General features: G+C 43.8%; 3 protein-coding genes and 1 long non-coding RNA gene across 8 annotated transcripts; 1 reads left to right on the top strand and 3 right to left on the bottom strand.

Annotated features, from left to right (window-relative positions):
- Positions 1-22104: 22104 nt before the first annotated feature.
- LOC123485429 lies at positions 22105-23291 on the bottom strand. Its single transcript, XR_006659008.1, has 2 exons — positions 22541-23291; positions 22105-22393 (listed from the first exon to the last, which is right to left on the bottom strand). It is a non-coding gene; the product is annotated as an uncharacterized LOC123485429 (long non-coding RNA).
- An 8-nt stretch (positions 23292-23299) lies between these two features.
- On the bottom strand, positions 23300-32881 carry LOC121563193 (protein-lysine methyltransferase METTL21E). 2 transcript variants are annotated; one of them, XM_045216332.1, is made up of 5 exons: positions 32861-32881; positions 32294-32400; positions 29315-29472; positions 29006-29123; positions 23300-23999 (listed from the first exon to the last, which is right to left on the bottom strand). In XM_045216332.1, the coding sequence occupies exons 2-5, from the start codon at positions 32346-32348 to the stop codon at positions 23548-23550; spliced, it is 783 nt and encodes a 260-aa protein (XP_045072267.1). In that variant the 5' UTR covers positions 32349-32400; positions 32861-32881; the 3' UTR covers positions 23300-23547. The 2 variants fall into 2 exon arrangements, 1 of the variants encoding a protein (XP_045072267.1); XR_006659007.1 differs by lacking the exon at positions 32861-32881 and having other exon boundaries at positions 23340-23380; positions 23423-23999; positions 32294-32437.
- Positions 32882-43915: 11034 nt separating this feature from the next.
- LOC121563053 (ladderlectin) lies at positions 43916-46604 on the bottom strand. Its single transcript, XM_045216331.1, has 5 exons — positions 46532-46604; positions 46264-46358; positions 45697-45846; positions 44309-44420; positions 43916-44180 (listed from the first exon to the last, which is right to left on the bottom strand). The coding sequence occupies exons 1-5, from the start codon at positions 46587-46589 to the stop codon at positions 44110-44112; spliced, it is 486 nt and encodes a 161-aa protein (XP_045072266.1). The 5' UTR covers positions 46590-46604; the 3' UTR covers positions 43916-44109.
- A 3366-nt stretch (positions 46605-49970) lies between these two features.
- LOC121537641 lies at positions 49971-65752 on the top strand. Of its 4 annotated transcripts, none has more exons than XM_045216326.1 (9): positions 49971-50168; positions 50659-50991; positions 51204-51321; positions 52934-53179; positions 53295-53732; positions 53896-54567; positions 57412-57572; positions 64291-64408; positions 64556-65752. In XM_045216326.1, the coding sequence occupies exons 2-9, from the start codon at positions 50665-50667 to the stop codon at positions 64969-64971; spliced, it is 2496 nt and encodes an 831-aa protein (XP_045072261.1). In that variant the 5' UTR covers positions 49971-50168; positions 50659-50664; the 3' UTR covers positions 64972-65752. The 4 variants fall into 4 exon arrangements, with proteins under 4 accessions (XP_045072261.1, XP_045072262.1, XP_045072260.1 ...); XM_045216327.1 differs by lacking the exon at positions 49971-50168 and having other exon boundaries at positions 50552-50792; positions 50832-50991; XM_045216325.1 differs by lacking the exon at positions 49971-50168 and having other exon boundaries at positions 50552-50991.
- The last annotated feature ends 5934 nt before the right edge of the window (positions 65753-71686 follow it).

Raw genomic sequence — 71686 nt, 5'->3', positions numbered from 1 at the left:
CAGGTCAAATCCTACATCACTGAAAGTATAACTAGCAGAGGAAAAAAGGTCAAATCCTACATCACTGGAAGTATAACTAGCAGAGGAAAACAGGTCAAATCCTACATCACTGAAAGTATAACTAGCAGAGGAAAACAGGTCAAATCCTACATCACTGAAAGTATAACTAGCAGAGGAAAACAGGTCAAATACTACATCACTGAAAGTATAACTAGCAGAGAAAACAGGTCAAATCCTACATCACTGGAAGTATAACTAGCAGAGGAAAACAGGTCAAATCCTACATCACTGGAAGTATAACTAGCAGAGGAAAACAGGTCAAATCCTACATCACTGAAAGTATAACTTGCAGAGGAAAACAGGTCAAATCCTACATCACTGGAAGTATAACTAGCAGAGGAAAACAGGTCAAATCCTACATCACTGGAAGTATAACTAGCAGAGGAAAACAGGTCAAATCCTACATCACTGAAAGTATAACTTGCAGAGGAAAACAGGTCAAATCCTACATCACTGAAAGTATAACTAGCAGAGGAAAACAGGTCAAATCCTACATCACTGGAAGTATAACTAGCAGAGGAAAACAGGTCAAATCCTACATCATTGAAAGTATAACTAGCAGAGGAAAACAGGTCAAATCCTACATCACTGAAAGTATAACTAGCAGAGGAAAACAGGTCAAATCCTACATCACTGGAAGTATAACTAGCAGAGGAAAACAGGTCAAATCCTACATCACTGGAAGTATAACTAGCAGAGGAAAACAGGTCAAATCCTACATCACTGGAAGTATAACTAGCAGAGGAAAACAGGTCAAATCCTACATCACTGGAAGTATAACTAGCAGAGGAAAACAGGTCAAATCCTACATCACTGAAAGTATAACTAGCAGAGGAAAACAGGTCAAATCCTACATCACTGAAAGTATAACTAGCAGAGGAAAACAGGTCAAATCCTACATCACTGAAAGTATAACTAGCAGAGGAAAACAGGTCAAATCCTACATCACTGGAAGTATAACTAGCAGAGGAAAACAGGTCAAATCCTACATCACTGAAAGTATAACTAGCAGAGGAAAACAGGTCAAATCCTACATCACTGAAAGTATAACTAGCAGAGGAAAACAGGTCAAATCCTACATCACTGAAAGTATAACTAGCAGAGGAAAACAGGTCAAATCCTACATCACTGGAAGTATAACTAGCAGAGGAAAACAGGTCAAATCCTACATCACTGGAAGCATAACTAGCAGAGGAAAACAGGTCAAATCCTACATCACTGAAAGTATAACTAGCAGAGGAAAACAGGTCAAACCCTACATCACTGAAAGTATAACTAGCAGAGGAAAACAGGTCAAATCCTACATCACTGAAAGTATAACTAGCAGAGGAAAACAGGTCAAATCCTACATCACTGGAAGTATAACTAGCAGAGGAAAACAGGTCAAATCCTACATCACTGGAAGTATAACTTGCAGAGGAAAACAGGTCAAATCCTACATCACTGAAAGTATAACTTGCAGAGGAAAACAGGTCAAATCCTACATCACTGGAAGTATAACTAGCAGAGGAAAACAGGTCAAATCCTACATCACTGGAAGTATAACTAGCAGAGGAAAACAGATCAAATCAACATCACTGAAACTATAACTAGCAGAGGAAAACAGGTCAAATCCTACATCACTGAAAGTATAACTAGCAGAGGAAAACAGGTCAAATCAACATCACTGAAACTATAACTAGCAGAGGAAAACAGGTCAAATCCTACATCACTGGAAGTATAACTAGCAGAGGAAAACAGGTCAAATCCTACATCACTGAAACTATAACTAGCAGAGGAAAACAGGTCAAATCCTACATCACTGAAAGTATAACTAGCAGAGGAAAACAGGTCAAATCCTACATCACTGGAAGTATAACTAGCAGAGGAAAACAGGTCAAATCCTACATCACTGGAAGTATAACTAGCAGAGGAAAACAGGTTAAATCCTACATCACTGGAAGTATAACTAGCAGAGGAAAACAGGTCAAATCCTACATCACTGAAAGTATAACTAGCAGAGGAAAACAGGTCAAATCCTACATCACTGAAAGTATAACTAGCAGAGGAAAACAGGTCAAATCCTACATCACTGAAAGTATAACTAGCAGAGGAAAACAGGTCAAATCCTACATCACTGAAAGTATAACTAGCAGAGGAAAACAGGTCAAATCCTACATCACTGGAAGTATAACTAGCAGAGGAAAACAGGTCAAATCCTACATCACTGAAAGTATAACTAGCAGAGGAAAACAGGTCAAATCCCTACATCACTGGAAGTATAACTAGCAGAGGAAAACAGGTCAAATCCTACATCACTGAAAGTATAACTAGCAGAGGAAAACAGGTCAAATCCTACATCACTGAAAGTATAACTAGCAGAGGAAAACAGGTCAAATCCTACATCACTGAAAGTATAACTAGCAGAGGAAAACAGGTCAAATCCTACATCACTGGAAGTATAACTAGCAGAGGAAAACAGGTCAAATCCTACATCACTGGAAGCATAACTAGCAGAGGAAAACAGGTCAAATCCTACATCACTGAAAGTATAACTAGCAGAGGAAAACAGGTCAAACCCTATATCACTGAAAGTATAACTAGCAGAGGAAAACAGGTCAAATCCTACATCACTGAAAGTATAACTAGCAGAGGAAAACAGGTCAAATCCTACATCACTGGAAGTATAACTAGCAGAGGAAAACAGGTCAAATCCTACATCACTGGAAGTATAACTTGCAGAGGAAAACAGGTCAAATCCTACATCACTGAAAGTATAACTTGCAGAGGAAAACAGGTCAAATCCTACATCACTGGAAGTATAACTAGCAGAGGAAAACAGGTCAAATCCTACATCACTGGAAGTATAACTAGCAGAGGAAAACAGATCAAATCAACATCACTGAAACTATAACTAGCAGAGGAAAACAGGTCAAATCCTACATCACTGAAAGTATAACTAGCAGAGGAAAACAGGTCAAATCCACATCACTGAAAGTATAACTAGCAGAGGAAAACAGGTCAAATCCTACATCACTGGAAGTATAACTAGCAGAGGAAAACAGGTCAAATCCTACATCACTGAAACTATAACTAGCAGAGGAAAACAGGTCAAATCCTACATCACTGAAAGTATAACTAGCAGAGGAAAACAGGTCAAATCCTACATCACTGGAAGTATAACTAGCAGAGGAAAACAGGTCAAATCCTACATCACTGGAAGTATAACTAGCAGAGGAAAACAGGTCAAATCCTACATCACTGGAAGTATAACTAGCAGAGGAAAACAGGTCAAATCCTACATCACTGAAAGTATAACTAGCAGAGGAAAACAGGTCAAATCCTACATCACTGAAAGTATAACTAGCAGAGGAAAACAGGTCAAATCCTACATCACTGAAAGTATAACTAGCAGAGGAAAACAGGTCAAATCCTACATCACTGAAAGTATAACTAGCAGAGGAAAACAGGTCAAATCCTACATCACTGGAAGTATAACTAGCAGAGGAAAACAGGTCAAATCCTACATCACTGAAAGTATAACTTGCAGAGGAAAACAGGTCAAATCCTACATCACTGGAAGTATAACTAGCAGAGGAAAACAGGTCAAATCCTACATCACTGGAAGTATAACTAGCAGAGGAAAACAGGTCAAATCCTACATCACTGGAAGTATAACTAGCAGAGGAAAACAGGTCAAATCCTACATCACTGAAAGTATAACTAGCAGAGGAAAACAGGTCAAATCCTACATCACTGAAAGTATAACTAGCAGAGGAAAACAGGTCAAATCCTACATCACTGGAAGTATAACTAGCAGAGGAAAACAGGTCAAATCCTACATCACTGAAAGTATAACTTGCAGAGGAAAACAGGTCAAATCCTACATCACTGAAAGTATAACTAGCAGAGGAAAAAAGGTCAAATCCTACATCACTGGAAGTATAACTAGCAGAGGAAAACAGGTCAAATCCTACATCACTGAAAGTATAACTAGCAGAGGAAAACAGGTCAAATCCTACATCACTGAAAGTATAACTAGCAGAGGAAAACAGGTCAAATCCTACATCACTGAAAGTATAACTAGCAGAGGAAAACAGGTCAAATCCTACATCACTGGAAGTATAACTAGCAGAGGAAAACAGGTCAAATCCTACATCACTGGAAGTATAACTAGCAGAGGAAAACAGGTCAAATCCTACATCACTGGAAGTATAACTAGCAGAGGAAAACAGATCAAATCAACATCACTGAAACTATAACTAGCAGAGGAAAACAGGTCAAATCCTACATCACTGAAAGTATAACTAGCAGAGGAAAACAGGTCAAATCAACATCACTGAAACTATAACTAGCAGAGGAAAACAGGTCAAATCCTACATCACTGGAAGTATAACTAGCAGAGGAAAACAGGTCAAATCAACATCACTGAAACTATAACTAGCAGAGGAAAACAGGTCAAATCCTACATCACTGAAAGTATAACTAGCAGAGGAAAACAGGTCAAATCCTACATCACTGGAAGTATAACTAGCAGAGGAAAACAGGTCAAATCCTACATCACTGGAAGTATAACTAGCAGAGGAAAACAGGTCAAATCCTACATCACTGGAAGTATAACTAGCAGAGGAAAACAGGTCAAATCCTACATCACTGAAAGTATAACTAGCAGAGGAAAACAGGTCAAATCCTACATCACTGAAAGTATAACTAGCAGAGGAAAACAGGTCAAATCCTACATCACTGAAAGTATAACTAGCAGAGGAAAACAGGTCAAATCCTACATCACTGAAAGTATAACTAGCAGAGGAAAACAGGTCAAATCCTACATCACTGGAAGTATAACTAGCAGAGGAAAACAGGTCAAATCCTACATCACTGAAAGTATAACTTGCAGAGGAAAACAGGTCAAATCCTACATCACTGGAAGTATAACTAGCAGAGGAAAACAGGTCAAATCCTACATCACTGAAAGTATAACTAGCAGAGGAAAACAGGTCAAATCCTACATCACTGAAAGTATAACTAGCAGAGGAAAACAGGTCAAATCCTACATCACTGAAAGTATAACTAGCAGAGGAAAACAGGTCAAATCCTACATCACTGGAAGTATAACTAGCAGAGGAAAACAGGTCAAATCCTACATCACTGGAAGCATAACTAGCAGAGGAAAACAGGTCAAATCCTACATCACTGAAAGTATAACTAGCAGAGGAAAACAGGTCAAAACCCTATATCACTGAAAGTATAACTAGCAGAGGAAAACAGGTCAAATCCTACATCACTGAAAGTATAACTAGCAGAGGAAAACAGGTCAAATCCTACATCACTGGAAGTATAACTAGCAGAGGAAAACAGGTCAAATCCTACATCACTGGAAGTATAACTTGCAGAGGAAAACAGGTCAAATCCTACATCACTGAAAGTATAACTTGCAGAGGAAAACAGGTCAAATCCTACATCACTGGAAGTATAACTAGCAGAGGAAAACAGGTCAAATCCTACATCACTGGAAGTATAACTAGCAGAGGAAAACAGATCAAATCAACATCACTGAAACTATAACTAGCAGAGGAAAACAGGTCAAATCCTACATCACTGAAAGTATAACTAGCAGAGGAAAACAGGTCAAATCAACATCACTGAAACTATAACTAGCAGAGGAAAACAGGTCAAATCCTACATCACTGGAAGTATAACTAGCAGAGGAAAACAGGTCAAATCCTACATCACTGAAACTATAACTAGCAGAGGAAAAACAGGTCAAATCCTACATCACTGAAAGTATAACTAGCAGAGGAAAACAGGTCAAATCCTACATCACTGGAAGTATAACTAGCAGAGGAAAACAGGTCAAATCCTACATCACTGGAAGTATAACTAGCAGAGGAAAACAGGTTAAATCCTACATCACTGGAAGTATAACTAGCAGAGGAAAACAGGTCAAATCCTACATCACTGAAAGTATAACTAGCAGAGGAAAACAGGTCAAATCCTACATCACTGAAAGTATAACTAGCAGAGGAAAACAGGTCAAATCCTACATCACTGAAAGTATAACTAGCAGAGGAAAACAGGTCAAATCCTACATCACTGAAAGTATAACTAGCAGAGGAAAACAGGTCAAATCCTACATCACTGGAAAGTATAACTAGCAGAGGAAAACAGGTCAAATCCTACATCACTGAAAGTATAACTTGCAGAGGAAAACAGGTCAAATCCTACATCACTGGAAGTATAACTAGCAGAGGAAAACAGGTCAAATCCTACATCACTGGAAGTATAACTAGCAGAGGAAAACAGGTCAAATCCTACATCACTGGAAGTATAACTAGCAGAGGAAAACAGGTCAAATCCTACATCACTGAAAGTATAACTAGCAGAGGAAAACAGGTCAAATCCTACATCACTGAAAGTATAACTAGCAGAGGAAAACAGGTCAAATCCTACATCACTGGAAGTATAACTAGCAGAGGAAAACAGGTCAAATCCTACATCACTGAAAGTATAACTTGCAGAGGAAAACAGGTCAAATCCTACATCACTGAAAGTATAACTAGCAGAGGAAAAAAGGTCAAATCCTACATCACTGGAAGTATAACTAGCAGAGGAAAACAGGTCAAATCCTACATCACTGAAAGTATAACTAGCAGAGGAAAACAGGTCAAATCCTACATCACTGAAAGTATAACTAGCAGAGGAAAACAGGTCAAATCCTACATCACTGAAAGTATAACTAGCAGAGGAAAACAGGTCAAATCCTACATCACTGGAAGTATAACTAGCAGAGGAAAACAGGTCAAATCCTACATCACTGGAAGTATAACTAGCAGAGGAAAACAGGTCAAATCCTACATCACTGAAAGTATAACTTGCAGAGGAAAACAGGTCAAATCCTACATCACTGGAAGTATAACTAGCAGAGGAAAACAGGTCAAATCCTACATCACTGGAAGTATAACTAGCAGAGGAAAACAGGTCAAATCCTACATCACTGAAAGTATAACTTGCAGAGGAAAACAGGTCAAATCCTACATCACTGAAAGTATAACTAGCAGAGGAAAACAGGTCAAATCCTACATCACTGGAAGTATAACTAGCAGAGGAAAACAGGTCAAATCCTACATCATTGAAAGTATAACTAGCAGAGGAAAACAGGTCAAATCCTACATCACTGAAAGTATAACTAGCAGAGGAAAACAGGTCAAATCCTACATCACTGGAAGTATAACTAGCAGAGGAAAACAGGTCAAATCCTACATCACTGGAAGTATAACTAGCAGAGGAAAACAGGTCAAATCCTACATCACTGGAAGTATAACTAGCAGAGGAAAACAGGTCAAATCCTACATCACTGGAAGTATAACTAGCAGAGGAAAACAGGTCAAATCCTACATCACTGAAAGTATAACTAGCAGAGGAAAACAGGTCAAATCCTACATCACTGAAAGTATAACTAGCAGAGGAAAACAGGTCAAATCCTACATCACTGAAAGTATAACTAGCAGAGGAAAACAGGTCAAATCCTACATCACTGGAAGTATAACTAGCAGAGGAAAACAGGTCAAATCCTACATCACTGAAAGTATAACTAGCAGAGGAAAACAGGTCAAATCCTACATCACTGAAAGTATAACTAGCAGAGGAAAACAGGTCAAATCCTACATCACTGAAAGTATAACTTTTAGAGGAAAACAGGTCAAATCCTACATCACTGAAAGTATAACTTGCAGAGGAAAACAGGTCAAATCCTACATCACTGAAAGTATAACTAGCAGAGGAAAACAGGTCAAATCCTACATCACTGAAAGTATAACTAGCAGAGGAAAACAGGTCAAATCCTACATCACTGGAAGTATAACTAGCAGAGGAAAACAGGTCAAATCCTACATCACTGAAAGTATAACTTGCAGAGGAAAACAGGTCAAATCCTACATCACTGGAAGTATAACTAGCAGAGGAAAACAGGTCAAATCAACATCACTGAAACTATAACTAGCAGAGGAAAACAGGTCAAATCCTACATCACTGAAACTATAACTAGCAGAGGAAAACAGGTCAAATCCTACATCACTGGAAGTATAACTAGCAGAGGAAAACAGGTCAAATCCTACATCACTGAAACTATAACTAGCAGAGGAAAACAGGTCAAATCCTACATCACTGAAAGTATAACTAGCAGAGGAAAATAGGTCAAATCAACATCACTGAAACTATAACTAGCAGAGGAAAACAGGTCAAATCCTACATCACTGGAAGTATAACTAGCAGAGGAAAACAGGTCAAATCCTACATCACTGAAAGTATAACTAGCAGAGGAAAACAGGTCAAATCCTACATCACTGGAAGTATAACTAGCAGAGGAAAACAGGTCAAATCCTACATCACTGGAAGTATAACTAGCAGAGGAAAACAGGTCAAATCCTACATCACTGAAACTATAACTAGCAGAGGAAAACAGGTCAAATCCTACATCACTGGAAGTATAACTAGCAGAGGAAAACAGGTCAAATCCTACATCACTGGAAGTATAACTAGCAGAGGAAAACAGGTCAAATCCTACATCACTGGAAGTATAACTAGCAGAGGAAAACAGGTCAAATCCTACATCACTGAAAGTATAACTAGCAGAGGAAAACAGGTCAAATCCTACATCACTGAAAGTATAACTTGCAGAGGAAAACAGGTCAAATCCTACATCACTGAAAGTGTAACTTGCAGAGGAAAACAGGTTAAATCCTACCTCACTGAAAGTATAACTAGCAGAGGAAAACAGGTCAAATCCTACATCACTGGAAGTATAACTAGCAGAGGAAAACAGGTCAAATCCTACATCACTGAAAGTATAACTTGCAGAGGAAAACAGGTCAAATCCTACATCACTGAAAGTATAAATTGCAGAGGAAAACAGGTCAAATCCTACATCACTGAAAGTATAACTAGCAGAGGAAAACAGGTCAAATCCTACATCACTGGAAGTATAACTAGCAGAGGAAAACAGGTCAAATCAACATCACTGAAACTATAACTAGCAGAGGAAAACAGGTCAAATCCTACATCACTGGAAGTATAACTAGCAGAGGAAAACAGGTCAAATCCTACATCACTGAAAGTATAACTTGCAGAGGAAAACAGGTCAAATCAACATCACTGAAACTATAACTAGCAGAGGAAAACAGGTCAAATCCTACATCACTGGAAGTATAACTAGCAGAGGAAAACAGGTCAAATCCTACATCACTGAAAGTATAACTAGCAGAGGAAAACAGGTCAAATCCTACATCACTGGAAGTATAACTAGCAGAGGAAAACAGGTCAAATCCTACATCACTGAAAGTATAACTAGCAGAGGAAAACAGGTCAAATCCTACATCACTGAAAGTATAACTAGCAGAGGAAAACAGGTCAAATCCTACATCACTGAAAGTATAACTAGCAGAGGAAAACAGGTCAAATCCTACATCACTGAAAGTATAACTAGCAGAGGAAAACAGGTCAAATCCTACATCACTGGAAGTATAACTAGCAGAGGAAAACAGGTCAAATCCTACATCACTGAAAGTATAACTAGCAGAGGAAAACAGGTCAAATCCTACATCACTGAAAGTATAACTAGCAGAGGAAAACAGGTCAAATCCTACATCACTGAAAGTATAACTTGCAGAGGAAAACAGGTCAAATCCTACATCACTGAAAGTATAACTAGCAGAGGAAAACAGGTCAAATCCTACATCACTGAAAGTATAACTAGCAGAGGAAAACAGGTCAAATCCTACATCACTGGAAGTATAACTAGCAGAGGAAAACAGGTCAAATCCTACATCACTGAAAGTATAACTTGCAGAGGAAAACAGGTCAAATCCTACATCACTGGAAGTATAACTAGCAGAGGAAAACAGGTCAAATCAACATCACTGAAACTATAACTAGCAGAGGAAAACAGGTCAAATCCTACATCACTGGAAGTATAACTAGCAGAGGAAAACAGGTCAAATCCTACATCACTGGAAGTATAACTAGCAGAGGAAAACAGGTCAAATCCTACATCACTGAAACTATAACTAGCAGAGGAAAACAGGTCAAATCCTACATCACTGAAAGTATAACTAGCAGAGGAAAATAGGTCAAATCAACATCACTGAAACTATAACTAGCAGAGGAAAACAGGTCAAATCCTACATCACTGGAAGTATAACTAGCAGAGGAAAACAGGTCAAATCCTACATCACTGAAACTATAACTAGCAGAGGAAAACAGGTCAAATCCTACATCACTGGAAGTATAACTAGCAGAGGAAAACAGGTCAAATCCTACATCACTGGAAGTATAACTAGCAGAGGAAAACAGGTCAAATCCTACATCACTGGAAGTATAACTAGCAGAGGAAAACAGGTCAAATCCTACATCACTGAAAGTATAACTAGCAGAGGAAAACAGGTCAAATCCTACATCACTGAAAGTATAACTTGCAGAGGAAAACAGGTCAAATCCTACATCACTGAAAGTGTAACTTGCAGAGGAAAACAGGTTAAATCCTACCTCACTGAAAGTATAACTAGCAGAGGAAAACAGGTCAAATCCTACATCACTGGAAGTATAACTAGCAGAGGAAAACAGGTCAAATCCTACATCACTGAAAGTATAACTAGCAGAGGAAAACAGGTCAAATCCTACATCACTGAAAGTATAACTTGCAGAGGAAAACAGGTCAAATCCTACATCACTGAAAGTATAAATTGCAGAGGAAAACAGGTCAAATCCTACATCACTGAAAGTATAACTAGCAGAGGAAAACAGGTCAAATCCTACATCACTGGAAGTATAACTAGCAGAGGAAAACAGGTCAAATCAACATCACTGAAACTATAACTAGCAGAGGAAAACAGGTCAAATCCTACATCACTGGAAGTATAACTAGCAGAGGAAAACAGGTCAAATCCTACATCACTGAAAGTATAACTTGCAGAGGAAAACAGGTCAAATCCTACATCACTGGAAGTATAACTAGCAGAGGAAAACAGGTCAAATCAACATCACTGAAACTATAACTAGCAGAGGAAAACAGGTCAAATCCTACATCACTGGAAGTATAACTAGCAGAGGAAAACAGGTCAAATCCTACATCACTGGAAGTATAACTAGCAGAGGAAAACAGATCAAATCAACATCACTGAAACTATAACTAGCAGAGGAAAACAGGTCAAATCCTACATCACTGAAAGTATAACTAGCAGAGGAAAACAGGTCAAATCCTACATCACTGAAACTATAACTAGCAGAGGAAAACAGGTCAAATCCTACATCACTGGAAGTATAACTAGCAGAGGAAAACAGGTCAAATCCTACATCACTGAAACTATAACTAGCAGAGGAAAACAGGTCAAATCCTACATCACTGAAAGTATAACTTGCAGAGGAAAACAGGTCAAATCCTACATCACTGGAAGTATAACTAGCAGAGGAAAACAGGTCAAATCCTACATCACTGGAAGTATAACTAGCAGAGGAAAACAGGTCAAATCCTACATCACTGGAAGTATAACTAGCAGAGGAAAACAGGTCAAATCCTACATCACTGAAAGTATAACTAGCAGAGGAAAACAGGTCAAATCCTACATCACTGAAAGTATAACTAGCAGAGGAAAACAGGTCAAATCCTACATCACTGGAAGTATAACTAGCAGAGGAAAACAGGTCAAATCCTACATCACTGAAAGTATAACTTGCAGAGGAAAACAGGTCAAATCCTACATCACTGAAAGTATAACTAGCAGAGGAAAAAAGGTCAAATCCTACATCAATGGAAGTATAACTAGCAGAGGAAAACAGGTCAAATCCTACATCACTGGAAGTATAACTAGCAGAGGAAAACAGGTCAAATCCTACATCACTGGAAGTATAACTAGCAGAGGAAAACAGGTCAAATCCTACATCACTGGAAGTATAACTAGCAGAGGAAAACAGGTCAAATCCTACATCACTGAAAGTATAACTAGCAGAGGAAAACAGGTCAAATCCTACATCACTGAAAGTATAACTTGCAGAGGAAAACAGGTCAAATCCTACATCACTGAAAGTATAACTAGCAGAGGAAAACAGGTCAAATCCTACATCACTGAAACTATAACTAGCAGAGGAAAACAGGTCAAATCCTACATCACTGAAAGTATAACTAGCAGAGGAAAACAGGTCAAATCAACATCACTGAAACTATAACTAGCAGAGGAAAACAGGTCAAATCCTACATCACTGGAAGTATAACTAGCAGAGGAAAACAGGTCAAATCCTACATCACTGAAACTATAACTAGCAGAGGAAAACAGGTCAAATCCTACATCACTGAAAGTATAACTAGCAGAGGAAAACAGGTCAAATCCTACATCACTGAAAGTATAACTAGCAGAGGAAAACAGGTCAAATCCTACATCACTGGAAGTATAACTAGCAGAGGAAAACAGGTCAAATCCTACATCATTGAAAGTATAACTAGCAGAGGAAAACAGGTCAAATCCTACATCACTGAAAGTATAACTAGCAGAGGAAAACAGGTCAAATCCTACATCACTGGAAGTATAACTAGCAGAGGAAAACAGGTCAAATCCTACATCACTGGAAGTATAACTAGCAGAGGAAAACAGGTCAAATCCTACATCACTGGAAGTATAACTAGCAGAGGAAAACAGGTCAAATCCTACATCACTGAAAGTATAACTAGCAGAGGAAAACAGGTCAAATCCTACATCACTGAAAGTATAACTAGCAGAGGAAAACAGGTCAAATCCTACATCACTGGAAGTATAACTAGCAGAGGAAAACAGGTCAAATCCTACATCACTGAAAGTATAACTAGCAGAGGAAAACAGGTCAAATCCTACATCACTGAAAGTATAACTAGCAGAGGAAAAAAGGTCAAATCCTACATCACTGGAAGTATAACTAGCAGAGGAAAACAGGTCAAATCCTACATCACTGGAAGTATAACTAGCAGAGGAAAACAGGTCAAATCCTACATCACTGGAAGTATAACTAGCAGAGGAAAACAGGTCAAATCCTACATCACTGGAAGTATAACTAGCAGAGGAAAACAGGTCAAATCCTACATCACTGAAAGTATAACTAGCAGAGGAAAACAGGTCAAATCCTACATCACTGAAAGTATAACTTGCAGAGGAAAACAGGTCAAATCCTACATCACTGAAAGTATAACTTGCAGAGGAAAACAGGTCAAATCCTACATCACTGAAAGTATAACTAGCAGAGGAAAACAGGTCAAATCCTACATCACTGGAAGTATAACTAGCAGAGGAAAACAGGTCAAATCCTACATCACTGAAAGTATAACTAGCAGAGGAAAACAGGTCAAATCCTACATCACTGAAACTATAACTTGCAGAGGAAAACAGGTCAAATCCTACATCACTGAAAGTATAACTTGCAGAGGAAAACAGGTCAAATCCTACATCACTGAAAGTATAACTAGCAGAGGAAAACAGGTCAAATCCTACATCACTGGAAGTATAACTAGCAGAGGAAAACAGGTCAAATCCTACATCACTGAAAGTATAACTAGCAGAGGAAAACAGGTCAAATCCTACATCACTGGAAGTATAACTAGCAGAGGAAAACAGGTCAAATCCTACATCACTGAAAGTATAACTTGCAGAGGAAAACAGGTCAAATCCTACATCACTGAAAGTATAACTAGCAGAGGAAAAAAGGTCAAATCCTACATCACTGGAAGTATAACTAGCAGAGGAAAACAGGTCAAATCCTACATCACTGGAAGTATAACTAGCAGAGGAAAACAGGTCAAATCCTACATCACTGGAAGTATAACTAGCAGAGGAAAACAGGTCAAATCCTACATCACTGGAAGTATAACTAGCAGAGGAAAAACAGGTCAAATCCTACATCACTGAAAGTATAACTAGCAGAGGAAAACAGGTCAAATCCTACATCACTGAAAGTATAACTTGCAGAGGAAAACAGGTCAAATCCTACATCACTGAAAGTATAACTTGCAGAGGAAAACAGGTCAAATCCTACATCACTGAAAGTATAACTAGCAGAGAAAACAGGTCAAATCCTACATCACTGGAAGTATAACTAGCAGAGGAAAACAGGTCAAATCCTACATCACTGAAAGTATAACTAGCAGAGGAAAACAGGTCAAATCCTACATCACTGAAAGTATAACTTGCAGAGGAAAACAGGTCAAATCCTACATCACTGAAAGTATAACTTGCAGAGGAAAACAGGTCAAATCCTACATCACTGAAAGTATAACTAGCAGAGGAAAACAGGTCAAATCCTACATCACTGGAAGTATAACTAGCAGAGGAAAACAGGTCAAATCAACATCACTGAAACTATAACTAGCAGAGGAAAACAGGTCAAATCCTACATCACTGGAAGTATAACTAGCAGAGGAAAACAGGTCAAATCCTACATCACTGGAAGTATAACTAGCAGAGGAAAACAGGTCAAATCCTACATCACTGAAACTATAACTAGCAGAGGAAAACAGGTCAAATCCTACATCACTGAAAGTATAACTAGCAGAGGAAAATAGGTCAAATCAACATCACTGAAACTATAACTAGCAGAGGAAAACAGGTCAAATCCTACATCACTGGAAGTATAACTAGCAGAGGAAAACAGGTCAAATCCTACATCACTGAAACTATAACTAGCAGAGGAAAACAGGTCACATCCTACATCACTGGAAGTATAACTAGCAGAGGAAAACAGGTCAAATCCTACATCACTGAAAGTATAACTAGCAGAGGAAAAGAGGTCAAATCCTACATCACTGAAAGTATAACTAGCAGAGGAAAACAGGTCAAATCCTACATCACTGGAAGTATAACTAGCAGAGGAAAACAGGTCAAATCCTACATCACTGAAAGTATAACTTGCAGAGAGGAAAAACAGGTCAAATCCTACATCACTGGAAGTATAACTAGCAGAGGAAAACAGGTCAAATCAACATCACTGAAACTATAACTAGCAGAGGAAAACAGGTCAAATCCTACATCACTGGAAGTATAACTAGCAGAGGAAAACAGGTCAAATCCTACATCACTGGAAGTATAACTAGCAGAGGAAAACAGATCAAATCAACATCACTGAAACTATAACTAGCAGAGGAAAACAGGTCAAATCCTACATCACTGAAAGTATAACTAGCAGAGGAAAACAGGTCAAATCAACATCACTGAAACTATAACTAGCAGAGGAAAACAGGTCAAATCCTACATCACTGGAAGTATAACTAGCAGAGGAAAACAGGTCAAATCCTACATCACTGAAACTATAACTAGCAGAGGAAAACAGGTCAAATCCTACATCACTGAAAGTATAACTAGCAGAGGAAAACAGGTCAAATCCTACATCACTGAAAGTATAACTAGCAGAGGAAAACAGGTCAAATCCTACATCACTGGAAGTATAACTAGCAGAGGAAAACAGGTCAAATCCTACATCATTGAAAGTATAACTAGCAGAGGAAAACAGGTCAAATCCTACATCACTGAAAGTATAACTAGCAGAGGAAAACAGGTCAAATCCTACATCACTGGAAGTATAACTAGCAGAGGAAAACAGGTCAAATCCTACATCACTGGAAGTATAACTAGCAGAGGAAAACAGGTCAAATCCTACATCACTGGAAGTATAACTAGCAGAGGAAAACAGGTCAAATCCTACATCACTGAAAGTATAACTAGCAGAGGAAAACAGGTCAAATCCTACATCACTGAAAGTATAACTAGCAGAGGAAAACAGGTCAAATCCTACATCACTGGAAGTATAACTAGCAGAGGAAAACAGGTCAAATCCTACATCACTGAAAGTATAACTTGCAGAGGAAAACAGGTCAAATCCTACATCACTGAAAGTATAACTAGCAGAGGAAAAAAGGTCAAATCCTACATCACTGGAAGTATAACTAACAGAGGAAAACAGGTCAAATCCTACATCACTGGAAGTATAACTAGCAGAGGAAAACAGGTCAAATCCTACATCACTGGAAGTATAACTAGCAGAGGAAAACAGGTCAAATCCTACATCACTGGAAGTATAACTAGCAGAGGAAAACAGGTCAAATCCTACATCACTGAAAGTATAACTAGCAGAGGAAAACAGGTCAAATCCTACATCACTGAAAGTATAACTTGCAGAGGAAAACAGGTCAAATCCTACATCACTGAAAGTATAACTTGCAGAGGAAAACAGGTCAAATCCTACATCACTGAAAGTATAACTAGCAGAGGAAAACAGGTCAAATCCTACATCACTGGAAGTATAACTAGCAGAGGAAAACAGGTCAAATCCTACATCACTGAAAGTATAACTAGCAGAGGAAAACAGGTCAAATCCTACATCACTGAAAGTATAACTTGCAGAGGAAAACAGGTCAAATCCTACATCACTGAAAGTATAACTTGCAGAGGAAAACAGGTCAAATCCTACATCACTGAAAGTATAACTAGCAGAGGAAAACAGGTCAAATCCTACATCACTGGAAGTATAACTAGCAGAGGAAAACAGGTCAAATCAACATCACTGAAACTATAACTAGCAGAGGAAAACAGGTCAAATCCTACATCACTGGAAGTATAACTAGCAGAGGAAAACAGGTCAAATCCTACATCACTGGAAGTATAACTAGCAGAGGAAAACAGGTCAAATCCTACATCACTGAAACTATAACTAGCAGAGGACAACAGGTCAAATCCTACATCACTGAAAGTATAACTAGCAGAGGAAAATAGGTCAAATCAACATCACTGAAACTATAACTAGCAGAGGAAAACAGGTCAAATCCTACATCACTGGAAGTATAACTAGCAGAGGAAAACAGGTCAAATCCTACATCACTGAAACTATAACTAGCAGAGGAAAACAGGTCAAATCCTACATCACTGGAAGTATAACTAGCAGAGGAAAACAGGTCAAATCCTACATCACTGGAAGTATAACTAGCAGAGGAAAACAGATCAAATCAACATCACTGAAACTATAACTAGCAGAGGAAAACAGGTCAAATCCTACATCACTGAAAGTATAACTAGCAGAGGAAAACAGGTCAAATCAACATCACTGAAACTATAACTAGCAGAGGAAAACAGGTCAAATCCTACATCACTGGAAGTATAACTAGCAGAGGAAAACAGGTCAAATCCTACATCACTGAAACTATAACTAGCAGAGGAAAACAGGTCAAATCCTACATCACTGAAAGTATAACTAGCAGAGGAAAACAGGTCAAATCCTACATCACTGGAAGTATAACTAGCAGAGGAAAACAGGTCAAATCCTACATCACTGAAAGTATAACTAGCAGAGGAAAACAGGTCAAATCCTACATCACTGAAAGTATAACTAGCAGAGGAAAACAGGTCAAATCCTACATCACTGGAAGTATAACTAGCAGAGGAAAACAGGTCAAATCCTACATCACTGAAAGTATAACTTGCAGAGGAAAACAGGTCAAATCCTACATCACTGGAAGTATAACTAGCAGAGGAAAACAGGTCAAATCCTACATCACTGGAAGTATAACTAGCAGAGGAAAACAGGTCAAATCCTACATCACTGGAAGTATAACTAGCAGAGGAAAACAGGTCAAATCCTACATCACTGAAAGTATAACTAGCAGAGGAAAACAGGTCAAATCCTACATCACTGAAAGTATAACTAGCAGAGGAAAACAGGTCAAATCCTACATCACTGGAAGTATAACTAGCAGAGGAAAACAGGTCAAATCCTACATCACTGAAAGTATAACTAGCAGAGGAAAACAGGTCAAATCCTACATCACTGAAAGTATAACTAGCAGAGGAAAAAAGGTCAAATCCTACATCACTGGAAGTATAACTAGCAGAGGAAAACAGGTCAAATCCTACATCACTGAAAGTATAACTAGCAGAGGAAAACAGGTCAAATCCTACATCACTGAAAGTATAACTAGCAGAGGAAAACAGGTCAAATCCTACATCACTGAAAGTATAACTAGCAGAGGAAAACAGGTCAAATCCTACATCACTGGAAGTATAACTAGCAGAGGAAAACAGGTCAAATCCTACATCACTGAAAGTATAACTTGCAGAGGAAACAGGTCAAATCCTACATCACTGGAAGTATAACTAGCAGAGGAAAACAGGTCAAATCCTACATCACTGGAAGTATAACTAGCAGAGGAAAACAGGTCAAATCCTACATCACTGAAAGTATAACTTGCAGAGGAAAACAGGTCAAATCCTACATCACTGAAAGTATAACTAGCAGAGGAAAACAGGTCAAATCCTACATCACTGGAAGTATAACTAGCAGAGGAAAACAGGTCAAATCAACATCACTGAAACTATAACTAGCAGAGGAAAACAGGTCAAGTCCTACATCACTGAAAGTATAACTTGCAGAGGAAAACAGGTCAAATCCTACATCACTGGAAGTATAACTAGCAGAGGAAAACAGGTGTGAGCGTTGACTTCAAAATGTGAAACCGCACCCACACTCCATTCAAAATATATTAATGTTTATTAAATATTTGAAGGGAAAGGGGAAAAGGACTCTTAAAAAGCTTCTTGATTAAAAAGGTTTATAAAAAAAATTGTTGGCAATCGTAGTCGGGTAGGCACTTAAATCTTTTGTCTTGCCCATTCACCCTCTGAATGGCTCACATACACAGTCCATGTCTCAGCTGTCTCAAGACTTATAAATCCTTTAAGCTGTCTCCTCCGCATCATCTACACTGATTTGAAGTGGGATTCAACAAGTGACATCGATAAGGGATCATAGCTCTCACCATGGATTAACCCGGTCAGTCTATGTCATGGAAAGAGCAGGTGTTCTTAATGTTTTGTCCACTCAGTGTACGGGGCCGTAACCTCTGACCTGCCTGGTGACCTGTGTCGGCTTGACTCTGGAATATCTGGAGCAGGTGGAGTAACACTCATATCCTCTGGGGCTGATTTAGCCTCCTTGTAAGGGGACACAGAAATGAGGGCAATTCAAAACAGGGAGTTCTCTGGTTCCCCGGGGTTCGTTTTGGATCACCGAAATACCACCGTCTCAAGTTCAAGTTGAAGTTATTACGCCAAGCTTGAGGAATCCAGTTGGTCAACTTCACTTGGCCGTCTCCCGTCTCTTATCAATACATATTGGATATCGCCTACAAATGACAGACTGATCAGTAATTTCTATGGAGGAATGTTGACAAACACCCCAGGCAGTCACCAACATACTATTGGTGGCTATTTAAAAAATGTTTGGCTCACGCAGCGTCCAGAGGACAGGGGTAATAGAACAGGGCTGTCTGCTCTACTCTCATAGCTCCACCAGAGGACAGGGGTAATAGAACAGGGCTGTCTGCTCTACTCTCATAGCTCCACCAGAGGACAGGGGTAATAGAACAGGGCTGTCTGCTCTACTCTCATAGCTCCACCAGAGGACAGGGGTAATAGAACAGGGCTGTCTGCTCTACTCTCATAGCTCCACCAGAGGACAGGGTAATAGAACAGGGCTGTCTGCTCTACTCTCATAGCTCCACCAGAGGACAGGGGTAATAGAACAGGGCTGTCTGCTCTACTCTCATAGCTCCACCAGAGGACAGGGGTAATAGAACAGGGCTGTCTGCTCTACTCTCATAGCTCCACCAGAGGACAGGGTAATAGAACAGGGCTGTCTGCTGCCTACTCTCATAGCTCCACCAGAGGACAGGGTAATAGAACAGGGCTGTCTGCTCTACTCTCATAGCTCCACCAGAGGACAGGGTAATAGAACAGGGCTGTCTGCTCTACTCTCATAGCTCCACCAGAGGACAGGGGTAATAGAACAGGGCTGTCTGCTCTACTCTCATAGCTCCACCAGAGGACAGGGGTAATAGAACAGGGCTGTCTGCTCTACTCTCATAGCTCCACCAGAGGACAGGGGTAATAGAACAGGGCTGTCTGCAGTGCAACTGTTTTTGCAACTGTTTTGATTTAGTGACCGTTTGACCTGGATATGAGAATTTGGCCTGGATACGCCAGCTCTCGGGTTTCTCATCCCGCCTGAAACCCCTTTTGTCGGAGGTCCTTGGTATGCCCCTGCCTCTGCCCTAAATAGCTCAGTATGAGGGGGTCTGATGAGGGTATGTATAATGAGGGGGTGCGACTGAGACTGGCAGGACTAAAGGAGATGGCTGGTTCACAGGGAGAGGAAGTGATGTCAGTGTCTGATTCTGTTGTTGTACTGTGACCTTTTATCCTTGTTTTGACTTGGTAACCAATAGCAAGCCATTTCTAGACTTAACCTAACATAGAGGGGCAGAGGTTGCAGGGTAAACTGATTCAAACGGCAGCTTGGAGGCAACCCCCATACATTAACATTTTAGTCATTTTAGCAGACGCTCTTATCCAGAGCGACTTACAGTTAGTGAGTGCACACATTTTCATACTGGCCCCCCGTGGGAATCGAACCCACAACCCTGGCGTTGCAAGCGCCATGCTCTACCAACTGAGCTACACGGAGCCCATACCAGTATGTTGTTTGACATGTTGTTTTTCTGACCAGGTCAGTATATACAGTATCTCTCTCTCTGTCATATATCTGATTGGTCTCTCTAAGGACTAGATTCAATCAGATCAAGTGTTAACAGATCAGTATATATGTCGGCTAATTACCTGAGATCTAGATTTTGGACACACCTACTCATTCCAGGGTTTTTCTTTATTTTTACTATTTTCTACATTGTAGAATAATAGTGAAGACATCAAAACTATGAAATAACACATATGGAATCATGTAGTAACCAAAAAAGTGTTAAACAAATCAAAGTATATTTTATATTTGAGATTCTTCAAAGTAGCCACCCCTTTTTGCCTTGATGACAGCTTTGCACACTCTTGACATTCTCTCAACCAGCTTCACCTGGAATGCTTTCCCAACAGTCTTGAAGGAGTTCCCACATATGCTGAGCACTTGTTGTCTGCTTTTTCTTCACTCTGCGGTCCAACTCATCCCAAACCATCTCAATTGGGTTGAGGTCGGGTTTTAAGAGTGATATTGATCTATATTATAACTGGTTTAGAGGGATTTTCAGGGGTTGAGGGGTATGTTTCGTTGTGGTAGGGGGCCTGGCGTTGTAGTGGTAATGATGGATCATGTCAGTGGCTCAGTGGGAAGCATAGCCTTATTGAACAGGGCGGGGGGGGGGAGTATCCCCAGACAAGAGGAAATCACGGGAATCCCATCTCACCACAATGGAGACTGAAATAGGATGAGGTATGTCTTAAGATGTCTCAGGATGAGAGATGGATGAGGTATGTCTTAATGGATCTCCCTCTGGGACCTAAAGGGCAGACAGGTCGTACTGATGGGTGGACCGCCTCACCTCGACCCCTCTCTGACCCCTACTGTACTGATGGGTGGACCGCCTCACCTCGACCCCTCTCTGACCCCTACTGTACTGATGGGTGGACCGCCTCACCTCGACCCCTCTCCGACCCCTACTGTACTGATGGGTGGACCGCCTCACCCCGACCCCTCTCTGACCCCTACTGTACTGATGGGTGGACCGCCTCACCTCGACCCCTCTCTGACCCCTACTGTACTGATGGGTGGACCGCCTCACCTCGACCCCTCTCTGACCCCTACTGTACTGATGGGTGGACCTCCTCACCTCGACCCCTCTCCGACCCCTACTGTACTGATGGGTGGACCGCCTCACCCTGACCCCTCTCTGACCCCTACTGTACTGATGGGTGGACCGCCTCACCTCGACCCCTCTCTGACCCCTACTGTACTGATGGGTGGACCGCCTCACCTCGACCCCTCTCTGACCCCTCTCTGACCCCTACTGTACTGATGGGTGGACCGCCTCACCTCGACCCCTCTCCGACCCCCTACTGTACTGATGGGTGGACCGCCTCACCTCGACCCCTCTCTGACCCCTCTCTGACCCCTACTGTACTGATGGGTGGACCGCCTCACCTCGACCCCTCTCTGACCCCTGTCCTTTCCTCTTCAGTTGACTAAAAGGACTAATCTTCCTTTCCATAACAATTTACAGGCGAGAGGTGTTTATAATGTAGTTTATTTCTCATTTGATAAATTACTGCATAAAGCAAATGAACAACATAATACAAAGTAAATAGTGTTCATTGTATGGACATAAACTTCAGGAAACAGCAATACATCATGTGCAGCAGGTCTTGATATGTACAGCAGTACATCATGTGCAGCACACACTATATATCCTTCTGGTCATGTAGTGAACATCTTCAAATCAGAAATACAACTGAATAATCGTAGAGAAAACAATCATACAGATCTGCCTAGACATGAAGGGAAGGAGAGTTCATTTAACCTCTGTAAAGAGGACAGTAATATCTGTAAAGATGACAGTAACCTCTGTAAAGATGTCAGTAACCTCTAAAAAGAGGACAGTAACATCTGTAAAGTTGACATTAACCTCTGTAAAGTTGACAGTAACCTATGTAAAGTTGACAGTAACATCTGTAAAGATGACAGTAACATCTGTAAAGATGACAGTAACCTCTGCAAAGAGGACAGTAACCTATGTAAAGATGACAGAAACCTCTACAAAGAGGAGAGTAACCTCTGCAAAGTTTACAGTAACATCTGCTAAGTTTACAGTAACCTCTGTACAGTTGACAGTAACCTCTGTACAGATTACAGTAACCTCTGTACAGTTGACAGTAACCTCTGTACAGTTGACAGTAACCTCTGTACAGTTGACATTAACCTCTGTACAGTTGACATTAACCTCTGTAAAGTTGACAGTAACCTCTGTAAAGAGGACAGTAACCTCTGTAAAGATGACAGTAACCACTGTAAAGAGGACAATAACCTCTGTAAAGAGGACAGTAACCTCTGTAAAGATGACAGAAACCTCTACAAAGAGGAGAGTAACCTCTGCAAAGTTTACAGTAACATCTGTAAAGAGGACAGTAACCTCTGTAAAGATGACAGTAACCTCTGTAAAGATGACAGTAACCTCTGTAAAGAGGACAGTAACCCCTGTAAAGAGGACAGTAACCTCTGTAAAGATGACAGTAACCTCTACAAAGAGGACAGTAACATCTGTAAAGTTGACATTAACCTCTGTAAAGTTGACAGTAACCTATGTAAAGTTGACAGTAACCTCTGCAAAGAGGACAGTAACCTCTGTAAATATGACATAAACCTCTACAAAGAGGAGAGTAACCTCTGCAAAGTTTACAGTAACATCTGTAAAGTTTACATTAACCTCTGTACAGTTGACAGTAACCTCTGTAAAGTTGACAGTAACCTCTGTAAAGAGGACAGTAACCTCTGTAAAGAGGACAGTAACCTCTGTAAAGAGGACAGTAACCTCTGTAAAGAGGACAGTAACCTCTGTAAAGATGACAGTAACCTCTGTAAAGAGGACAGCTACAACAAAAGATAACGGGCTGAAGAAACACTACAATTACCCCAAATGCTGTGGATGACGGCTCAAGGGTAAATGACCTTCAAGAGTCAAGTGTGACGTCCTTCTCGACAATGGCTTGGTTGGTTCTCTGAGTCCGTCTTCCTCCTCATCTCCTTCCTCGATGCTCGGTACAGTTTGATACTGAGACTGGGCAGATCATACAGCTCTTCCAGATGGAACCTGCCCTGGAACCGTTCTACAAACCGGTTCTCTCTGTCCAGACGGAACCTCATGGCCCAGAGGATCTCCGTCCCGTCCTGACACAGGTGATCGAAGGTGTCCAGGAGCTCCACCAGGTGCGGGTGGCAGTACACCACGTCAGCAGCGAACACGTAGTCGTAGAGACAGGTAGCCCGAGGGAAGCGTTGTTCCAGCTCCTGCCCCCAGGACAGCTCAGTGACACGAGGAGTGTGTCTACAGCGCCCCCTGGTGTTACGGAGTACGTTAAACTGCAGGTTACTCAGCACCTCCGGCAGGTCCGTGGACGTCACCTTGGCACCTAGGAAATAATAAATAAATGCAAAATAAATGCCAGTTACCAAACAGGAATGTGACCAGAGCAGAGGAGCTGAAAGCGCTGGTGGGTGCAGACAACAGACTCCTGCTTTGAGCAGTTCAAGTCCACCAGAGACATCCTGAGAGGTAATACAGCTAACTTTAGCCGGGTGAGAGTCGTCGGGTGAGGTTGTGTCTCTCTCTCTGGCGGGAGGTAAGCTTGGCTTATATGGTGTTGAGTAAAGCTTAAACCATGTATTTAGATTGTAGTTAGGTATTGTAGGTTATTGTAGTTATCGTAGGTTATTGTAGGTAAGTATTGTATTCGGCTGAGCCCGGTGAAGCACGAGGCTAGCTAACCCACTACCTGGACTAGCTAGCGGGTAGCTACTGGTAACTATTAGCAACTGTGGATAGTTGTTTCACGCTTGAGAGTACCTGTAATTACGCCAGCTAGCTCTCCGTTGTGTCCTCCTCCCAGAGTGCAAAGAGCCTTGGCGTGACCCTGGACAACACCCTGTCGTTCTCCGCTAACATCAAGGCGGTGACCCGATCCTGTAGGTTCATGCTCTACAACATTCGCAGAGTACGACCCTGCCTTACACAGGAAGCGGCACAGGTCCTAATCCAGGCACTTGTCATCTCCCGTCTGGATTACTGCAACTCACTGTTGGCTGGGCTCCCTGCCTGTGCCATTAAACCCCTACAACTCATCCAGAACGCCGCAGCCCGTCTGGTGTTCAACCTTCCCAAGTTCTCTCACGTCACCCCGCTCCATGTTTATCCAGCTGATACCCATCGTTGTACTGATCCTGGTGTCCATCCTGAGCCAACTGATGGTGTCCACACCCCCCCCTACAGCCCTCTACTCCAGACCGTACGTACGCACACACACACACACACACACACACACACACACACTAAGGTCGTGTTCAGTATGGCTCACGGTAAAGGGGGGTGGTTGATGGGCCCAAAAAACTAAACCAAAAAAAAACAGTAACAATTCCCGCTAGGACTGCTCAGTGACATGAGGAGGATGTCTTTTTTTTTAAATAGCATACAGTTGAAGTCGGAAGTTTACATACAACCTTAGCCAAATACATTTAAACTCAGTTTTTCACAATTCCTGACATTTAATCCTAGTTAAAATTCCCTGTCTTAGGTCAGTTAGGATCACCACTTTATTTTAAGAATGTGAAATGTCATTCTCATAGTTTCTACAGATTGTAAATTGAAAATAAACATTTTTGCTAAAAGTATTATTCTATTATTGATCGATTGACTATGACTTTTCAGATCACCCAGTAATGCTATCTGCAAGGTTAGCTCCAGGTAAATATTACAATCCTTCAGCCATTCCTGGACCTGTGTCCAAAAACAAGCTACAAATGGACAGAACCAAAACAAATGATCTAATGATTCTGTCTCTTCGCAGCAAAATCTGCAGAACTGGGAAGATTTTATCCCCCATTTAAATAACATTATATTGGTAGCAAGAATTTTGTATAATTATTTTAAATTGAAAAATTCTACGTTTTGAAATCCGGCGTCGTTTTGCGTATCAGTTCATAAACAATTTGCCATGGAATCGGTACGTCAAAAATCTCTTCCCAACTATTTTGCAATCTATATGGGACGGCTATCAATCCTTTGGTCCTTAAATGAAACTGGTGTAGTTTTTTATTTATCACAATTTTCTTAGTGGGACTATCATTTGTTTTTCAACAGGACAATGACCCAACACACCTCCAGGCTGTGTAAGGGCTATTTGACCAAGAAGGAGAGTGATGGAGTGCTGCATCAGATGACCTGACCTCCACAATCCCCCGACCTCAACCCAATTGAGATGGTTTGGGATGAGTCAGACCGCAGAGTGAAGGAAAAGCAGCCAACAAGTGCTCAGCATTTGTGGGAACTCCTTCAAGGCTGTTGGAAAAGCATTCCAGGTGAAGCTGGTTGAGAGAATGCCAAGAGTGTGCAAAGCTGTCATCAAGGCAAAGGGTGGCTATTTGAAGAATCTCAAATATAAAATATATTTTGATTTGTTTAACACTTTTTGGTTACTACATGATTCCATATGTGTTATTTCATAGTTTTGATGTCTTCACTATTATTCCACAATGTAGAAAATAGTAAAAATATAGAAAAACCTTTGAATGAGTAGGTGTTCTAAAACTTTTGACCGGTAGTGTATATATTTTTATATAATTTTTTGGGGGGTACCTGCAGTTCGTATTGACCCCGTTCTGGGTCCGGATCCGGTCCGCCAGTTGAGTATGGGGGGTATATAGTATATTATTAGATGGTATATACAGTGCCTTCAGAAAGTATTGACACCCATTGACTTTTTCCACATTTTGTTGTGTTACAAAGTGGGATTAAAATTGATTTTAATTGTCATTTTCGGTCAACGATCTACACAAAATACTCTGTCATGTTAAAGTGGAGAACGATTCAAACATTTATGAAAAACGTATGAAAAATAAAACACTAATATATCTGGATTAAATAAGCATTCACCCCCCCCAGACACAATACATGTTAGAATCACCTTTGGCAGCGATTACAGTTGTGAGTCTTTCTGGGTAAGTCTCTGAGAGCTTTCCACACCTGGATTCTATAATAGCCCATTTATTATTTAAAAAATATTTGCTGAAAAGTTTATTGTTGATCATTGCTAGACAGCCATTTTCAAGTCTTGCCATAGATTTTCAAGCCGATTTAAGTCAAAACTGTAACTAGGCCACTCAGGAACATTCAATATCATCTTGGTAACCAACTCCAGTGTATATTTGGCCTTGTGTTTAAGGTTATTGTCCTGCTGAAAGGTGAGTTCGTCTCCCAGTGTCTGCTGGAAAGCAGACTGAACCAGGTTTCCCTCTAGGATTTTGCCTGTGCTTATAGCTGTATTCCGTTACTTTTTATCCCCCCAAAAAAACTCCCTAGTCCTTGCCGATTACAAGCATACCCATAACATGATGCAGCCACCACCATGCTTGAAAATATGAAGAGTGGTACTCAGTGATGTGGTTGTGTTGTTGCCCCAAACATAACGATTTGTATTCAGGACAAAAAGTTTCAGTATTACTTAAGTGACCCTATATTTTTATTCTGTACAGGCTTCCTTTTCACTCCGTCATTTACAGTGCATTCGGAAAGAATTCAGACCCCTTGACAAAGCAGAAACTGGTTATTAGACATTTGAAGGGGAGGGGGACAGGTTAAAGAAGGGTTTTTAAGCCTTGAGACAATTTAGACATGGATTGTGTATGTGTGCCATTCAGAGGGTGAATGGGCAAGACAAAATGTTGAAGTGCCTTTTGAACGGGGGTATGGTAGTAGGTGCCAGGCGCACCGGTTTGTGTCAAGAACTGCAACGCTGCTGGGTTTTTCCACGCTCAACAGGTTCCCATGTGTATCAAGAATGGTCCACCACCCAAAGGACATCCAGCCAACTTGACACAACTGTGGGAAGCATTGGAGTCAACATGGGCCAGCATCCCTGTGGAACGCTTTTGACACCTTGTAGAGTCCATGCCCCCCGATGAATTGAGGCTGTTCTGAGGGGGAAAGGGGGGAGGGGGGACCAACTCAATATTAAGAAGGTGTCCTTAAATGTTTTGTACACTCAGTATATTTAGTATATTATTAAATGGTATTTATATTATAAAGTGCCTTTGGTTTTTGCTTTGACTTGCACTGTCAACTGTGGGACCTTATATAGACAGGTGTGTGCCTTTCCAAATCAAATCCTATCAATTTGAATTTACCACAAGTTTACATTTACACCAATCAAGTTGTAGAAACATCTCAAGCATGATCAGTGGAAACAGGATGCACCGGAGCTCAATTTCGAGTCTCATAGCAAAGGGTCTGAACACTTATGTAAATAAGGTATCTGTTTTTCATGTTTTATAAAGTTGCAAAGATTTTCTAAAAACCTGTTTTCACTTTGTCATTATGGGGTATTGTGTGTAGATTGATGAGGATTTTTATTTATTTAATCCATTTTAGAATAAGGCTGTAACGTAACACAATGTGGAAAAAGTCAAGGGGTCTGAATACTTTACGAGTGCACTGTATTTGATACCATTCCACCCATTCCGCGCCAGCCATTTCCATGAGCACGTCCTCCCCAATTAAGGTGCCACCAACCTCCTGTGATCCCTACGGTGAAGCATGGTGGTTGGCAGCGTCATGCTATGGGGGAAGCTTTTTCAGCGGCAGGGACTGGGAGACTGGTAAGGATAGAGGAACAATGAATGGAGCCAAATACAGGAAAATCCGTAATGAGAACCTGCTTCAGAGAGCAAACGACCTTAGACTGCTGTTCACCGCCGCTCCCCATCTAACTTGACAGAGAAAATCTGCAAGGAAGAATGGGAGAAAATCCCCAAATCCAGATGTGCAAACCTGATACAGACATACCCAAGGTGACTCAAAGCTTTAATCGACGCCAAAGGTGCTTCTATAAAAAGATTTACTCGGGCGTGAATACTTATGTAAATGAGATATTTCGGTATTTCATTTTGAATACATTTGCTAAAATTTCTAAAAACATGTTTTCACTTTGTCATTATGGGGTATTATGTGTAGATGGATGAGATTATTTTTTTATTTAATCACATTTTGAATTCAGGCTGTAACACAACAAAATGTGGAATAAGTCAAGGGGTATGAATACTTTCTGAAGGCACTGTATAGTATATTATTAAATTGTATATATTTATTACATATAGTATTTACTAAATGGTATATATATTTATTATATATAGTATATTATTAAACAGCATATATATGTGGTCCTCTGTAGCTCAGCTGGTAGAGCACGGCGCTTGTAACGCCAAGGTAGTGGGTTCGATCCCGGGACCACCCATACACAAAAATGTATGCACGCATGACTGTAAGTTGCTTTGGATAAAAGCGTCTGCTAAATGGCATATTATATTATTATATATTCCCCCAACTAATAACATTATCAGCGACTTTGGAAATACAAGACTGTCTCACCTAGAAGGCTGGTAACTATGGAGACCAGACCGGTCCCGGCGCCCAGCTCGATGACGTTCTTGTCCAGCAGGTTGTATGTGTCCCGGTGGGTATCCAGGAAGTAACACAGCACTATGGCCTGATGGGAAAATAAACGCAACGTGAACTAACAGGACATTATAATAATGAAGTTGATGGATGAGAAGGAATAAAATGGTGGAGGGAAAAAAGTGGAATTTAATAGTGATGATTGTGATGACGATTGTGATTAGCGTAATGGGGTTAGTGTTAGCGAGGATGATGAAGGTGAGCGTAAGGAGTGTGTTGTACCGAGGGCCACATCACAGCTCCGTAGAGGTCATGTGACTCCTTGATATTGATCTGGTGTTCAGCGAAGGCGTATCCCTCCCAGGCCTCCATGCTGATCAGAGTCTGGACGATCCTCCTGGACATGATGGCCGCTGCCAGATCAGCATCCACAACAACACCTGACATGGGCAACACAATTAGATTGGATTTATTCTATGTAGGAGACCAATGCGTTCTAAGTGGTATCCTCATGTAGATATTGGAACTATTTCCAAACCATGACAGTGAGTATGGTTGCAGTTCCCATCATCCTCTCTCTCTCTCTCGGTACAGTCTCAGGTTGCTGATGTATCCCATCATCCTCTCTCTCAGTGGAAAGAGCTCATCCAGATCTTCCATTTAAAGTTGAGACCTCGTCTTGGCCCAGCATGTCCCCCCCCTGGCCCCGCCCCTTCCTCTCCACTGGTCCTCCCATGTAATGTAGTGTTAACGGAGACCTGTGACCTAGGGTTAGTACTGTGTCAGTGGTGTAATGTTGCCCCTCTACACAGCTAGCTGACCCAGCATCAGTACCGTAACCCAGCCCCTCAGTAGAGTAATATAACTCCTCTACACAGCTAGCTGACCCAGCATCAGTACTGTAACCCAGCCCCTCAGTAGAGTAATATAACTCCTCTACACAGCTAGCTGACCCAGCATCAGTACCGTAACCCAGCCCCTCAGTAGAGTAATATAACTCCTCTACACAGCTAGCTGACCCAGCATCAGTACCATAACCCAGCCCCTCAGTAGAGTAATATAACCCCTCTACACAGCTAGCTGACCCAGCATCAGTACTATAACCCAGCCCCTCAGTAGAGTAATATAACTCCTCTACACAGCTAGCTGACCCAGCATCAGTACCGTAACCCAGCCCCTCAGTAGAGTAATATAACTCCTCTACACAGCTAGCTGACCCAGCATCAGTACTATAACCCAGCCCCTCAGTAGAGTAATATAACTCCTCTACACAGCTAGCTGACCCAGCATCAGTACTATAACCCAGCCCCTCAGTAGAGTAATATAACTCCTCTACACAGCTAGCTGACCCAGCATCAGTACCGTAACCCAGCCCCTCAGTAGAGTAATATAACTCCTCTACACAGCTAGCTGACCCAGCATCAGTACTATAACCCAGCCCCTCAGTAGAGTAATATAACTCCTCTACACAGCTAGCTGACCCAGCATCAGTACCGTAACCCAGCCCCTCAGTAGAGTAATATAACTCCTCTACACAGCTAGCTGACCCAGCATCAGTACCGTAACCCAGCCCCTCAGTAGAGTAATATAACTCCTCTACACAGCTAGCTGACCCAGCATCAGTACTATAACCCAGCCCCTCAGTAGAGTAATATAACTCCTCTACACAGCTAGCTGACCCAGCATCAGTACCGTAACCCAGCCCCTCAGTAGAGTAATATAACTCCTCTACACAGCTAGCTGACCCAGCATCAGTACTATAACCCAGCCCCTCAGTAGAGTAATATAACTCCTCTACACAGCTAGCTGACCCAGCATCAGTACTATAACCCAGCCCCTCAGTAGAGTAATATAACTCCTCTACACAGCTAGCTGACCCAGCATCCGTACCGTAACCCAGCCCCTCAGTAGAGTAATATAACTCCTCTACACAGCTAGCTGACCCAGCATCAGTACTATAACCCAGCCCCTCAGTAGAGTAATATAACTCCTCTACACAGCTAGCTGACCCAGCATCAGTACTATAACCCAGCCCCTCAGTAGAGTAATATAACTCCTCTACACAGCTAGCTGACCCAGCATCAGTACTGTAACCCAGCCCCTCAGTAGAGTAATATAACTCCTCTACACAGCTAGCTGACCCAGCATCAGTACCGTAACCCAGCCCCTCAGTAGAGTAATATAACTCCTCTACACAGCTAGCTGACCCAGCATCAGTACCGTAACCCAGCCCATCAGTAGAGTAATATAACTCCTCTACACAGCTAGCTGACCCAGCATCCGTACCGTAACCCAGCCCCTCAGTAGAGTAATATAACTCCTCTACACAGCTAGCTGACCCAGCATCAGTACCGTAACCCAGCCCCTCAGTAGAGTAATATAACTCCTCTACACAGCTAGCTGACCCAGCATCAGTACCGTAACCCAGCCCCTCAGTAGAGTGATATAACTCCTCTACACAGCTAGCTGACCCAGCATCCGTACCGTAACCCAGCCCCTCAGTAGAGTAATATAACTCCTCTACACAGCTAGCTGACCCAGCATCAGTACCGTAACCCAGCCCCTCAGTAGAGTAATATAACCCCTCTACACAGCTAGCTGACCCAGCATCAGTACCGTAACCCAGCCCCTCAGTAGAGTAATATAACCCCTCTACACAGCTAGCTGACCCAGCATCAGTACTATAACCCAGCCCCTCAGTAGAGTAATATAACTCCTCTACACAGCTAGCTGACCCAGCATCAGTACCGTAACCCAGCCCCTCAGTAGAGTAATATAACTCCTCTATGTGCTGGCAGGTTATTTGCGGCCTCTCTGACCCAGACATGCAGCTGGTATACCAGTTATGTAAGCTAGCGAGGGGAGAATCGAAGAGGGCCTCTTAAATCACTTTACAGCCTGTGAGTGTGTGTGTGTGTGTGTGTGTGTGTGTGTGTGTGTGTGTGTGTGTGTGTGTGTGTGTGTGTGTGTGTGTGTGTGTGTGTGTGTGTGTGTGTGTGTGTGTGTGTGTGTGTGTGTGTGTGTGTGTGTGTCAATGTACCCGATTACGACGCTATAAACAAGTTTATTAAGCACTTTGAACATGACCTACCTCTCATGCTGGCCATTAACTAATTATATAAATGCCAATCTACCAGAGTGCACTTCAACTATCGACACCGACATTTTACATTGTACAGCAATAACCAAAAGCTGACTTAGCGAGGCATCCCATGATTGACACATTCCTTCTGTGTGCGTCTGAAAGTTACGGCTACCTACCTTCTGTTTTAGCATCTTTCTCAGTCTGAACAGACTGGGCCAGGCGGGGGTCCATGTCTCCGGCCGTCCCGTCCTGGAGTAGGGGGTAGCAGTAACACTCTGACCGTGTTTCTCCAGTCCTGGAGTAGGGGGTAGCAGTAACACTCTGACCGTGTTTCTCCCGTCCTGGAGTAGGGGGTAGCAGTAACACTCTGACCGTGTTTCTCCCGTCCTGGAGTAGGGGGTAGCAGTAACACTCTGACCGTGTTTCTCCAGTCCTGGAGTAGGGGGTAGCAGTAACACTCTGACCGTGTTTCTCCAGTCCTGGAGTAGGGGGTAGCAGTAACACTCTGACCGGGTTTCTCCCGTCCTGGAGTAGGGGGTAGCAGTAACACTCTGACCGGGTTTCTCCCGTCCTGGAGTAGGGGGTAGCAGTAACACTCTGACCGTGTTTCTCCAGTCCTGGAGTAGGGGGTAGCAGTAACACTCTGACCGGGTTTCTCCAGTCCTGGAGTAGGGGGTAGCAGTAACACTCTGACCGTGTTTCTCCAGTCCTGGAGTAGGGGGTAGCAGTAACACTCTGACCGGGTTTCTCCAAAGTGGTCTGTTGGCTGTCCAGGGGACAGTGCCGGTCCTCAGGCTAGGTGACCGTGTTTCTCCAAAGTGGTCTGTTGGCTGTCCAGGGAACAGTGCCGGTCCTCAGGCTAGGTGACCGTGTTTCTCCAAAGTGGTCTGTTGGCTGTCCAGGGAACAGTGCCGGTCCTCAGGCTAGGTGACCGTGTTTCTCCAAAGTGGTCTGCTGGCTGTCCAGGGAACAGTGCCGGTCCTCAGGCTAGGTGCTCCGGGTCTCAGACGGCTCTAGCCTCAGTCAGGTGGCTGGCTGTGTGCTGTGAGGGGTCAGGTGGCTGGCTGTGTGTTATGAGGGGTTGGTATATGATTATCTTTCTCATTCCTTCCCTCCCGCCGTTGGCATACTGGGTACGGTACTCCCCCCTCCCTCCCTCCCTCCCTCCGTTGGCATACTACAGCCTGGTGTCCACTACTCCCCCCTCCCTCCCTCCCTCCCTCCCTCCCTCCCTCCCCACCTCTCCCTCCAGTGGCATACTACAGCCTGGTGTCCACTACTCCCCCTCCCTCCCTCCCCCCTCCTTTCCTCCCTCCCTCCCCTCCCCACCTCTCCCTCCAGTGGCATACTACAGCCTGTTGTCCACTACTCCCCCCTCCCTCCCTCCCTCCCTCCCTCCCTCCCTCCCTCCCCACCTCTCCCTCCAGTGGCATACTACAGCCTGTTGTCCACTACTCCCCCCCCTCCCTCCCTCCCTCCCTCCCCACCTCTCCCTCCAGTGGCATACTACAGCCTGGTGTCCACTACTCCCCCCTCCCTCCCTCCCCCTCCTTTCCTCCCTCCCTCCCTCCCCACCTCTCCCTCCAGTGGCATACTACAGCCTGTTGTCCACTACTCCCCCCCTCCCTCCCTCCCTCCCTCCCTCCCTCCCTCCCTCCCCACCTCTCCCTCCAGTGGCATACTACAGCCTGGTGTCCACTACTCCCCCCTCCCTCCCTCCCTCCCTCCCTCCCCCCACCTCTCCCTCCAGTGGCATACTACAGCCTGTTGTCCACTACTCCCCCCCCTCCCTCCCTCCCTCCCTCCCTCCCCACCTCTCCCTCCAGTGGCATACTACAGCCTGTTGTCCACTACTCCCCCTCCCTCCCTCCCCCTCCCTTCCTCCCTCCCTCCCTCCCCACCTCTCCCTCCAGTGGCATACTACAGCCTGTTGTCCACTACTCCCCCCTCCCTCCCTCCCCCTCCCCTTCCTCCCTCCCTCCCTCCCCACCTCTCCCTCCAGTGGCATACTACAGCCTGTTGTCCACTACTCCCCCCCTCCCTCCCTCCCTCCCTCCCTCCCTCCCCACCTCTCCCTCCAGTGGCATACTACAGCCTGTTGTCCACTACTCCCCCCCTCCCTCCCTCCCTCCCTCCCTCCCCACCTCTCCCTCCAGTGGCATACTACAGCCTGGTGTCCACTACTCCCCCCTCCCTCCCTCCCTCCCTCCCTCCCTCCCCCACCTCTCCCTCCAGTGGCATACTACAGCCTGTTGTCCACTAGTCCCCCCTCCCTCCCTCCCCCTCCCTTCCTCCCTCCCTCCCTCCCCACCTCTCCCTCCAGTGGCATACTACAGCCTGTTGTCCACTACTCCCCCCTCCCTCCCTCCCCCCTCCTTCCTCCCTCCCTCCCTCCCCCACCTCTCCCTCCAGTGGCATACTACAGCCTGTTGTCCACTACTCCCCCCTCCCTCCCTCCCCCACCTCTCCCTCCAGTGGCATACTACAGCCTGTTGTCCACTACTCCCCCTCCCTCCCCCCTCCCTTCCTCCCTCCCTCCCTCCAGAGAGAGAAGGAGAGGAAGAGCTAGAGAGAGACGGGTAAAGGGAGAGAGAGACGGGTAAAGGGAGAGAGAGACGGGTAAAGGGAGAGAGAGACGGGTAAAGGGAGAGATAGACGGGTAAAGGGAGAGAGAGACGGGTAAAGGGAGAGAGAGACGGGTAAAGGGAGAGAGACACGGGTAAAGGGAGAGAGAGACGGGTAAAGGGAGAGAGAGACGGGTAAAGGGAGAGAGAGACGGGTAAAGGGAGAGAGAGACGGGTAAAGGGAGAGAGAGACGGGTAAAGGGAGAGAGAGACGGGTAAAGGGAGAGAGAGGTGAAGTGAGAGTTCTAGCAGAGAGTTAGAAATAGAGTTGGGGGCTTGGGGGTTAGAAAGGGGGATAGAGGAAGAGAGGGGGGTGAGAGAGTTCCAACAGGGGTGGGGGGGGTTAGTATCTTGACAACATTCTGACAAGGAGGGGGAGATTATCATGCCAAACACTGACAGTTTGACAAGGAGGGGGAGATTATCATGCCAAACACTGACAGTTTGCCAAGGACGGGGAGATTATCATGCCAAACACTGACAAGGAGGGGGGTTACACCTGACAAGGAGGGGGAGATTATCATGCCAAACACTGACAGTTTGCAAGGAGGGGGAGATTATCATGCCAAACACTGACAGTTTGCCAAGGAGGGGGAGATTATCATGCCAAACACTGACAAGGAGGGGGAGATTATCATGCCAAACACTGACAGTTTGACAAGGAGGGGGAGATTATCATGCCAAACACTGACAAGGAGGGGGAGATTATCATGCCAAACACTGACAGTTTGCCAAGGAGGGGAGATTATCATGCCAAACACTGACAGTTTGCCAAGGAGGGGGAGATTATCATGCCAAACACTGACTAGGAGGGGGGAGATTATCATGCCAAACACTGACGTCAGGAGGGGGAGATTATCATGCCAAATACTGACTAGGAGGGGGAGATTATCATGCCAAACACTGACAGTTTGCCAAGGAGGGGGAGATTATCATGCCAAACACTGACAAGGAGGGGGAGATTATCATGCCAAACACTGACTAGGAGGGGGAGATTATCATGCCAAATACTGACAAGGAGGGGGAGATTATCATGCCAAACACTGACAGTTTGACAAGGAGGGGGAGATTATCATGCCAAACACTGACTAGGAGGGGGAGATTATCATGCCAAACACTGACAGTTTGCCAAGGAGGGGGAGATTATCATGCCAAACACTGACAGTTTGCCAAGGACGGGGAGATTATCATGCCAAATACTGACTAGGAGGGGGAGATTATCATGCCAAACACTGACAGTTTGACAAGGAGGGGGAGATTATCATGCCAAACACTGACAGTTTGCCAAGGAGGGGGAGATTATCATGCCAAACACTGACTAGGAGGGGGAGATTATCATGCCAAACACTGACAGTTTGCCTAAATAACAATGCTGTTGTCACGGATTCTGCCGAGGCTGCTCCTCCTCCTTGCTCGGGCAGGCTTCGGCGTTCGTCGTCCCCGGAGTACTAGCTACTGCCGATCGATGTTTCGGTGTTTGTCTTGTTTTGTCTTGAGTAGTTACACCTGTTGTCTATTATGTTTGATTGTATAGCCTATAATTTCCCTTGTCTCACGTTTGGTATTTGTGTGTTATTGTTTTGTGTCTAGTCAGTGTTCGGCCTTGCTGTAATTATCCATATTACGTATATGGTGTTTTTCCCTCCAGTTGCGGAGGTTTTGTTTTGTACTTTACATTTAGTAAAGTAGTCTGCTAGTATCTCTGTGTCCTGCGTCTGACTTCACTCGCCGCATACACCTCACTCCTTGACAGCTGTCTCTCTGAGGAAGCCCTACCTGCTGCATTCTAGCTGTTAAAGAACGATGCTGTCTCTCTGAGGAAGCCCTACCTGCTGCATTCTAGCTGTTAAAGAACGATGCTGTCTCTCTGAGGAAGCCCTACCTGCTGCATTCTAGCTGTTAAAGAACGATGCTGTCTCTCTGAGGAAGCCCTACCTGCTGCATTCTAGCTGTTAAAGAACGATGCTGTCTCTCTGAGGAATCCCTACCTGCTGCATTCTAGCTGTTAAAGAACGATGCTGTCTCTCTGAGGAAGCCCTACCTGCTGCATTCTAGCTGTTAAAGAACGATGCTGTCTCTCTGAGGCAGACCTACCTGCTGCATTCTAGCTGTTAAAGAACGATGCTGTCTCTCTGAGGAAGCCCTACCTGCTGCATTCTAGCTGTTAAAGAACGATGCTGTCTCTCTGAGGAAGCCCTACCTGCTGCATTCTAGCTGTTAAAGAACGATGCTGTCTCTCTGAGGAAGCCCTACCTGCTGCATTCTAGCTGTTAAAGAACGATGCTGTCTCTCTGAGGAAGCCCTAACTGCTGCATTCTAGCTGTTAAAGAACGATGCTGTCTCTCTGAGGATCCCTACCTGCTGCATTCTAGCTGTTAAAGAACGATGCTGTCTCTCTGAGGAAGCCCTACCTGCTGCATTCTAGCTGTTAAAGAATGATGCTGTCTCTCTGAGGAAGGCCTACCTGCTGCATTCTAGCTGTTAAAGAACGATGCTGTCTCTCTGAGGAAGCCCTACCTGCTGCATTCTACCTGCTGCATTCTAGCTGTTAAAGAACGATGCTGTCTCTCTGAGGAATCCCTACCTGCTGCATTCTAGCTGTTAAAGAACGATGCTGTCTCTCTGAGGAAGCCCTACCTGCTGTATTCTAGCTGTTAAAGAACGATGCTGTCTCTCTGAGAAATCCCTACCTGCTGCATTCTAGCTGTTAAAGAACGATGCTGTCTCTCTGAGGAATCCCTACCTGCTACATTCTAGCTGTTAAAGAACGATGCTGTCTCTCTGAGGAAGCCCTACCTGCTGCATTCTAGCTGTTAAAGAACGATGCTGTCTCTCTGAGGAAGCCCTACCTGCTGCATTCTAGCTGTTAAAGAACGATGCTGTCTCTCTGAGGAAGCCCTACCTGCTGCATTCTAGCTGTTAAAGAACGATGCTGTCTCTCTGAGGAAGTCCTACCTGCTGCATTCTAGCTGTTAAAGAACGATGCTGTCTCTCTGAGGAATCCCTACCTGCTGCATTCTAGCTGTTAAAGAACGATGCTGTCTCTCTGAGGCAGTTCTACCTGCTGCATTCTATCTGTTAAAGAATGATGCTGTCTCTCTGAGGAAGCCCTACCTGCTGCATTCTAGCTGTTAAAGAACGATGCTGTCTCTCTTAGGAATCCCTACCTGCTGCATTCTAGCTGTTAAAGAACGATGCTGTCTCTCTGAGGAAGCCCTACCCGCTGCATTCTAGCTGTTAAAGAACGATGCTGTCTGTCTCTCTGAGGAAGCCCTACCTGCTGCATTCTAGCTGTTAAAGAACGATGCTGTCTCTCTGAGGAATCCCTACCTGCTGCATTCTAGCTGTTAAAGAACGATGCTGTCTCTCTGAGGCAGTTCTACCTGCTGCATTCTATCTATTAAAGAACGATGCTGTCTCTCTGAGGAAGCCCTACCTGCTGCATTCTAGCTGTTAAAGAACGATGCTGTCTCTCTGAGGAAGCCCTACCTGCTGCATTCTAGCTGTTAAAGAACGATGCTGTCTCTCTGAGGAATCCCTACCTGCTGCATTCTAGCTGTTAAAGAACGATGCTTTACAGTTAGTGAGTGCATACATTTTTCATTTTTCATACTGACCCCCAGTGGGAAACGAACCCACAACCCTGGCGTTGCAAGCGCCATGCTCTACCAACTGAGCTACACGGGGACAGTTATAAAGTATTATTCAACTATTTTTTTTTTCAATCTCAATCAATTCAGTTTCAATCAAAAGCTCAAACTGGAATCGTATTATAAAACCAACAATTAACATCAAAAACCTTTCAAAACTCAATCACATATATACACGTATTGAAATTCTATACCTGGTACCAGGATTCAATACCTTGGGAGCTCATTTTCCCCCCCCTTTAACCCAATGAAAAGAAACAAAATAACTCAGTCCCAAATAAATACTCGCGTTCCTGAATTCAAACAAGGTGTCGGTTCCGCGCTTTCCGCGTGCGTGACCGAGTGTTTCAGAAAAGCTCTCTACAAAGCGTCAGATTCTTTTTTTAGAGCAACATGCACCTTTTGGTAAAGGTGTCCGCATACAGTATGTTCGATTTGAAAAACAAGAATAAAAGCAGCAATATTACTGTTCGTCCCATCGAGACGCCATATCAGCAACATAGCCAGTACACTTCCTCAAAATAAACCAATTCATCTAAGATAACTCACGAAATCTGTAATTCATTTAGATGTTTTTGCAGAGGTCTTTGTGGCGCAATTTTACATTTAACTAAGCAGTTTGGTGCATTATTTCTTAAATGATAGTTAATGATAACAAACAGTTCATTGAACAATAACCGATGAATGGGGTGGCGACTTCAGCTACCGAACTTCGACAAGCCTCAAGAAAATATGTGTGTTAGAACAGCCGAAACCCCCCCTGCAGAACACCAAAACGTCACATAATGTAGTCATAGTATATACACAAACTGTTTCAACTGGGAAGCATATAGTAAGCTTAATACCTCGCCGGTCCAGACTCCCAAATAGCAACATTCACAAGGGGGCGACAGAGGTTCTTGTTGTCTTCTCATTTGTGGTGAAAGCAAATAAAGAGGCTCTCGTCTTCCCTTGCTAGCAAGTTGGCTAAACACTGGAAGCTAGCTAGCCTTTTAGCTTCACACATCTCCAAGTTGGCTAAACCACAGACCGTTATAAATATATTGTTGGCTAAACACTGGAAGCTAGCTAGCCTTTTAGCTTCACACATCTCCAAGTTGGCTAAACCACAGAGCGTTATAAATATATCGTTGGCTAAACACTGGAAGCTAGCTATCCTTTTAGCTTCACACATCTCCATGTTGGCTAAACCACAGACCGTTATAAATATATCGTTGGCTAAATACTGCAAGCTAGCTAGCCTTTTAGCTTCACACATCTCCAAGTTGGCTAAACCACAGACCGTTATAAATATATTGTTGGCTAAACACTGGAAGCTAGCTAGCCTTTTAGCTTCACACATCTCCAAGTTGGCTAAACCACAGACTGTTATAAATATATCATTGGCTAAACACTGCAAGCTAGCTAGCCTTTTAGCTTCACACATCTCCAAGTTGGCTAAACCACAGAGCGTTATAAATATATAGTTGGCTAAACACTGGAAGCTAGCTAGCCTTTTAGCTTCACACATCTCCAAGTTGGCTAAACCACAGACCGTTATAAATATATCGTTGGCTAAATACTGCAAGCTAGCTAGCATTTTAGCTTCACACATCTCCAAGTTGGCTAAACCACAGACCGTTATAAATATATTGTTGGCTAAACACTGGAAGCTAGCTAGCCTTTTAGCTTCACACATCTCCAAGTTGGCTAAACCACAGACTGTTATAAATATATCGTTGGCTAAACACTGGAAGCTAGCTAGCCTTTTAGCTTCACACATCTCCAAGTTGGCTAAACCAAAGACCGTTATAAATATATCATTGGCTAAACACTGGAAGCTAGCTATCCTTTTAGCTTCACACATCTCCAAGTTGGCTAAGCCACAGAGCGTTATAAATATATCGTTGGCTAAACACTGCAAGCTAGCTATCCTTTTAGCTTCACACATCTCCATGTTGGCTAAACCACAGACCGTTATAAATATATCGTTGGCTAAATACTGCAAGCTAGCTAGCCTTTTAGCTTCACACATCTCCAAGTTGGCTAAACCACAGACCATTATAAATATATTGTTGGCTAAACACTGGAAGCTAGCTAGCCTTTTAGCTTCACACATCTCCAAGTTGGCTAAACCACAGACTGTTATAAATATATCATTGGCTAAACACTGCAAGCTAGCTAGCCTTTTAGCTTCACACATCTCCAAGTTGGCTAAACCACAGAGCGTTATAAATATATAGTTGGCTAAACACTGGAAGCTAGCTAGCCTTTTAGCTTCACACATCTCCAAGTTGGCTAAACCACAGACCGTTATAAATATATCGTTGGCTAAATACTGCAAGCTAGCTAGCATTTTAGCTTCACACATCTCCAAGTTGGCTAAACCACAGACCGTTATAAATATATTGTTGGCTAAACACTGGAAGCTAGCTAGCCTTTTAGCTTCACACATCTCCAAGTTGGCTAAACCACAGACTGTTATAAATATATCGTTGGCTAAACACTGGAAGCTAGCTAGCCTTTTAGCTTCACACATCTCCAAGTTGGCTAAACCAAAGACCATTATAAATATATCATTGGCTAAACACTGGAAGCTAGCTATCCTTTTAGCTTCACACATCTCCAAGTTGGCTAAGCCACAGAGCGTTATAAATATATCGTTGGCTAAACACTGCAAGCTAGCTATCCTTTTAGCTTCACACATCTCCAAGTTGGCTAAACCACAGAGCGTTATTTTTTATTTTTATTTAACCTTTATTTAACCAGGTAAACCAGTTGAGAACAAGTTCTCATTTACAACTGTGACCTGGCCAAGATAAAGCAAAGCAGTGCAATAAAAACAACACAGAGTTACATATGGGGTAAAAAACATAAAGTCAAAAATACAACAGAAAATATATATACAGTGTGTGCAAATGTAGCAAGTTATGGAGGTAAGGCAATAAATAGGCTATAGTGCAAAATAATTACAATAGTATTAACACTGGAATGCTAGATGTGCAAGAGATTATGTGCAAATAGAGATACTGGGGTGCAAAAGAGCAAAATAAATAACAATATAGGGATGAGGTAGTTGGGTGGGCTAATTTCAGATGGGCTGTGTACAGGTGCAGTGATCGGTAAGGTGCTCTGACAACTGATGCTTAAAGTTATTGCGGGAGATAAGAGTCTCCAGCTTCAGAGATTTTTGCAATTCGTTCCAGTCATTGGCAGCAGAGAACTGGAAGGAATGGCGGCCAAAGGAGGTGTTGGCTTTGGGAATGACCAGTGAGATATACCTGCTGGAGCGCAGACTACGGGTGGGTGCTGCTATGGTGACCAGTGAGCTAAGATAAGGCGGGGATTTGCCAAGCAGTGATTTATAGATGGCCTGGAGCCAGTGGGTTTGACGACGAACATGTAGTGAGGACCAGCCAACAAGAGCGTACAGGTCACAGTGGTGGGTAGTGTATGGGGCTTTGGAGACAAAACGGATGGCACTGTGATAGACTACATCCAATTTGCTGAGTAGAGTGTTGGAGGCTATTTTGTAAATGACATCGCCGAAGTCAAGGATCGGTAGGATAGTCAGTTTTACGAGGGCATGTTTGGCAGCTGAGTGAAGGAGGCTTTGTTGCGAAATAGGAAGCCGATTCTAGATTTAACTTTGGATTGGAGATTCTTTATGTGAGTCTGGAAGTTGAGTTTACAGTCTAACCAGACACCTAGGTATTTGTAGTTGTCCACATACTCTAGGTCAGACCCGTCGAGAGTGGTGATTCTAGTCGGGTGGGCGGGTGCCAGCAGCGTTCGATTGAAGAGCATGCATTTAGTTTTACTAGCGTTTAAAAGCAGTTGGAGGCTACGGAAGGAGTGTTGTATGGCATTGAAGCTCGTTTGGAGGTTTGTTAACACAGTGTCCAATGAAGGGCCAGATGTATACAAAATGGTGTCGTCTGCGTAGAGGTGGATCTGAGAGTCACCAGCAGCAAGAGCGACATCATTGATATACACGGAGAAAAGTGTCGGCCCAAGAATTGAACCCTGTGGCACCCCCATAGAGACTGCCATAGGTCCAGACAACAGGCCCTCCGATTTGACACACAACTCTGAGAAGTAGTTGGTGAACCAGGCGAGGCAGTCATTTGAGAAACCAAGGCTATTTAGTCTGCCAATAAGAATGCGGTGGTTGACAGAGTCGAAAGCCTTGGCCAGGTCGATGAAGACGGCTGCACAGTAGTGTCTATTATCAATCACGGTTATAATATCGTTTAGGACCTTGAGCGTGGCTGAAGTGCACCCATGACCAGCTCGGAAACCGGATTGCATAGCGGAGAAGGTACGGTGGTATTCGAAATGGTCGGTGATCTGTTTGTTAACTTGGCTTTCAAACACTTTCGAAAGGCAGGGCAGGATGGATATAGGTCTGTAGCAGTTTGGATCTAGAGTGTCACCCCCTTTGAAGAGGGGGATGACCGCGGCAGCTTTCCAATCTCTGGGGATCTCAGACGTTATGAAAGAGAGGTTGAACAGACTAGTAATAGGGGTTGCGACAATTTCGGCGGCTAGTTTTAGAAAGAAAGGGTCCAGATTGTCTAGCCCAGCTGATTTGTAGGGGTCCAGATTTTGCAGCGCTTTCAAAACATCAGCTGTCTGAATTTGTGTGAAGGAGAAGCGGGGGGGGCATGGGCAAGTTGCAGCAGAGGGTGCAGAGTTGGTGGCCGGGGTAATGGTAGCCAGATGGAAAGCATGGCCAGCTGTAGCAAAATGCTTGTTGAAATTCTCGATTATTGTAGATTTATCGGTGGTGATAGTGTTTCCTAGCCTCAGTGCAGTGGGCAGCTGGGAGGAAGTGCTCTTATTCTCCATGGACTTTACAGTGTCCCAAAACTTTTTGGAGTTAGTGCTACAGGATGCAAATTTCTGTTTGAAAAAGTTAGCCTTTGCTTTCCTGACTGCTTGCGTATATTGGTTCCTAACTTCCCTGAAAAGTTGCAGTAGGCTACAGACGGTAGGCTACGGAGGGTCGGCTACTGACGGTAGGCTACTGACGGTAGGCTACGGAGGGTCGGCTACGGAGGGTCGGCTACTGACGGTAGGCTACGGAGGGTCGGCTACTGACGGTAGGCTACGGAGGGTCGGCTACTGACGGTAGGCTACGGAGGGTCGGCTACTGACGGTAGGCTACGGAGGGTCGGCTACTGACGGTAGGCTACTGACGGTAGGCTACGGAGGGTCGGCTACTGACGGTAGGCTACGGAGGGTCGGCTACTGACTGTAGGCAAGGAGGGTCGGCTACAGACGGTGGCTACAGAGGGTAGGTTACGGACGGTAGGCTACGGAGGGTCAGGCTACGGAGGGTCGGCTACTGACGGTAGGCTACGGAGGGTCGGCTACTGACGGTAGGCTACGGAGGGTCGGCAGGCTACGGAGAGTCGGCTACAGAGGGTCGGCTACTGACTGTAGGCAAGGAGGGTCGGCTACAGACGGTGGCTACAGACGGTAGGCTACAGACTAAGGATTGGACAATTATTGCAGTTTAAAAACAACTCATGAGACAACATAATGTGTACACCTGTTTTATTGACAACAAACCACAAAATCATTACTCACCATTTATGACCAACAAATAACTAATACTCATTTTACAGCAACAAATAATCTCCACAAAGTATTTGACTTTGCCATAACAAGTTTTCAGTTAGGATGCTGACAGTATGGAGTAGCATTTTTGGTTTCATCTGATGTTTTGCTGATTTAAAAGGTTCTCCGGGAGCACACCGAGGGCAATCTGTTTCCACATGCTAGATCGTTCCAGCCTTGTTCACCTTCAGAGGAAACACAGAACAGAAATTAACTCAGATGTAGTGTGTGTATCAGACTTATTTGTTGAAGTGGGCTGTGAATAAAGTTTAATTTGATGACTGGATAGTGAATGATAGTGGGCTTACTGTACCTCCAAAGTTCATCACAATACATGGCTCTCTGCCACCATTGTTATTGGGCTCTCCTTGAATCCAGTCCTGGTAATCAAACTTGGACCCATCACTCCAGAACCATAGCCTGTCCTGTGGGGAAGAAGTGAGGTCTCAGAATGAAAGAAATCCCACTGTGTCAGTGGATACTGAGCTATCTACACTCTTAGAAAATGGGTTTCCAAAAGTGTTCCCTGGCTGTCCCCATAGGAGAACCCTTTTTGGTTCCAGGTAGAACCCTTTTGGAAAAAGGTTATTCAAAGGGTTCTCCTCTGGGGACAGCCAAAGAACTGTTTTGTAGGTTCTAGATCCAATACTATTCCACTAAAACCCACTGTGTTAGTGAATACTGATCTATCTATCCTACTATACCCCGTGTGTTAGTGAATACTGATCTATCTATCCTACAATACTAGCCCACTATACCCCGTGTGTTAGTGAATACTGATCTATCTATCCTACAATACTAGCCCACTATACCCCGTGTGTTAGTGAATACTGATCTATCTATCCTACAATACTAGCCCACTATACCCCGTGTGTTAGTGAATACTGATCTATCTATCCTACAATACTAGCCCACTATACCCCGTGTGTTAATGAATACTGATCTATCTATCCTACAATACTAGCCCACTATACCCCGTGTGTTAGTGAATACTGATCTATCTATCCTACAATACTAGCCCACTATACCCCGTGTGTTAGTAAATACTGATCTATCTATCCTACAATACTAGCCCACTATACCCCGTGTGTTAGTGAATACTGATCTATCTATCCTACAATATGTGCTTCCATTAAGTATTAACTCAGGTGTGTGAAGACATGCAATCAATGAAAAATATATATAAATTATTGATTTTGAAAATGTTGTATAATATTTATTTAAATTTGATCATGTAGATGGGTAGGAAAGAAATCCAATGTAATCTCTTTTTTAGATTTAAATTTAAGGCAGCAAAATGTGAAGACTGTGCAAGGGGTGTGTAGACGTTCACTAGCGACTGTATCAAGAGAATGCGCCGTCATTCCTACGGCTTCTGAGCTGGCGGACTCACTAAACACAAATTCTGAATTTCTACATATGTCAACATGTGTGAAAACAGCGCATTTCTACGTTTTGTAGAAAAAAATAGGAAGCTAAAAAGTTATACCCGATGACATCTTCAACAGTTTCAAACACAGATTCGTGGAGACATGGGGAACAAGAAAACTCCCTCCGGCCAAAAACTTGATGAAGGTTTGGAAAACCACTGTTTTGGTTACTTTTAATCCTATCATGTGTAGAATTTTACTGGGTGACTTTCACTTGAGTCATTTTCTATTAAGGTATCTTAGCTGTGACTCAAGTATGATAATTGGGTACCTTTAACAGTATTCTTTTAGGATCTTCAAACCCTCCAATCCAGGTAGGAGTGAATTCACCAGTCCCGGAAAACACCACCCCCTGTAGAGATTGCGCCTCCTCAGATCTATGCACAGACGCCAGGTTTCCTCCAAGGGAAATACAATGCCGCTAGAGAAAGCAGCAGAGAGGGACAAAAGCGTTTCATAATGTAAGTATTAGTCAAGTTGTCCAGTCTTTGTGAGAATTTGTTTTCTGGACTCACACTATCAAATATTGTCCGTCGCAACTAATGCTCTTTTCAACAGGCTCTTAGAGGTGTTTAATTAATGTCTTGACCCGTGTCCTTTGGGTTCCATTATACAGGTGTCCTGACTCCATACATGAAATAAATATTCCAAACTTATAGAACATCCCAATTAAACAATAACTTAAAGGGGAGGTTCAGTCATTTACATGAGGCATGCAGTGCCTGTTAAAAAAAAAAGAAGCCAAATCGTCACGTTAACGTCAATCCAAGAAAGCGAGTTGATTTTAATTGAACTTCACCCTTTAAATTCACAGTAGAGGGTAAGCATGATACAGTACCTCTGCTTCTGCCCATGTCCTTGCTGTCTTGATAAACATGAAGCAGTGTGATCCATAATAGGTCCAGCCTGAGCGACATGGTGGTCCAAGTCCATCTGTAAGGAGAAGACTACCGACTTTAAAGGAGAGACTGACAAATCACCTTGCATCATAAATAATTACTCAATATTATTTTTATATCAGTCAACACACAAACAAACACACACCTCTGCTACATTTAAAATACAGAAAGAATGAATAATGTAAAGTTTGAGGTGGACTCTCGTACCTGCGTCTCCCAAAGCAAAGGCAGCGCTGAGAAGCAGAAGAATGGTCAACATGGCCATGGTGATTGTCTCTCTCTCTCTCCCTCTCTCAGGAGACTAACAGACAAAGAGAGCGAGAGCGAGAATCAGTCAAGACCAATTCAGTGAATACTTCAGAGTGTAGGGCCTCCTGTAGCTCAGTTGGTAGAACATGGCGCTTGCAACGCCAGGGTTGTGGGTTCAATTCCCACGGGGGGCCAGTATGAAAAATGTATGCACTCACTAACTGTAAGTCGCTCTGGATAAGAGCGTCTGCTAAATGACTGAAATGCAGTGCAGTGTTCCCCTAACCTTTCCTCAAGTACCCTCAGCCATTCCACTTATCAGATGTACTATCACATTAGATTTTACCAATGAAGGGCTAAGGAATACCAGCTATCATCTTCCACCGCATACAATAGATTAACCTAGTACACAGGAATATGTATGCTTTCCAAATGTTACCTTATTCCCTATGTAGTGCACTACATTTGACCAGGGTCCACAGTACTATACATAGGGAATAGCCCACGGCCACAAAGGTAATATGGGCTCTGGTCAAAGGTAGCACACTACAAAAGGAAAAGGGTGCTATTTGGGATGCAGACAGATACAGTTTTAAATGCACAGATGTTAAAATCTCACCTTCACAAATCTTCAGTTGTAGCTTCACTTCTTCAGCGATCTTCAAAGGTCTTCACTGGGTCTCTCTCTCTCTGTCCTGCCTGTGAGTTGCTTATATACCAGAAGAATGGGAGAGGAATTGGTGATTGGCAGAGTGAGTTCAGGTGTGGTGAGTTAGCAGGAGAGGGGCGTGTCCAGAGGGTAATTGGGAGTTTGTGGAATTGGCACGATCCTTCAAAACAAGTTCCCTACATTTGTCCAGGGCCACATATTCACTATGGGCTCTGGTCAAAAGTAGAGCACTACATAGGGAATAGAGTGATATTTGGGATGCAGACACATACAGTATTAGATGAACAGATGTTGAAATCTCACTTTCTGAAATCCTGCCTGTGAGTTGAGTTCTACCTCTCCCTCCTCTCCCTTTTAAGGACCAGTCCAGTCAGACCCTTCCCTCTATCTCTTTCTGTCCAGCCCAACACCTGCTGGACCTGTCCGATAGCTACCTGTTGGACAGGGTTGGGTTCAATTCAAAGTGAAGGTAGTCATTTATATTTAAAAATGGAACTACTTTTGTAACAAATGTTGGGTCACAATATGGTTGTGGAGATTATCTTGAGCACTGGTGTCTAACTGAATGTTGTACTTAATTCGACCTAATTGGTGCTGATGAAGACTTAGTCTAAAGTGCATTATAGTGGCTTGGAAACACGATGACATTTCAGAAGGAGTCAAATAATGAGTAGGAAAACGTTTCATCATCATTGTGATGTCACCAGATAGACTTTAGATTCTGTATAACTTTAGCTAGCTAGCGCTGGAATTTTAAACTTTCATTTGAATTAACTGCCAACCCTGCTGTCTGTCTATTAGCTCATTCTGAACTGTATTCACCCCAAACCACTGCATCAGAGATGGGCCACTTCACCCCTTAGGGGCCTACCAAGGCTATGTCCCAAATGGCTCCCTATCCCCTGTGATATAGTGCACTACTTTTGAACAGGGCCCATATGACTCTGGTCAAAAGTAGTGCACTATAAAGAGAGGAGGGTGTGATTTGGAATGCTAACCATGTAATTGAGCACATGTATTACACTGTCTTCTGTTGCTGTTTGTAACCTCATTTTACAATCAATTGAAAGAATCTACTTGGTTTTTTTCCCAGCGTGTCGTGGTCTTTGCATTTACAAGACAATAATTTCCAGCACCCTTAAGACCGTTGAAAATGCAAAAATAGGAGAGGAGAGGAGAGGAGAGGAGAGGAGAGGAGAGGAGAGGAGAGGAGAGGAGAGGGGAGAGGAGAGGAGAGGAGAGGAGAGGAGAGGAGAGGAGAGGAGAGGAGAGGAGAGGAGAGGAGAGGAGAGGAGAGGAGAGGAGGAGAGGGTGATTTAGCCTTCTTTTTTTCCCATCAGACACAGCATCTCCCACCACTCCCAATGATTCTTAGCTAGCGGTGGCTAATGTTAGCGGAGGTTTGTAGTAGGTTTTTACATAACCGTAGTGCAAAAGGATTGTGCAAAGTGCCAAAAAATACCATAAACCTCATAATCTCACAGTGTGATTTAATTTGAAACTTTATAAGGAGGTAATTACTTAACTAGAGTTTAGTAAACTGAGCAACACATAAATAGTCTCTCCAGAAGGCGTTGTACTGTTTGTCTAATTTAGCTCTGCCATTTCCTGGTTCCATTTCCGTTGGTTTTTAAGATTCTAAAATATCCTCTTGATTTCAGTTGATGTGACAAAACAAGCAATGGAGAGTGTAGAGAATCGTTGTGGAGGGGATGTAGAAGGATTACATTATCCTATCCCAGGTATTCCTTAAAGAGGTGGGGTTTCAAATGTCTCCGCTTGTTGGATCAAACTGAAACGTTGAAGAACAACCTAGCTTGTTGGAGCAAACTGAAACGTTGGAAAACAACCTAGCTTGTTGGAGCAAACTGAAACGTTGAAGAACAACCCAGCTTGTTGGAGCAAACTGAAACGTTGGAAAACAACCTAGCTTGTTGGAGCAAACTGAAACGTTGAAGAACAACCTAGCTTGTTGGAGCAAACTGAAACGTTGGAAAACAACCTAGCTTGTTGGAGCAAACTGAAACAGTGAAGAACAACCTAGCTTGTTGGAGCAAACTGAAACGTTGAAGAACAACCTAGCTTGTTGGAGCAAACTGAAACGTTGAAGAACAACCCAGCTTGTGAACAAAACAATGTAAATTGCCAAGAAACACTTTCAAATAAATTATAGCAACGTTGATGCCTGTGGCAGCACTTCACTCACAGCCCACCAGCCAGGCAGTGTTGCTGCACGAGGAGGTCTATAGGATTCATAGTTCTTTGTGTGATCACCAGCTATGAAAACAAAACGGCAGAAATAATTTGAAAACAGCTACTGGACCGTTTATTTTGCTATAAATGTGCTCGTACTTGACTTTTAACTTTATTTTAATTTAACGAGTGGAATGCTGGCACGGTGGAGACCTTAAACCCTGACCCCTAACCACCTGCCAATGTGACTGGTGGAATAAACATCTTTACCCGCCATTGCCAAAATCTACCCTTCATTTGGCGGGTGGCTGGGGTTAATTTTAGGCCCTGTCCTCAGTTGCTTCATGACTCTAAAACCTAATTAAAATAAACATATTTGAACCGAAATTAATATCCTATCTTAATGTATCAGTGAGATGGAGTTGACAGTTTATGGTGATTTCAATATTGTTTGTTTAAATCTAAAACGTGTCTGTGTGTGTTTGTTTCAGATGGTCTCATCTCTAAATATAGCGTTGGGTTGGTGTGATGGGAGTTTCCAGCAGGATTCTGACTCTGATAAAGTCTTAAAACCTCGACTCTGAGACGTCCCAAGATGCAGTTAGAACGATCTTCAACAAGAAGAAGAGAAAAATACTTTTATTAATTCATACGAGATGGAAAACTAAGACAGAAAAGTGGAGGGTTGACCCCCAAAACCCACTGACCAAGGAAATACAAAGACTGCAGTAGGTAGGTGATGGTTTGATACGATAAAGTATGAAAAAAAAATATATAATAATGTACGCACTCACTAACTGTAAGTCGCTCTGGATAAGAGCGTTTGCTAAAATGACTAAAATGTAAATGTCGAAATAAAGGATTTAAAAGTAGCCAGGCTGTTTCTACTCTCTTGTCAACTCCACTGTGAGGCAGTCCATATGGGGATGGTAGAGAGGTGGAAGGGGGTCTAACGGGGTCAGGGTTTCATTACAGTACTTCGCTTTGACAGGCTGTTAGCGGGGAAAAATATGTTGTTACCAAACATGGTTCGGGGAGGGGTGAAGTTAGGGAGGGAGGGGGGAGAGAGATAAAAACTAAAGTGTTGGACTTGGGTTTACAACGTGTGGGAGAGACTGAGCCTGAAGAGAGTGCTGACTGTAAAATGAGGAGCCAACCTGCCATTTCAACTTCAGTACTGCTGTAGATCAGTGCAGCTGAAGGAAAATAATCATTTTCTCAGATTTCTATGGATCCTTTATGCACACCTCACAAAGAGGAGAAGGAAACTGCTTTCATGAAAGAAGAGGAGGAGGAGGAGGAAGATGATGAGGAAGATGATAGCGGGACAACAGTGAAAGACAGCGAGGAGGAAACTGTGATCGTGAAGGAAGACGAGGAGGAGGAAGATGCCAAAGATGCCAAAGCCAAGGAGACTGAACCCCAGCACCAGAAGAAGCAGGCCTGGGTCCCCACTGCCTACTCCAAGTTCGGTAAAGAGGTGTTCTGCTACGTAGGACAGGAGATCAGCATCTTTGAGGCCTTGGACTCTTACGGCGCTGTCATCTGGCCAGCGGTGAGTTAGTCTACTATTTAACATGACGTTCATGGAGGGATGGAGGATAACGACGAATGATGATGGTGATGATGATGATGGTGGTGGTGGTGATGGATGGGTGGGCAGATGGATCGGCTGGTAGACGGGATGGATGCAAGATGATCATGATAATAATTTGATGTCATAATAACTATAATGATGGTTGCTATAGTAACTCTGGTTGCCTGTAGGCGTTGGCTCTGTGTCACTACCTAGAGACCAACGTTGAGCAGTTGAATCTGGTGGACAAGGCAGTGCTGGAGCTAGGAGCAGGACCTGGCCTAGTGTCTATTGTTGCCACACTCCTAGGTGAGTCTGACCAGACTCTACACTACTGTCCTAGACATAGGCATTTATCTGAGAGCATTGGAGAGGTGCAAAGTGATGTGATGAAAACTCTCCCTAGCCTAGGAGAGAGATGGGTCCAGTCAGATGGCATGGTGGAGAGAGATGGGTCCAGTCAGATGGCATGGTGGAGAGAGATGGGTCCATTACAGTCAGATGGCATGGTGGAGAGAGACACATTTTAGTTGTTTTGGCTCTGTACTCCAGCATTTTGGATTTTACATTTAATTTGAGGGTATTTTCATCAATATCGGGAGAACTGTTTAGATTTTAGGGGACCAAAAGTATTGGGACAAATTCACTTATGTGTATTAATAGAGTCGATGTCCGAGCCCCGTGAAAAATCTAATTGGCATAATAAATCAATCCCCATGATGGTGGTCCCCGTTTTGCTCTACGACCCCCCACAGGCGTCTTGGGACTCGTCCGGAGTCGGTACAGCCCATCTGCCAACTTCTGTCTGTAGCGTCCCAACAGTTTGGGCTACACACGAATATGACCTCTCTGTGGAAAGTTGAGACACTTGTTTTGCTGTAGGATGCCTAGAGGCCTCACAAGACACATCTGAAGGTCCCCCTGTGCCAGTTGAAAGAATTAATGGAAGTATACAGTACCAGTCAAAAGTTTGGACACACCTACTCATTCAAGGGTTTTTCTTTATTTTTACTATTTTCTACATTGTAGAATAATAGTGAAAACATCAAAACTATGAAATAGCACATATGGAATCATGTAGTAACCCCAAAAAGTGTTAAACAAATCAAAATATATTTTAGATTTTTCACAATAGCCACCCTTTGCCTTGATGACAGCTTTGCACTCTCTTGGCATTCTCTCAACCAGCTTTCAATTTCAATTAACAGGTGTGCCTTGATAAAAGGTAATTTGTGGAATTTCTTTCCTTCTTAATGCGTTTGAGCCAATCAGTTGTGTTGTGACAAGGTAGGGGTGGTATATATATAGAAGTTCAGTATTTGGTTCCATATTCACAGCACACAACGACTACATTCAGTTTGTGGCTCTACAAACTTGTTGGATGCATTTGCTGTTTGTTTTGGTTGTGTTTCAGATTATTTTGTGCCCAATAGAAATGAATGGAAAATAATGCAAATGCATCCAACAAGTTTGTAGAGTCACAAGCTTGATGTAGTCATTGCATGCTATGAATATGGGACCAAATACTAAACTTTTTGACTACTTTAATAAGTGAATTTGTCCCAATACTTTTGGTCCCCTGAAATGGGGGGGGGACTATGTACAAAAGTGCTGTAATTTCTAAACGGTTCACCCGATATGGATGAAAATACCCTCAAATTAAAGCTGACTGTCTGCACTTTAATAATAGTTATTGTATAATTTCAAATCCAAGGTGCTGGAGTACAGAGTCATAAAAACCAACCAAAAAAACAATGGTCACTGTCCCAACACTTTTGGAGCTCACTGTATATAGTGATTACACCTATCCAATCTTTTCAGATCTGCATGAAGTGTCCTAGTCACTAAAGGCTAGGGGTTGATTTGGTACTGGCCACCTGTGTGTCTGTTAGTTGACTAACACAGTGTTACCTGTCCCCAGGTGCCTGGGTCACAGCTACAGACCTGCCAGAGATCCTGGGTAACCTGAGAGCCAACCTGCTCCGTAACACAAGAGGGCGCTGTAGGTACACTCCCCAAGCTGCAGCTCTGTCCTGGGGTCCTGACGTGGAACGGACTTACCCCAGATCCGTCTATCGCTATGACTACGTGCTGGCGGCTGACGTGGTGTATCACCATGACTACCTGGAAGAGCTGCTGTTCACCATGAGATACTTCTGCCGTCCAGGTGATTGATTGATTGATTGATTGGTTGATTTATTGAACAGTTTAAAAGTACAACAAATCCCAGAGTATTACACATGAAAGCATTAAACAACGCATATTTCTAATGTGGTCCTCAGGAACCACTCTGATCTGGGCCAACAAGGTCCGCCTCGAGACAGACCTGAGCTTCACAGAGAACTTCCAGAACACCTTCAACACCACACTGCTGGCTGAGATAGGACAAGTAAACATATTCATGGCCACGTGTCGAGAAACAGAGGTGGAACCGGAGCTGGTCCGAGGAATACAACAGGAAGAGGAGGAGTTGGAGGAAGAGGAGGAGGAAGAACGCGTCACAGAGCGTGTACAGGAGGAGGAAAATGGTTTAGAGGAAGAGGAGGAAGTGGTTGAGGCCGTTGAAACAACTGAGAATGAGGTAGAAGACGAGACGCAGGAGGAGGGACCGAAAGAGGATGAGGAGAACCAGGAAGACTCTGAGGAATACAGAGACGTTGAAGAGCAGCACATTTCTACTGACCCTCGTTCTACCTCCCAATCAGAGCTTGAGGGTCTTGGTGAGCGTTCAACCTACTGTAAATAGAAGTTCTAAAAGGCCAGGAGGTGACATTGATCTTATTGTGTTGTTAAATTAGTTTAGTTTATTGGGATCCCCGTTAGCTACTGCAGCAGCTATTCTTCATGGATTGACTTGTGGTCTTCTTTTTGTTTCTTGTGCAGAGGAGGAAGACACTCAGGACTCAAATGTCCAGCAGGAGGAGAGACCAGTCTGGGTCGAGGAGTTTGTTGTGGAGGAAGACACTCAGGACTCAAATGTCCAGCAGCAGGAGAGACCAGTCTGGGTCGAGGAGGTTGTTGTGGAGGAAGACACTCAGGACTCAAATGTCCAGCAGCAGGAGAGACCAGTCTGGGTCGAGGAGTTTGTTGTGGAGGAAGACACTCAGGACTCAAATGTCCAGCAGCAGGAGAGACCAGTCTGGGTCGAGGAGTTTGTTGTGGAGGAAGACACTCAGGACTCAAATGTCCAGCAGCAGGAGAGACCAGTCTGGGTCGAGGAGGTTGTTGTGGAGGAAGACACTCAGGACTCAAATGTCCAGCAGCAGGAGAGACCAGTCTGGGTCGAGGAGTTTGTTGTGGAGGAAGACACTCAGGACTCAAATGTCCAGCAGCAGGAGAGACCAGTCTGGGTCGAGGAGTTTGTTGTGGAGGAAGAGAAAAGGTCAGAGAAGCAAGACAACAGTTTGGAGGAGAAGGCTGAGGGAGGTGATGGCAGTAGCCAAGCATGGGAGGAACAGACGTTGGAACGTACTGATGAAGGATATGAGGATGATGAGGAAGCAGAACACACTAAGTCCCGCTGTAGCACCGAAGTGACTGACGAAGACATTATCGGTGAGTAGTTGACATCATTGTTAAATGCCTAACTACTCAAACTCAATCGTTCAAGAACACAAGTCTACCATTGTCAGTACACCCCCAGGAAATAGCAATGGTATTGTGACACTCTGGCTCCATGGACTTTGAGTATTGAGCCAGGGTTGTTCATTTTCTTTTGGGTGTATTTCTATGTTGGGTATTCTGGTTGTTTCATTTCTATGTGTGGTGATTGTTCGTGATTATTCAGGTGACTCCCAATCGGAGGTAACGAGTGACAGCTGTCGGCTCGTTATCTCTGATTGGGAGCCATATTTATACTGTGTGTTTTCTCGTGGGTATTGTGGGTTTTTGTTCCATGTTTCTGTCAGTGTTACAGAGGACTTCACTATCGTCATTTGTTGTTTTTTCGTGGTTGCTTTATTAAATAAAGTTATCATGTTCACTCCACGCGCTGCGTATTGGTCCGCTTCTTCAGACGATCGTGACAGAAAAACCCACCATAGAAGGACCAAGCAGCGTGTCCAGGAGCAAGACAGCTGGACATGGGAGGAAGCGCCTGGTAAGGAGCTCGAGAGGCTGGCGATGGCCCAGGTGGGCAAATCGTGGTCCTGGGAGGACATGCTCGGGGGCAAGGGACCTTGGGGGAAGATCAAGGCCCTGGCGAGAGAGGAGCAACGGCGTCAGCAGGGCCATCATCGTTGGAAGGACGAGAGGCAACCCCAAAAAGTTTTTTGGGGGGGGCACATGGCTTGGGCGGCTGGGCAGCAGGAGGCTGCTACAGGGAGACGTGGAGAGAAGGCTATCGGATTACGGGAGCCATTGGCGAGTAGAGGAAGGGAAGTTGTTGCGGCACGGCGTGAGAGACTGATGTGTGTTACCAGTCCGGTCCGGCCCGTTCCTGATCCCCAGTTAAAGCCAGTGGTGTGTGTTCCCAGTACGGACCGGCCTGTTCCTACTCCACGCATCAAGCCCACGGTGTGCGTCGCCAGCCCAGCCCGGCCTGTTCCTGCTCCACGCACCAAGGATACGGTGTGCGTCGACAGCCCTGCCCGGCCTGTTCCTGCTCCACGCACCAAGGATACGGTGTGCGTCGACAGCCCTGCCCGGCCTGTTCCTGCTCCACGCACCAAGGATACGGTGTGCGTCGACAGCCCGGCCCGGCCTGTTCCTGCCACCCGCACCAAGTCTACGGTGCGCGTCGCCAGCCCGACCCGGCCTGTTCCTGCCACCCGCACCAAGTCTACGGTGCGCGTCGCCAGCCCGGTCCGGCCTGTTCCTTCTCCCCGCACTAGCCCTGAGATGCGTGTCCTCAGCCCGGTACCTCCAGTTCCGGCACTACGCGCCAGGCCGAAGGTGCGCCTCAGACGGCCAGAGTCTGCCGTCTGCCCAACGGCGCCTGAACTGCCCGTCTGCCCAACGGCGCCTGAACTGCCCGTCTGCCCAACGGCGCCTGAACTGCCCGTCTGCCCAACGGCGCCTGAACTGCCCGTCTGCCCAACGGCGCCTGAACTGCCCGTCTGCCCAACGGCGCCTGAACTGCCCGTCTGCCCAACGGCGCCTGAACTGCCCGTCTGCCCAACGGTGCCTGAACTGCCCGTCTGCCCAACGGCGCTTGAACTACCCGTCTGCCCTACGGCGCTAAAGCCGCCCGTCTGTACTGAACCTGCAAAGCCGCCCGTCTGCCATGAGCCTTCAGAGCCGTCCGCCAGACCGGAGCCGCTAGAGCCTTCCGCCAGACAGGAGCCGCTAGAGCCTTCCGCCAGACAGGATCAGCCAGAGCTTTCCGCCAGACAGGATCAGCCAGAGCCTTCCGCCAGACAGGATCAGCCAGAGCCTTCCGCCAGACAGGATCAGCCAGATCCGTCAGCCAGCCATGAGCCGTCCAGCCAGGATCCGCCAGAGCCGTCCAGCCAGGATCCGCCAGAGCCGTCCAGCCAGGATCCGCCAGAGCCGTCCAGCCAGGATCCGCCAGAGCCGTCCAGCCAGGATCCGCCAGAGCCAGCCAGCCAGGATCCGCCATTCAGTCCGGTACTGCCCCTTAGCCCGGTGCTGCTCCTTAGCCCGGTGCTGCCCCTTAGCCCGGTGCTGCCCCTTAGTCCGGTGCTGCCCCTTAGGCCGGTGCTGCCCCTTAGGCCGGTGCTGCCCCTTAGCCCGGTGCTGCCCCTTAGCCCGGTGCTGCCCCTTAGCCCGGTGCTGCCCCTTAGTCCGGTGCTGCCCCTGAGTCCGGTGATGCCTCTTAGTCCAGTGCTGCCCCTTAATCCTGTGGGGTTTAGTTGGGGGTGGTCATGTGGAGGAGGCTACGCAAGCGGGTAGTGACTATGGTGGGGTGGGGACCACGACCAGTGCCAGAGCCGCCACCATGGACAGACGCCCACCCAGACCCTCCCCTAGACTGTATGTTGGTGCGCCCGGAGTTCGCACCTTTAGGGGGGTACTGTGACACTCTGGCTCCATGGACTTTGAGTATTGAGCCAGGGTTGTTCATTTTCTTTTGGGTGTATTTCTATGTTGGGTATTCTGGTTGTTTCATTTCTATGTGTGGTGATTGTTCGTGATTATTCAGGTGACTCCCAATCGGAGGTAACGAGTGACAGCTGTCGGCTCGTTATCTCTGATTGGGAGCCATATTTATACTGTGTGTTTTCTCGTGGGTATTGTGGGTTTTTGTTCCATGTTTCTGTCAGTGTTACAGAGGACTTCACTATCGTCATTTGTTGTTTTTTCGTGGTTGCTTTATTAAATAAAGTTATCATGTTCACTCCACGCGCTGCGTATTGGTCCGCTTCTTCAGACGATCGTGACAGGTATGATCCATCCCCATTAGAATGTGAATGAGTGGTTTGTTCCATTCCTGTGTAGAGGAGTTGGACACCAAGGAAACCAAGGATATAGGAGATGCCCAGCAGGATAACACCTACGTCCCCTGGTTACGACTGGACAGAGAGGTCTACTTCTATGCTGGGCACAAAATCAACATCGTTGAGGCATTGGACTCCTATGGCGGAGTGATCTGGCCAGCAGTGAGTACAGTTCTACTGTGTAACACCACATTTGGCGTTGTCAGCAGGATAAATCACTACATTTGAAGTAGTCGGCAGGATAAATCGCTACATTTGGCGTTGTCGGCAGGATAAATCGTTACATTTGGCGTTGTCGGCAGGATAAATCACTACATTTGAAGTAGTCGGCAGGATACATCACTACATTTGAAGTAGTCGGCAGGATAAATCGCTACATTTGGCGTTGTCGGCAGGATAAATCACTACATTTGAAGTAGTCGGCAGGATACATCACTACATTTGAAGTAGTCGGCAGGATAAATCGTTACATTTGGCGTTGTCGGCAGGATAAATCACTACATTTGAAGTAGTCGGCAGGATAAATCACTACATTTGAAGTAGTCGGCAGGATAAATCGCTACATTTGGCGTTGTCGGCAGGATAAATCGTTACATTTGGCGTTGTCGGCAGGATAAATCACTACATTTGAAGTAGTCGGCAGGATAAATCACTACATTTGAAGTAGTCGGCAGGATAAATCGCTACATTTGGCGTTGTCGGCAGGATAAATCGCTACATTTGGCGTTGTCGGCAGGATAAATCACTACATTTGAAGTAGTCGGCAGGATAAATCACTACATTTGAAGTAGTCGGCAGGATAAATCGCTACATTTGGCGTTGTCGGCAGGATAAATCGCTACATTTGAAGTAGTCGGCAGGATAAATCACTACATTTGAAGTAGTCGGCAGGATAAATCGCTACATTTGGCGTTGTCGGCAGGATAAATCGCTACATTTGAAGTAGTCGGCAGGATAAATCACTACATTTGAAGTAGTCGGCAGGATAAATCGCTACATTTGGCGTTGTCGGCAGGATAAATCGCTACATTTGAAGTAGTCGGCAGGATAAATCAACGCACCAAACACTCACATGGAACAAAGGAAAACAGGTAAGGCGCCTTCTCGCCTTCCTGTTCAGTCTACTCTTCTACAGGGTAACAGACAAATGGACTACTGCCACCTAGTGGTGGACCACTAGATGGCGCTAGACGACAATACAGTAATACAGTGGAGTAGTAGTAGTAATAATCAATCAATCAATCAATCAATTTTATTTTATATAGCCCTTCTTACATCAGCTAATATCTCGAAGTGCTGTACAGAAACCCAGCCTAAAACCCCAAACAGCTAGTAATGCAGGTGTAGAAGCACGGTGGCTAGGAAAAACTCCCTAGAAAGGCAAAACCTAGGAAGAAACCTAGAGAGGAACCAGGCTATGAGGGGTGGCCAGTCCTCTTCTGGCTGTGCCGGGTGGAGATTATAACAGAACCATGCCAAGATGTTCAAAAATGTTCATAAGTGACAAGCATGGTCAAATAATAATCAGGAATAAATCTCAGTTGGCTTTTCATAGCCGATCATTAGAGTTTAAAACAGCAGGTCTGGGACAGGTAGGGGTTCCATAACCGCAGGCAGAACAGTTTAAACTGGAATAGCAGCAAGGCCAGGCGGACTGGGGACAGCAAGGAGTCACCACGGCCGGTAGTCCCGACGTATGGTCCTAGGGCTCAGGTCTCTCAGTTGGCTTTTCATAGCCGATCATTTAGAGTTGAAAACAGCAGGTCTGGGACAGGTAGGGGTTTCGTAGCCGCAGGCAGAACAGTTGAAACTGGAATAGCAGCAAGGCCAGGCGGACTGGGGACAGCAAGGTGTCATCATGCCCGGTAGTCCTGACGTATGGTCCTAGGGCTCAGGTTCTCAGAGAGAAAGAGAGAACGAGAGAATTAGAGAGAGCATACTTAAATTCACACAGGACACTGGATAAGACAGGAGAAGTACTCCAGGTATAACCAACTAACCCCAGCCCCCCGACACATAAACTACTGCAGCATAAATACTGGAGGCTGAGACAGGAGCGGTCCGGAGACACTGTGGCCCCATCCGAAGAAACCCCGGACAGGGCCAAACAGGAAGGATATAACCCCACCCACTCCGCCAAAGCACAGCCCCCGCACCACTAGAGGGATATCCCCAACCACCAACTTACAATCCTGAGACAAGGCCGAGTATAGCCCACAGAGGTCTCCACCACAGCACAAACCAAGGGGGCGCCAACCCAGACAGGAAGATCACGTCAGTAACTCAACCCACTCAAGTGACGCACCCCTCCCAGGGACGGCATGAAAGAGCACCAGCAAGCCAGTGACTCAGCCCCTGCAACAGGGTTAGAGGCAGAGAACCCCAGTGGAGAGGGGAACCGGCCCGGCAGAGACAGCAAGGGCTGTTCGTTGCTCCAGCCTTTCCGTTCACCTTCACACTCCTGGGCCAGACTACACTCAATCATATGACCTACTGAAGAGATAAGTCTTCAGTAAAGACTTAAAGGTTGAGACCGAGTCTGCGTCTCTCACATGGGTAGGCAGACTGTTCCATAAAAATGGAGATCTATAGGAGAAAGCCCTGCCTCCCGCTGTTTGCTTAGAAATTCTAGGGACAATTAGGAGGCCTGCGTCTTGTGACCGTAGCGTACGTATTGGTATGTACGGCAGGACCAACTCGGAAAGATAGGTAGGAGCAAGCCCATGTAACGCTTTATAGGTTAACAGTAAAACCTTGAAATCAGCCCTTGCCTTAACAGGAAGCCAGTGTAGGGAAGCTAGCACTGGAGTAATATGATCAAATTTCTTGGTTCTAGTCAGGATTCTAGCAGCCGTATTTAGCACTAACTGAAGTTTATTTAGTGCTTTATCCGGGTAGCCGGAAAATAGAGCATTGCAGTAGTCTAATCTAGAAGTAACAAATGCATGGATTAATTTTTCTGCATCATTTTTGGACAGAAAATTTCTGATTTTTGCAATGTTACGTAGATGGAAAAAAGCTGTCCTTGAAACAGTCTTGATATGTTCGTCAAAAGAGAGATCAGGGTCAAGAGTAACGCCTAGGTCCTTCACAGTTTTATTTGAGACGACTTTACAACCATCAAGATGAATTGTCAGATTTAACAGAAGATCTCTTTGTTTCTTGGGACCTAGAACAAGCATCTCTGTTTTGTCCGAGTTTAAAAGTAAAAAAGTTTTCAGCCATCCACTTCCTTATGTCTGAAACACAGGCTTCTAGCGAGGGCAATTTTGGGGCTTCACCATGCTTCATTGAAATGTACAGCTGTGTGTCATCCGCATAGCAGTGAAAGTTAACATTATGTTTTCGAATAACATCCCCAAGAGGTAAAATATATAGTGAAAACAATAGTGGTCCTAAAACGGAACCTTGAGGAACACCGAAATGTACAGTTGATTTGTCGGAGGACAGACCATTCACAGAGACAAACTGATATCTTTCCGACAGGTAGGATCTAAACCAGGCCAGAACTTGTCCGTGTAGACCAATTTGGGTTTCCAGTCTCTCCAAAAGAATGTGGTGATCGATGGTGTCAAAGGCAGCACTAAGGTCTAGTAGCACGAGGACAGATGCAGAGCCTCGGTCTGACGCCATTAAAAGGTCATTTACCACCTTCACAAGTGCAGTCTCAGTGCTATGATGGGGTCTAAAACCAGACTGAAGCATTTCGTATACATTGTTTGTCTTCAGAAAGGCAGTGAGTTGCTGCGCAACAGCTTTTTCTAAAATTTTTGAGAGGAATGGAAGATTCGATATAGGCCGATAGTTTTTATATTTTCCGGGTCAAGGTTTGGCTTTTTCAAGAGAGGCTTTATCACTGCCACTTTTAGTGAGTTTGGTACACATCCGGTGGATAGAGAGCTGTTTATTATGTTCAACATAGGAGGGCCAAGCACAGGAAGCAGCTCCTTCAGCAGTTTAGTAGGAATAGGATCCAGTATGCAGCTTGAAGGTTTAGAGGCCATGATTATTTTCATCATTGTGTCAAGAGATATAGTACTAAAACACTTAAGTGTCTCTCCCGATCCCAGGCCCTCGCAGAGCTGTGCAGATCCAGGACAGCTAAGCCCTGGAGGAATACGCAGATTCAAAGAGGAGTCCGTAATTTGCTTTCTAATGGTCATGATCTTTTCCTCAAAGAAGTTCATGAATTTATCACTGCTGAAGTGAAAACCATCCTCTCTTGGGGAATGCTGCTTTTTAGTTAGCTTTGCAACAGTATCAAAAAGAAATTTTGGATTGTTCTTATTTTCCTCGATTAATTTGGAAAAGTAGGATGATCGAGCAGCAGTGAGGGCTCTTCGGTACTGCACGGTACTGTCTTTCCAAGCTAGTCGGAAGACTTCCAGTTTGGTGTGGCGCCATTTCCGTTCCAATTTCCTGGAAGCTTGCTTCAAAGCTCGGGTATTTTCTGTATACCAGGGAGCTAGTTTCTTATGACAAATGTTTTTCGTTTTTAGGGGTGCAACTGCATCTAGGGTATTGCGCAAGGTTAAATTGAGTTCCTCAGTTAAGTGGTTAACTGATTTTTGTCCTCTGACGTCCTTGGGTAGGCAGAAGGAGTCTGGAAGGGCATCAATGAATTTTTGTGTTGTCTGAGAATTTATAGCACGACTTTTGATGCTCCTTGGTTGGGGTCTGAGCAGATTATTTGTTGCGATTGCAAACGTAATAAAATGGTGGTCCGATAGTCCAGGATTTTGTGGAAAAACATTAAGATCTACAACATTTATTCCATGGGACAAAACTAGGTCCAGAGTATGACTGTGGCAGTGAGTAGGTCCAGAGACATGTTGGACAAAACCCACTGAGTCGATAATGGCTCCGAAAGACTTTTGGAGTGGGTCTGTGGACTTCTCCATGTGAATATTAAAATCACCAAAAATTAGAATATGATCTGCTATGACTACAAGGTCTGATAGCAATTCAGGAAACTCAGAGAGGAACGCTGTATATGGCCCAGGAGGCCTGTAAACAGTAGCTATAAAAAGTGATTGAGTAGGCTGCATAGATTTCATGACTAGAAGCTCGAAAGATGAAAACGTCATTTTTTTTTGTAAATTGAAATTTGCTATCGTAAATGTTAGCAACACCTCCGCCTTTGCGGGATGCACGGGGAATATGGTCACTAGTGTAACCAGGAGGTGAGGCCTCATTTAACACAGCAAATTCATCAGGCTTAAGCCATGTTTCAGTCAGGCCAATCACATCAAGATTATGATCAGTGATTAGTTCATTGACTATGACTGCCTTTGAAGTGAGGGATCTAACATTAAGTAACCCTATTTTGAGATGTGAGGTATCACGATCTCTTTCAATAATGGCAGGAATGGAGGAGGTCTTTATCCTAATAAGATTGCTAGGGTGAACACCACCATGTTTAGTTTTGCCCAACCTAGGTCGAGGCACAGACACAGTCTCAATGGGTATGGCTGAGCTGACTACACTGACTATGCTATTGGCAGACTCCACTAAGCTGGCAGGTTGGCTAACAGCCTGCTGCCTGGCCTGCACCCTATTTCACTGTGGGGCTAGAGGAGTTAGAGCCCTATCTATGTTGGTAGATAAGAGGAGAGCACCCCTCCAGTTAGGATGGAGTCCGTCACTCCTCAGCAGGTCAGGCTTGATCCTGTTTGTGGGTGAGTCCCAGAAAGAGGGCCAATTATCCACAAATGTTATCTTTTGGGAGGGGCAGAAAACAGTTTTCAACCAGCGATTGAGTGCTGAGACTCTGCTGTAGAGCTCGTCACTTCCCCTAACTGGGAGGGGGCCAGAGACAATTACTCGATGCCGACACATCTTTCTAGCTGATTTACACGCTGAAGCTATGTTGCACTTGGTGACCTCTGACTGTTTCATCCTAACATCGTTGGTGCCGACGTGGATAACAATATCTCTATACTCTCTACACTCGCCAGTTTTAGCTTTAGCCAGCACCATCTTTAGATTAGCCTTAACGTCGGTAGCCCTGCCCCCTGGTAAACAGTGTATGATCGCTGGGTGATTCGTTTTAAGTCTAATACTGCGGGTAATGGAGTCGCCAATGACTAGGGTTTTCAATTTGTCAGAGCTAATGGTGGGAGCCTTCGAGTCTCAGACCCCGTAACGGGAGGAGTAGAGACTAGAGAAGACTCAGACTCAGACTCCGACTCGCTACATAATGGGGAAAACCGGTTGAAGGTTTCTGTCGGCTGAATGAGCGACACCGGTTGAGCATTCCAACAGTATTTCCCTCCAGAAGCCATGAGAAAGTTGTCCGGCTGCGGGGACTGTGCGGGGGATTTATACTAACATTACTGTCTGTACTTACTGGTGGCACAGACGCTGTTTCTTCCTTTCCTACACTGATATTACCCTTGCCTAACGATTGCGTCTGAAGCTGGGCTTGTAGCACAGCTATTCTCGCCGTAAGGCGAGAATTCTCCTGTATATTATGAGTACAGCGAGTACAGCGACTGCAATTAGAAGACATCATGTTAATGTTACTACTTAGCTTCGGCTGTTGAAGATGTTGATGAACCATGTCCAGATAAAGCGTCCGGAGTGAAAAAGTTGAATAAGGGAAAAAAGTTGCGATGGAAAAAAGGAAAATAACGTAAAGTTGGCAGCTAAAACGCACAGGAAAATGACTCTTCTGTCTCGGGATAAACGTCCGGGGTGAAAAAGTTTAACGAAAAAAGATGAGTGAGGACAAAACTAAAAAGTTGGTAAATTTGTTGAACACAGAGATTGATTAAACGTTTATTAAAAGTAAAACGTGAATAGTTTGTTAGGTAGCCAAGTAGCAACAAACAGCAGAGCAGCCTAGTAGTGGTAATATAATGTATTTGCTCCCCTGCAGGCGTTGGCTCTATGTAACTACCTGGAGACCAATACTGATGTGATAGATCTGAAAGGAAAGCAGGTTTTGGAGCTGGGATCAGGGACAGGATTAGTGTCTGTCGTCGCCAGTCTACAGGGTAAGTCTTACTGATTACCTTTGACTTTTAGACTGTAACGCGATCAGAGGTTGGATCTAGTGATAGATGTCTTTTGTAGTCAGTTTTCTTGTTTTTGTTCTTGTTCTTCTTGTTCTTAAAAAGCTCCTAACGTAATGTGTATCCCAGGTGCCCAGGTGACGGCCACTGACCTCCCAGACGTCCTTAGTAATCTGAGATACAACTTGCTCCGAAACACCAGAGGGCGCTCTAAATATACACCTGAGGTGACAGCTCTGGCCTGGGGTCCTGGGGTGGAACGCACTTACCCCAGATCCATCTATCACTATGACTACGTGCTGGCGGCTGACGTGGTGTATCACCATGACTTAGAGGAGCTGTTGTTTACCATGAGATACTTCTGTCGTCCAGGAACCACTCTGATCTGGGCCAACAAGGTCCGCCTCAAGACAAACCTGGGATTCACTGAGGATTTCAAGAACACCTTCAACACCACACTGCTGGCTGAGATGGGAGAGGTTAAGATCTTTAAGGCCACGTGCAGGGAGACAGAGGAACACCTTCAACACCACCCTGCTGGCTGAGATGGGAGAGGTTAAGATCTTTAAGGCCACGTGCAGAGAGACAGAGGAACACCTTCAACACCACCCTGCTGGCTGAGATGGGAGAGGTTAAGATCTTTAAGGCCACGTGCAGAGAGACAGAGGAACACCTTCAACACCACCCTGCTGGCTGAGATGGGAGAGGTTAAGATCTTTAAGGCCACGTGCAGAGAGACAGAGGAACACCTTCAACACCACCCTGCTGGCTGAGATGGGAGAGGTTAAGATCTTCATGGCCACGTGCAGAGAGACAGAGGAACACCTTTAACACCACCCTGCTGGCTGAGATGGGAGAGGTTAAGATCTTCATGGCCACGTGCAGAGAGACAGAGGAACACCTTCAACACCCCCCTGCTGGCTGAGATGGGAGAGGTTAAGATCTTCATGGCCACGTGCAGAGAGACAGAGGAACACCTTCAACACCACCCTGCTGGCTGAGATGGGAGAGGTTAAGATCTTTAAGGCCACGTGTAAAAGGTAGGGGTTAGGGAAAGAAGTCTGAGGAACTAGTGTCGACATTCCTGCCGACTACAACCAAGACTTCCTGTCTCTTCTTCTCCCTCTGAGAAATGCTTGAAGGCAGAAGGCGGCCATCTTGGGTAATAATACTGGACGTTGATGGACTGCTGACGTTGTCAGTTGTTGATGATTGATTTGTACTTACTACTTACCTACTATATGTAGTGGTTTATTGTTTACTTAGTTTTTACACATGTACTTGGATAGTTTGTATTGATATTAATATTAAAATGTATGCACTTTGCTGTCTTGTTTCAGTTCGTATGGTCAAATAATAATAATAATAATAATGATAATAATAATGATGATAATAATAATGATGATAGTAATAACGATGATAATAATAATGATGATAGTAATAACGATGATAATAATAATAATAATAATAGTAATAGTAATAATGATGATAGTAATAATAATAATAATAACAATAATAATAATAACGATAATAATAATGATGATAGTAATAATAATAATAATAATAATGATTGTAATAATGATGATAGTAATAATAATTGTGGTCCTTAGCCTTGTTTTTCATTATGACTGTAAGTGTTTGTTATATTTTTTTTTTAAATAATAATAACGATAATAATAATGATGATAGTAATAATAATAATAATAATAATAATAATAGATAGTAATAATGACGATAGTAATAATAATAATAATAATAATGATAATAATAATGATGATAGTAATAATAATAATAATAATGATTGTAATAATGATGATAGTAATAATAATAATAATAATAACGATAATAATAATGATGATAGTAATAATAATAATAATAATAATAATAATGATAGTAATAATGACGATAGTAATAATAATAATAATAATAATGATAATAATAATGATGATAGTAAAAAATAATAATAATAATGATAGTAATAATGATGATAGTAATAATAATAATAATGATGATGATGATGATGATAGTCATAACAATAATAATAATGATAGTAATAATGATGATAGTAATAATAATAATAATGATAATAATAATGATAATAATAATGATGATAGTAATAATGATGATAGTAATAATGATGATAGTAATAATAATGATAGTAATAATGATGATAGTTAGTAGTCTACTGGTGAACCTGATAACTACAGTAACTCACAGTGGTATAAAATTATTCTACCAAATCTTTTATTCAGAATTATTTTCCCCATTTGTGACATAATTCCATTACAGTTACAATGACACCAAAATAGCGTGTTGGTATTTTCCATACGTGGCCGTTAAACACTAAGTGTAACTGAGTTAAAAGCGTACCTTAAGCTCACTCTCCACAGCTGGCTTGAAAAGGTCGCCGATGGAACTATCCAATCAGACCTTTTAATAATATGAACTATCCAATCAGACCTTTTAATAATATGAACTATCCAATCAGACCTTTTAATAATATGAACTATCCAATCAGACCTTTTAATAATATGAACTATCCAATCAGACCTTTTAATAATATGAACTATCCAATCAGACCTTTTAATAATATGAACTATCCAATCAGACCTTTTAGATGGCTCAAACGGTTGGTACGTTGTCAAGGAGGTCACTTGTGTTTGTGAGCATAGGATCACTGGTTTCAGCCCGGTATGGGGACAGAGGAGGAAGATATACTGTTACCATCTCACTGGTGCCGTGACCCAGATCGGCAATAGGGCTCAGCTCAATAGACGTGGTCGCTTATTATTGACTGAAGGTTTTAGTTGTAATATAAATACAAGACATCCATTCATATTATCTGAAAGGTCTTTTGACACCAGCAGAGAGAAAATATAGGTTGTCTTCCAAATGCCACCCTATACCCTATATAGTACACTACTTTAGACCAGAGCCCTATGACACCCTATTCCCTATATAGTGCACTACTTTAGACCAGAGCCCTATGACACCCTATTCCCTATATAGTGCACTACTTTAGACCAGAGCCCTATGACACCCTAATCCCTATATAGTGCACTACTTTAGACCAGAGCCCTATGGCACCCTATTCCCTATATAGTGCACTACTTTAGACCAGAGCCCTATGACACCCTATTCCCTATATAGTACACTACTTTAGACCAGAGCCCTATGACACCCTATTCCCTATATAGTGCACTACTTTAGACCAGAGCCCCATGACACCCTATTCCCTATATAGTACACTACTTTAGACCAGAGCCCTATGACACCCTATTCCCTATATAGTACACTACTTTAGACCAGAGCCCTATGACACCCTATTCCCTCTATAGTACACTACTTTAGACCAGAGCCCTATGACACCCTATTCCCTATATAGTGCACTACTTTAGACCAGAGCCCTATGACACCCTATTCCCTATATAGTGCACGACTTTAGACCAGAGCCCTATGACACCCTATTCCCTATATAGTGCACTACTTTAGACCAGAGCCCTATGACACCCTATTCCCTATATAGTGCACTACTTTAGACCAGAGCCCTATGACACCCTATTCCCTATATAGTGCACTACTTTAGACCAGAGCCCTATGACACCCTATTCCCTATATAGTACACTACTTTAGACCAGAGCCCTATGACACCCTATTCCCTATATAGTGCACTACTTTAGACCAGAGCCCTATGGCACCCTATTCCCTATATAGTGCACTACTTTAGACCAGAGCCCTATGACACCCTATGTTCTATCTTTGAGTTCCATGAGCTCATTTCTTTAGCCCCTATTGGCTGAAGGTGTAGGCCAATCAATGTGCCAATTATGGCAGAGGCTGGTGCTTTCGCATTAGTTGAATTTTAACTTTTAGATTTTTATCATTTTAAAATCAGATTTGTATTATTAGCCACGTGACAAAGATTTTGAGAAATAAATCGTAATTATTTAAATGAAAATGTAAATATATATAATAAAAAAAGGCCTCCTGTAGGTCAGTTAGTAGAGCGTGGCGCTTGCAACGTCAGGGTTGTGGGTTCGATTCCCACGGGGGGCCAGTATGAAAAAAATTAATGCATTCACTAACTGTAAGTCGCTCTGGATAAGAGCGTCTGCTAAATTACTAAAATGTAAAATATGAAAATCATAACTGTTACGTAGAAATGGCGGGATAAATTCAGAGCTTCTTGAAACCCACACGTCGCATCGCCTATTTCAGCTATACCCAAGTTTTGTCGGGCGTCGCGTTATTTTGGAAAATGCAGATGGTATTTCCTTCTTCGCCATGATCAGCTCAGATCAGCTGACCAATAGGCCTACAACCCCTTGAAATCTTTAATTATCATGACAATTTATCCCACTGAGTAAAACTCCCGGACAGCAGTCGTGAGTAGCCTAATTCTATTCCATAGGCTGTTGTCCATTTGACCTGTCTATAGGGCATGGCGTGTTTGTTAACGTGTGTATTCATATTCACATCAAAAGCACATTTCTATTTGATATTTGCGCCATTTAGCCTATTTGATCTGAAACACAGCGTCTGTCAGTTGACGTTGTCATAATTCGCCCGGTAGGCTACGGAAAAGGCCAGAGACGCTCTCTACTGTTTGAGCTACGTGATTTATGTTAGATGACTTTGGCACAAGCGCTGCTTCTCTCCAACAGCATCATGGACAAGATACATATTGTGTGCCCCTGCCTATGGCAAAGTCGGCGCTGCTTATCATGGGGCGGCATCAGCGCTTGCCTTAATATCCCATGTGCCACTGGGGTGAGAGAAAGTTTTCATTGTTTTTGGGGCAAGAATTTTGTGAGGCGTGTTGGCGTTGTGTCTCGGGTCAGTTTAGCTCGGGAAAATTCCCGCCCTCCTCAATCTTTAGCTCTAGGCGGCCGACCTAATGGCAGGATAGTTTCCCACTATTAAGGCCATCATTAGGAAGTCTAAAACCACTGGAACAAGGGGGTCAACTAGCCAGGTAGAGGAAGCATGTATATCTTGTCCTCACAGTGAGGAAGATGGTCCTGGTCGCAAAGAAAAAGGATGGTGAAGCGCCGTGTGGATCATTCCAGAACTTGGTTGAATCTTGGAGTCACAAAGTCTCTTAGTCTATTATTAGATACCGCCTCCACATCAATAGTCTCTCAGTTGGCAGAAAAAATAAGCTTGCTAAAGGGCATTGGCACTTTGGATTGGAACGGGTGCTATGGTGATATGAGATGCAAATAGAGGTGTTTGGCCAGGCACACCAGTGGTGGGAAGAAAGCATACGCAGAAAAAAGAACATACCTACTGTAAAATATGGTGGTGGATCTTTGATGTTATGGGGCTGTTTTGCTTCCACTGGTCCTAAGGGGCCCTTGTCAAGGTCAACAGCATCATGGACTTTACCAAGTACCAGGACATTTTAGCCCAAAACCTGGTTGCCTCTGTCAGCAGGCTGAAACTTGGCCTCAAGTGGATCTTCCAGCAAGACAATGACCCCAAGCACACATAAAAATCCACAAAGAAATGGTTAATTGACCACAACATGTAAATGTTGCAATGGCAATCTCAGTCTCCGGACTTGAACCCCATTAAAAACCTGTGGTTTGAATTGAAGAGGGCAGTCCATAAGTGCAGACGAAGGATATTAAAGGATCTGTAAAGATTCTGTATGGAGGAATGGTCTAAGATCCCTCCCAGGTAGCTTAGTGGTTAAGAGCGTTGTGCCAGTAACCAAAAGGTCGTTGGTTCTAATCCCCGAGCCGACTAGGTGAAAAATCTGTCGATGTGCCTTTGAGCAAGGCACTTAACCCTAGTTGCTCTGGATAAGAGTGTCTGCTAAATGACCCAAAAAAATATATATAATAATGAAAAATGTGTTCTCCAATCTCATTGCAAGGGGACTAAACAGGGGTGTGAATCATGTATTACTTGTTAAACAAAATCTCCTTCCCTGAGCAGTTGTGTTAGTATAAAATAACATCAAACTGTTTTGGAGCATACAATATAGCTCAGTATTTGTACAATTTATTTTATACAGTCAATTTTGCTAAATGTTATCAAAGGTGGCAATAATTTTGGAGGTGACTGTACCTCATCCATCTCTCATCCTGAGACATCTTAAGACATACCTCATCCATCTGTCATCCTGAGACATCTTAAGACATACCTCATCCATCTGTCATCCTGAGACATCTTAAGACATACCTCATCCATCTCTCATCCTGAGACATCTTAAGACATACCTCATCCATCTGTCATCCTCAGACATCTTAAGACATACCTCATCCGCTCTGTCATCCCTCATCCTATTTCAGTCTCCGACGTGGTGAGATGGGATTCCCGTAGATTTCCTCTTGGCTGGGGATACTCCCCTGAATCTCCCATCCCATAAAGCTATGCTTCCCACTGGGCTGCATTAGTCATTGACCTCAACGTAATGTACTTGGCACAACAGCGCATTGAACAATAACTCCACAACTAAAAATACATGCAGTGTTGCTCTGAACACCATAATACCATATTGTTATTGTTGACTATAATGACATTTGTATTATAATGACATGCCAAGTGAACTTAATATATTTAATTATTGTCCTGGCCAAAAGCCATAATGCTGAACAAAACTTGATAATAGTTCACTGGAGTTGGTGGAAATAATCTGCATGTTCCAACCAACAATCTCTCATCTGAAATCCCAGTCCATCCCCTCCTCCAGATTATTGTGAATATAAATGAGGTATATTAAAATCCCAGTCCATCCCCTCCTCCAGATTACTGTGAATATAAATGAGGTATATTAAAATCCCAGTCCATCCCCTCCTCTAGAATGATTCTTGACCTGGTAGAAAATATAACCCATGTTTTTGTCTCCTCCTCCATCACATCACAGAGAAAGCAGTGATTCAGGGCTAGATTCTATCAGATCCACACCCTGGTGGTTGTTCTGGTGTTAACCCATAGTGGTTGTTCTGGTGTTAACCCATAGTGGTTGTTCTGGTGTTAACCCATAGTGGTTGTTCTGGTGTTAACCCCTAGTGGTTGTTCTGGTGTTATCCCATAGTGGTTGTTCTGGTGTTAACCCCTGGTGGTTGTTCTGGTGTTAACCCATAGTGGTTGTTCTGGTGTTAACCCATAGTGGTTGTTCTGGTGTTAACCCCTAGTGGTTGTTCTGGTGTTATCCCATAGTGGTTGTTCTGGTGTTATCCCATAGTGGTTGTTCTGGTGTTAACCCATAGTGGTTGTTCTGGTGTTATCCCATAGTGGTTGTTCTGGTGT

The sequence above is a fragment of the Coregonus clupeaformis genome, unplaced genomic scaffold (genome assembly GCF_020615455.1).
Source record: "Coregonus clupeaformis isolate EN_2021a unplaced genomic scaffold, ASM2061545v1 scaf0686, whole genome shotgun sequence".
Taxonomy (NCBI): Eukaryota; Metazoa; Chordata; class Actinopteri; order Salmoniformes; family Salmonidae; genus Coregonus; species Coregonus clupeaformis.
The sequence above is the reverse complement of the archived record's forward strand: the minus strand, read 5'-3'. Positions and strand labels throughout refer to the sequence as shown.

Coding starts and splice junctions, on each gene's coding strand:
- LOC121563193 (XM_045216332.1), bottom strand. CDS start 32,348: ATGGACCCCCGCCTGGCCCAGTCTGTTCAGACTGAGAAAGATGCTAAA. Junction 29,473..32,293: donor GAAAGATGCTAAAACAGAAG/GTAGGTAGCCGT, acceptor TGCCCATGTCAG/GTGTTGTTGTGGATGCTGAT. Junction 24,000..29,005: donor CATAGTTACCAGCCTTCTAG/GTGAGACAGTCT, acceptor ATTATTTCCTAG/GTGCCAAGGTGACGTCCACG.
- LOC121563053 (XM_045216331.1), bottom strand. CDS start 46,589: ATGGCCATGTTGACCATTCTTCTGCTTCTCAGCGCTGCCTTTGCTTTG. Junction 46,359..46,531: donor CTTTGCTTTGGGAGACGCAG/GTACGAGAGTCC, acceptor TTCTCCTTACAG/ATGGACTTGGACCACCATGT. Junction 45,847..46,263: donor GGACATGGGCAGAAGCAGAG/GTACTGTATCAT, acceptor TGCTTTCTCTAG/CGGCATTGTATTTCCCTTGG.
- LOC121537641 (XM_045216326.1), top strand. CDS start 50,665: ATGGATCCTTTATGCACACCTCACAAAGAGGAGAAGGAAACTGCTTTC. Junction 50,992..51,203: donor GCGCTGTCATCTGGCCAGCG/GTGAGTTAGTCT, acceptor GGTTGCCTGTAG/GCGTTGGCTCTGTGTCACTA. Junction 53,180..53,294: donor GAGATACTTCTGCCGTCCAG/GTGATTGATTGA, acceptor TGTGGTCCTCAG/GAACCACTCTGATCTGGGCC.